At 41.8% G+C, this 72,089-nt stretch overlaps 2 long non-coding RNA genes across 3 annotated transcripts; both read right to left on the reverse strand.

Moving 5' to 3' along the window:
• Positions 1 to 26,551: 26,551 nt before the first annotated feature.
• On the reverse strand, positions 26,552 to 30,153 carry LOC119562267. Of its 2 annotated transcripts, none has more exons than XR_005221792.1 (6): positions 29,430 to 30,153; positions 29,015 to 29,365; positions 28,844 to 28,954; positions 28,019 to 28,693; positions 26,709 to 26,807; positions 26,552 to 26,654 (listed from the first exon to the last, which is right to left on the reverse strand). It is a non-coding gene; the product is annotated as an uncharacterized LOC119562267 (long non-coding RNA). The 2 variants fall into 2 exon arrangements; XR_005221791.1 differs by having other exon boundaries at positions 28,754 to 28,954.
• Positions 30,154 to 31,886: 1,733 nt separating this feature from the next.
• Positions 31,887 to 33,361, reverse strand: LOC119562265. Its single transcript, XR_005221790.1, has 4 exons — positions 33,220 to 33,361; positions 33,016 to 33,163; positions 32,730 to 32,956; positions 31,887 to 32,674 (listed from the first exon to the last, which is right to left on the reverse strand). It is a non-coding gene; the product is annotated as an uncharacterized LOC119562265 (long non-coding RNA).
• Positions 33,362 to 72,089: the final 38,728 nt, after the last annotated feature.

A 72,089-nucleotide genomic window follows, 5' to 3' on the forward strand; every position in this document is an offset into this window, starting at 1 on the left:
GAGTCCTGGCCCTGCGGAAATTCATCAGCGACAGGAAACGGATAATTGCTACCGAAGGCCGCCGGAATTGCCGCCCAGGCAACGACCTTGACCCCCGGTGAATGACTCTCCTGGGATCGATAGTAGCCTGAGCCAGGAACCTACCATCCGGCAGGCAGGAGTGATCGCCACGCCAGGCCGTGGCGCATCGAGGATCGAAGGACGGCGGATTTCCGGGACGAGCCACGGTTGTACGCCAACGCGGGAGCCGGCAACGGGTACCGCTACATCCGAGTGGACCGCTGGAACCGCTCCTTCGGCGGCGAGGACGATGGCCATTCCGTAGACGATTTCGTGTTCCGTCTAGAGGTCCTGCAGCGGCACATCAGTGCCCGTTGAATGAAGTTCTGCGGAACTTCCACGTCCTCCTATCGGGCAGAGCGAAGGAGTGGTATTGGGTACACGTAAGTCAATCCAGAGTGGACACTTGGGCCCAGCTGCGCAGGGATCTGATGGTTCGGTTTCGAGGTCATCAGACGGAACACGAAAGGATGCAAGAGCTGCAACAGCGTGAGCAACAGCTCGGAGAGAGCGCGGATGACTACATCCATTCCATGCAGCAAATCGCCTCACGCCTAAAAAACCAATGCCAGAGCGGCAGTTGGTGAAGACGGTTAAAAAGGGCTTGAGGGACGGCATCGCTAGGTACGTTTACCCAATGGATGTACTCACGGTGGACAAACTTCGGGAGGACTGCGTCGAAGTAGAGAGAAATTTCGGTCGTCGAGGCCGCGCTGCTTATTTGCAGCAGAGCAAGCTACGGGCCAGCGTAGAAGTCCAAGCGGCGCTGTGATTGCGTTCGATGTAGTGGAGAGAATGACTGTAACTTCCAGTGGGAGATGGTCAGAGAACATTTGACTGCTAACTTGGAAGTCTTTGATAGTTTATATCCATGTACCGCATGGCATACATAGGTCGATGGTGGACCGAGCTACACCTCTCATGTGGTCGCCCGAAGGATCGCTTGACGACCTTCCATTGACCACCGTGAAGACAAACAGCTCGATCAAGTCCATTAGGTGCCGGCCATTGGCGTTTGTCACTTTGTCCTTGGCATTACGGGTTTCGTTGAGGGAGCTTGTGATTAACTGTTGGTCGAATCCATAAAGCTGAGCTTCTTCCAGCCTTGCGTTACAATTTTTCTAAAGTCCTCAGTTGGTTAATACTGGTCTCATCTACATTTATGAAACTGATTATATTCCGGTCGTAAAAATATTTTTTTAATTCAAAATATCATTTCACCACTTGTTCGTCCTCTGGCGCTGGTTCGGATGGCGGTCACCCATCTAAGCACAAAGTCTTTAAATTTGACTTCGACAGCATCCAATTGGACTTCAAGGAATGTTTCAGATAAACTGAAAATTTGAAACGACGCAATGTACTGAAAGAAATCATTATATATAATCTTATTTTTTATTCCTGCCACGTTACAGGATGGTTTTGATCTCCAGTCTCTTTATGGTATCGGCCTCTTCATTCACATTTGCACTTGCAACATTACTACATTCTAATATAGGACTACATCTACTACATTTATTCTTGTTTCTTTTTAGTTTTTATACCAGTTACTCGTAGAGTAAAAGGGTATACTAGATTCGTCGGAAAGTAAGTAACAGGCAGAAGGAAGCGTTTCCGACCCCATAAAGTATATATATTCTTAATCAGGATCACTAGCCGAGTCGATCTAGCCATGTCCGCCTGTCCGTCTGTCTGTCCGTCCGGATGAACGCTGAGATCTCGGAAACTATAAGAGCTAGGCTATTGAGATTTGGCGTGTAGATTCCTGAGCTTCTTACGCAGCGCAAGTTTGTTTCAGCAGAGCCACGCCCACTCTAACGCCCACAAACCGCCCAAAACTGTGGCTCCTACAGTTTTTATGCTAGAATAAAAACTGAAATGTATTGTTCTTATCAATACCTATCGATTGACCCAAAAAAAAAGATTGCCACGCCCACTCTAACGCCCATAAGGCTTAAATCTGTCTACCGCCGGTAGGTGGCGCATTTCAATCTCGCTTTGCTGCGTGCATATTTCCATTTCCCTTTAATTTTGTTTCAGCTGGTTTTCCTTGCCACATATGCACCTTATTGTTATTAAAGGAGATCACTTTATTCGGTTGTTTTTCCACTGTCAAATCCTTGTCAAGGAACACCTGACTTCCACGCAATTTATGTCAATCTTCAAAATATTCTCCGCTTCTCCTTGGGATTCACATTCCACTAGATCCATCATTTGGCCATCCCGCTCATTAAGCTTTTGGACATCGGAAACCCTTGAACCTTTTAATTGTAGTTTCTCTGCAATCAGAGATTTGACAGCCAATTTGCAGCTTCCATCCACATTCGGATCTTTTACAACTACATTATTTTTCTTTTGTTGTTATAGCAACATATTTATGGTTCGCCTATAAGCTCTATCAGCTCTCTATCTGAGCGAAGGCTTATAACCTCTTCTTGAGCCGCTCGTTGTCGTCGGTAAGCTTTTTGATCTGCAGAGAAAGATCCCCAATATCGCTTTTCAGATCTTGTTTAAACCCTTCGACGTCCGATTTAGTTGGCTGATTTTTTAACTTTATATCGAGCAGCTTCGACATAGCTGATGTCAGATCCCTTAAGGATGCTCCTCCTTAATGTTTTGGGACTTATTCTCCAACTTCCGCTTTTGTGATGCCTGTACTGGTGATAAGTAGTAATCCTTTACATCCGAGCTCGACATGACTACTAAAACCTTTTATTTACCCGCCTAGTAGTATGCTCTTTTTTAATAAAAAGGTATCTAGCGCCCTTCAGCGGTGGCCGCTACCCTATAGGTTCAACGTTTTCGTTTAGTGTTAGGCAACTCACTGCGGCTGCGACCATCTGATGGTTACCACCTCTAGTCTTGTTTATTTCTTTCCACGCCGGTACATCTCATTTGCTTTCCTGCCTTTTCCTGGTTTTTCACAACTTTCGCCGAAAAAATGAGTGAAAACCGAGTTCAGCTTTCTGCAAACAAAATGCTGATTCTCGTGAGGTACACTGGTCCACTGCGGATCCTCCGTGTTTTCTGCGGTTAGTGAGCACAGCGTTGTCGTTTGACCGAAAGTTTTTTTTTATGGTGCGGGTGTCTTAGGAAACGAAACTTTTCTCGGAGCCTGAAAAAAAACTCGACTACACACTTCACTTTCATCTTCTTTTCCTAAATCAAACTTATGGCATAAAAGGCATAGTTTGGTTAAACAACATAAAAGGAATAAAAATGAAACTACAAAGATGAAAAATAAAATTAAACGAAAATGATTATCAGATTAAATATTTGAAAAAGAAAGGAAGAAAATCGTTATTTCAAAAGACCTGCCGAATATATATGATCTAAAATATGGTAGCGTAATTTATTTCATGTTCGTTAAGAGTTCTGCTGGCATAACAGATTGTTTTATGATTTTGTGACAATACTGCTCCTATCGCCATGTTGCTTGCGTCTGTTGTTAAAGAGAATGGTTTACTAATGTCGGAATAATTTAAAATGGGGTCTACAGTTTAATTAATTTTTTAAATGCTTCTCTGTTGTACACGGACGTGTTTTATATTCGCTTTCACATTTATTCGCCTAGTGTCTAAATTACAGATTTTATATATTCCTAAAGTTTACATTTCAAACTTGGTTGAGGCCGCCGTTTGAATGCAAATTATTTATTTGTGTTAAAACCATTATCTTTATTATTGTGCATTGTGCATTGTTGTTGTTTCTTATTTACATTGTAGTTTTGGCGCTCTCTCGCACCTTTCGCTCTGCTACATTCTCTCAACTTCAGTCACCAGCTCTCATTTTCTAATTAACGGGTCTTTGCTGAATTGGTTATATAGCGCTCTTTTCTTTTACTTCCTCAGCTTTTTGCAAAGCTTTACAGCTGTATGTTGGCAGTCATCTAAAGCATCCTATGAACTTTTTCTACATTCTACATTAAACTTACTTCAACTTGTAAACAATGTCTGCCTGCTGTGTTGTTCGTTGGCAATTTGTTGGCAAAATCACTTCTCGGCAACCAATTGTTAGTTGCTGGTTATGTGAGAACATTGCGCACGCTAGTCTGCACGTGCACACTTTTGGCATAGTGCGGTCCAAATTTCCGATCGCACTAGATCTAATGCTAACCTGGACTGGACAAATAACGAATTGGTGCAATCGCTACCAGATTGGGTGATTGTAGTTTCGCCTGGTGGCTGTTGCCACTTCGGCGGCTCTGCCGCAGCTTGTTCTGCCTCTAGCTAATACCCTTGCACATCCCAATTACTAGCATGATCCCTAGGAAGAACACCAATAGCCCTGCTCTCTCTTCTCCGGTACCAAACCCTGTCATGATACCTAGGAAATCTATTTTTGTGTCTAGGTTGAATTCAGCTCTACCCGTAAATGACGTGATGCATCATTTTGTCACAAACCTCTCCCTTCCCAATCAAAATGGTATTGACATCACCAAATTTAATTTTAAACAGATGTTACGATCCAGTTCTGATGAAGAAGCATTGAACAGCAACTGTGTGGCAACTCCGAAGCCAGTTGGCGAGTAATCGTGGAACGAGATCGACACAAGCAACGTCAGCTCCGCGAGAACGACACATCGCAACGTACAAGTTTCATAAGCCAGATATATATTTTCCTTTTTTTGTGATCCATTTGTTTATCATTAAAATCTATAACTAATAATACGAGTTAATGTAATTATTCACCGTAAGTCGCGCTATCTATTCGCCTTATTCCTGACAAACCAACAGCAACTCATACATTCCCCTATACAACGCCTAAGTATTGGAACTGTGTGTGACACAGATAAGAGATTACTCTTCATTTAAAATACTTGTTCCGGATGGGCTGTTCTCCAAACTTCTTTGCCCCAATTTTTGGCCTGCTGATATAATTGTCCACGAGTATATAAAAAAAAATAGATCCCTTCCCATGACTTCTTTGTCGGCGCCCAGCTCTGATTTAAATTCAAAAAACTAAATTTCCTTATTCACTATCAGAATGTTCGCGGGCTTCTTAGTAAACTCACTACGCTTTAAAAGAACAGTTCAATTTTAGAAGCCAATGTTATCGTACTTACTGAGACCTGGCTCCCATCCGTACACGATAGTGAGATTTTGTCTAATAACTTTTTGTTTATCGGAAGGATCGTCAGACCCGTCGAGGTGGAGGCGTTCTTATTGAAGTCAAATTCAATTTAACTGCTGAAACTTTTTGTATATGATGCAGTTGGGTACTTTTATGAGGTCCTTTACCGTCTATTTGATGAACATGTCCCTCTTTCCTCCATGAAGAATTCTTACAGCTCTCCAAGGTTCACCCGTCAACTATCGATAAGATAGATAGATAAAAAAAAAAAGACTTTTTAAACGGTTCAAAATATCCGGCTTGCAGACAGACTTCACCAAATATAGTTCAGCTAAGGTGGAATTTGTCCAAAACAATTCTGACTGTTACAAAAACTACCTGTCATGTTGTAAGCGTGATTTCAAAAGTAACTCTAAGCTTTTTTTTCTTTCGTCAATTCTAAACGGAAATCTAACTGCTTCCCTCCTTCTCTTTTTCTCAATAATAATGTAATGATAATGATATTTCAAACTTATTCACAGACTTTTTTCAATCGACATATACGAAATGCAATAGTGTTATTAATAAAGATTATCCATACCCAGTGATTAATGTATCTGATGTTCTTCAGAGTCTTGATACTCTCAAGCTCTCATTTTCACCGGGTCCTGACAGAATACCAAGTTGTACACTCAGGAATTGTTCATCCTATCTTGCTCTTCCCTTAGCATTGATATTTAATCTGTCCGTAAGTCAATGTAGATTTCCATCCATATGGAAGGAATCCTTTATTGTCCCATTGTTTAAAAAAGGGAACAACTCCGATATCGTAAGTTATCGTGGTATTGCTAAACTCAGTTCTATTCCTAAACTTTTCGAAAAAATTATTACCTGTCAGTTGCAGCATCATTGCCGGTCTATTATTTTACCTTGTCAGCATGGCTTTACTAGATTTCGCTCTACTTCTACAAACCTACTTGAATTTACGTCCTTAATTACTAGAGGTTTTCTGACACATCATCAAACTGATGAGATTTAGACCGATTTCTCTAAAGCTTATGACTCAGTGAACCATAGGCTTCTTATTTTTAAATTGTCCCTTTAAGGTTTTCATCCCAACCTTCTAGAGGGGATGTTTTCCTACCTTTCTAATAGAATTCAAATGGTCTGTTTTAATAATAAAATTTCCAAAATAATTAATGTCACTTCTGGAGTGCCACAGGGTAGCCACCTGGGACCTTTTCTTTTTGGCTTAATGATTAATGATCTGCCTTATGTCATAAAATCATGAACTGGTTTAATGTATGCAGATGATGTCAAGCTATGTTTGTCCATGTGTTTACCTAATACATATAATGACCTTCAATAAGATCTTGATTGTTTGTATACGTGGTGCATGATTAACATGTTAAATTTGAACTATTCTAAATGTAAATTTATGACCTTTTATCGTTGTAATCCATCTCTGTATTCTTATTCTATCGGAAATAATGCCCTTGAACGTATTTTTTCATTTCAGGATCTCGGCGTTTTACTTGATCATAAACTTAGTTTTAAAGACCATATATCTATTATAGCTAATAAAGCCAGACGCTTCTCCTGGCGTTTATGATAAGTTGGTCAAGGGAGTTTGATGATCCATACACAACAAAGCTTTTGTGTGTTTCTCTTGTTCGTCCGTCTATGGAATATTGCTCGTGTATATGATCACCCCAAATTAGTTGTTACCAAAATATGCTAAAGTCCGTTCAAGAAAAATTCCTTTTATTTGCTTTGAGAGGTTTAAACTTGGACACAGGAAGTCGATTGCCCTCTTATCATGCGAGGTTGCGCCTGCTGGACTTACCAACCCTGAACCATCGTAGAAACTGTCATGGAGTTATGTTCTTGCATAAATTAATTGATGGTGATGTCGACTCTCCCTTCCTTCTTAGTTCCGTCAACTGGAATGTACCCTGTAGAACAGTTCGTCGTTTTCGTCCGTTGTCCCTGCTAATTTGTAGATCCAATTATGCCCTTCGTGATCCTTTTCGTGTTCTTTGTGACGATTATAATGCACGTCTTACTGTTTGATGGCAATAAAGCAACTACTTACGATAAACTTATGTATTTTCTATCTTCCAATAACTTGTAAGTTTCTATTTTGCTAGCCATTCTATGTGAGCACGTATTTTAAACTGTCTATTGTTATATCGTCTTTTTCCATGTCCGCGATTTCGATTACGTGCCCAAATCGGTAAAGGGCTCCGCGCGTAACAAGCATTGATTTGTGTCGTAAGGGCCACTAGTGCACCAACGTCCAACGTCCAAGATTTATCTTTAATATTAATTGTGGCGCCCTTCTTTAATTTTATTGTCATTGGTTCTACTATATTTGCAAAGTCTGGTATGAATTTTCAATTTAATCCACACAATCCTAGAAATGATTTAATTTCTTTTTTAGTTTTTGGTATATGGAAATTTATAATGGCATTTATCTTTTTTGGGCTTGGTATCTGTAGTAATATCTGTAGTAGGCCAATATCTGTAGTAGTTATTTTGTGTCCTAAGAACTCTGTTTCCTTTTTCATGAATTTACATTTGTCCAGTTGTAATTTTAGGTTTGCAGCTCGTAACTTTTGCAATACTTTTTTTTTCAATAATAAAAAGTGTTCTTCCAATGGAGTGGAAAAAACTATAATATCATCTAGATATACCAAACAATCTTTATAGATTAAATCTTCTAATAAATTGTTCATACATCTTTGAAAAGTAGCGGGGCCATTTTTAAGACCAAATTGGGTTCGTGTATATTAGTAATGATCGTGTTTTGTTGAGAATGCCGTCTTAGCTATTGACTCTTGTTTAATTTAAATTTTTGATGGAATCCCTTACCTAAATCAATAGTAGTGAAATATTGGCACTTTCCCAATTTGTCTAATATTTCATCCATTCTGGGTATCGGGAATTAATCATTGACAGTGATCTCAATTAAATTGCCTAATGCATCCCTCTTTTTTTTTGACTTTTCGAATTTGTGAACAATAGGGAGATTTTGATTTACGAATTATTCCCTGTTCAATCATTTCATTTATTTGTTTGTTGACCTCTTCATAAAAAGTTTGAGGGTATTTGTATGGTTTCCTGTATACTGGGTGGTCATGTTTTGTATGTAATAAATGTTTAATAAAGTAAAAGTCAAATTTTCACCTTCCTTGTAAGGAATGTCATTATATTCAAATAAAACCTGTCAAATTTTTTTTTTTCTTCGTTGAAGTGTCCTAATACATTCTTTTAGTTCATTATTGATGGAAAAATTAAATGATTGATCTTATGATAAGGGCGTATTAAAGCATTCTATTGCAGCCTTATCCTCTTCAATCTTTTTTCAAATGGTGGTGAACTAAGGTGATTCTAACTCTAACTTATTAGGTACTTTTGATGATCTGGTTTTTAGTTCGTTGCCGATCTTACTTATGCTTCCTTTGTATGGGGTGTCACGAACGTGTTGAATGATGTCTTCGTATGGCCTGTGACCATCACTCCGTGGTCCGAACGGCTTCGGGAGTCGGTCGCTCGATCATAGGGCGGGTCGAGTTGCCTGTGGAATGCCGAGGACAGACGAAATGGATCCTGTTTTACGTGTGTCCTTACATGGAACTGGAAGCCTACTTTGAAGTTGACTTCTGGCAGGCGTTTAGCTTGGCTCCGGCGGTAATAGGCCACGGCGACCCCGAAAAAGGGACATGAAGCATTACGCCGAGCAGGAGGACGACAATGAGGACAAGCCGTGTCCCGAATCCTGGGGACTATCTCATGCCGACACTCGACAGCTCATAGAGAGGAGGTGGTTCGAAAAGGACGGTCTGGGGACGACAAGCCTGGAAAAACCCACGATCGAGCTGATTGAAGGAGCCAAGGTCTTCAAGGATCGACCTATCCCATGTCGCCCGCGAAGCAGAAGGTGGTCGAGGATGAGGTGGACAAGATGTTGGCTCTCGGAGTCATCGAGGAGACCAAGAGCCCGTGGAGCAAAGGCACGACGGTAGTGTCTAGACCTGGAAAGATCGGTTCTGCTTAGATGCCCGAAAATTGAACGATCTGACCATTAAAGATGCTTACCCACAGCCTAGTATCGATGGCATTCTTTCTAGAATCGACCAAAAGTACTACATTTCCAGGTTGGATTTAAAGTTCGCATTTTGGCAGATCGAATTGGATCCGAGAAGCAAGGAATTGACGGCCTTTACGGTTTCTGATCGGCTTCTCTACCAATTCCTTGTGATGCCTTTCGGACTCTGCAACGCAGCGCAGCGGTTGGTAAGGTTTACGGATCGAGTAATCCCAGCCGAGATCCGCTCCAACGTCTTCGTCTAATTAGATGATCTGAGCCTGGAGATACAGGCTCCAGATATCCAGACGCATCTTAAGTACCTTCGCCGAGTCGCAGAATGCCTGAAGACAGCGGGATTAACCAAAGGTGTGGGTAAGTCGAAGTTTTGCTTAAAATCCCAGACCTTGGTTTTGTCGATGGTGGAGGGCGTCTACGGATGGATCCAGGTCGAGTAGCAGCGATCAGAAGGATGCAAGAGCTAAGGACCATGAAGGAGGTGAGAGTGTTCCTCGACACTGCTGGATGGTACCGTAGGTTTATAAAGAACTTCGCAACGTTGACTGCTCCACACACTGAGTCACTGAAGAAAACTTGTAACTCAAAGTTTTCTTTCTTACAGAGGCCCAGCTAGCCGTATAATCCTTGAAGATAGCGTTAAGAACAGCACCAGTCCTTGTGCATGCGGACTTCAAGAGCAATTTCTTAATTCAGTGCGTTGCGTCACACTTTGGAGTCCGGACGGTGCTTTTCCAGCGAGACGACGACGGACAGGAACAGCCAATTGCTTTTTTTTCGGCGGGGGTGAATAAACATCAGATAAACTACACCGTAACCGAGAAAATGTATCTTGCCGCTCTCCTGGCTATTCGCAAGTATTGGCCGCATTTCGGAAAGATGCCATTCACCTGCATCACGGATCACTCGGGCATGAAGTGGCTCATGTCCATGAAAGATCTTTCAAGACGGTTGGCCCGGTGGTCACTGCAGCCTCAAGTATTCCACTTCAAAATCGAGCAGACACCCTATCACGGTGCGTGGAATCCGACGGAGCTGTTGGGTTGTTAAAACCACAGAATTCACTGGGGAAAAATACCGGGAGTTGGTGAAGGATGTGGAGCAGAATTTTGCAAACTTACCGGACTTGAAGATCGATGATGGTCTCATCTTTAAAAGAGTCTCTCAAACGAATCTTGATGAGGAGGTAAAAGTGGCCGAGTGGAAACTGTGGGTTCCGCAAAGTCTGACCCACAGCATAATTGACCGTGGACGGACCCAACAGCAGCTCATGGCGAAATGGGTTAGGTTAGGTTTGGTAGGAGTGGTTGGAGATTAGATACTAATCCCCACACTTAGGCCACATTGGACCCCTTGTGATACCACAATTAGATCCTTTTCCATAGCTCATGGGTTATTTGCTTTGGCGAAGTATTTTGTTCTTTTTAGGAAACATAAGAGTTTTTGGATGCTTACGCCCTGAATGGCCGCAAGGTTCGGAAGTGTGTAGCTACCTAGGGTTTGAAAGCGCTTAAGGTTATGCGCTAGGCAGAAGCATAGGAGGTGTTCGATGCTCTCCTCTTCGTCTATCTGTTTGCAGCTGCGGCAGAAGTCGTGGTTACTGAGTCCCAGCCTGAGACAGTGGTCCGTGAGGGTATTTAGGAGAGTAGAGATGTCCTCCCTGCTACATTGTAGGAGAGTTTTTGTTCTTTTCGTGTTGTAGTATGGCCATGTGAGTCTAGAATTTAGGCATGTTGAGATTGAGTTCCATCGGTTGTTGGAAAGTGTGTACAGTCTCTGCCTGAGATAGAGCTTGCAGGTAGCCATGGGCATACCCACCGTGTCCTTATCGCGTTGGATGTCGGCGGTTGTCCCCTGTCTTGCTAGCTCATTTGCTATGCAGTTGCCCTCAATATTGCGGTGTCCAGGCACCCAGATGAGGTTGATTCTCAGATGAGTGGCCATCTCGTTAAGAGATTTGCGGCGTTCAGAGATTGTTTTTGAGTTCGATGTGTAGGAGTCGAGGGCCCTGAGGGCTGCTTTACTATCCGAGAAGATGAAAATAACAATGTCATGACGTGTCCAGGTAGGTCATGGCTTCCTGAATTGCCATGACTTCCGCTTGGAAAACACTACAGTGGTCTGGTAGGCGGAATGAGACTTTTATGTCTAGTTCGGGGGAGAAGACTCCCCCACCTGTTTGGGAGTTAAGCTTGAAGCCGTCTGTGTATATGTTGACGGCGTTTTCGAATTGGTGTGGGAGGTTGTCCCAGTCTGTACGGGTGGGTATGAAGATCTTGTATCTTCTTTCGAAGTTGACTATGGGTGGAACGTAGTCTGTACTACGTGGTAAGGATGTATGTTTTGAAAGGATATTGGAGTGACCCGTAGAGCCTGTTGTCCTTGCCGCTGCTTCGCGGAGCCTCAGCACTGTTGCAGGTGCCCAGCTTTTGGCAAGTAGGTCCAGGGCTTGGAGGTCGAGAATTGTGTTTAGTGCCTCAGTGGCGGTGGTGCGAAGCGCCCCACTGACGCAGAGTTCTGCGCTTCTTTGGATCTTGTGAAGGATCCGGAGGTTGCAATTCTTTTCTAGGGAAGGCCACCAAACGATGTTTCCGTAGAGGAGAATGGGCCTGACTATTGCAGTGTATAGCCAGTGAACTATCATGGGAGAGAATCCCCACTTCCTCCCAATGGCTTTTTTACAAGCGAAGAGGGCTATGGCCGCTTTGCGTGTCCGATCTAGGATGTTATCTGTCCAGAGGAGCTTTTTGTCAAGGATGACACCTAGGTACTTTGCTTGGTTGCTAAAGGTTAGGCGTGTTTGGTGTAGTTTTGGGGGAATTAGATTTGGTACCTTATACTTCCGTGTAAAGAGAATTAGTTCGGTCTTTTCTGGGTTAACTCCCAGTCCACAGCCAGCCGTCCACCGGGAGAGGGTGGATAAGGCTGTCTTCATTACATTGCAAAGGGTTTGCGGGAATTCGCCCTGCAGTAGGATAACCACGTCGTCCGCGTAGGCTACCACCTTAGTGCCCGCCTCTTCTAGAAGTGATAGCAGCTTGTTGACCACTAAAACCCATAGATGAGGTGAGAGTACGCCCCCTTGTGGGGTTCCTCTACTGACATTCCTGGTCGAGTGGGCCTATCCCATAGTGGAGTACACTACCTTGCTGGTAAGCACGGTGTGTATGAGTCCCACTATGGGCCGCTAAATGCCCAGTTCAGTCAGAGCACCAATAATCGCCGTTGGGGTGACGTTGTTAAAGGCGCCTTCTATGTCTAGAAACGCTGCCAGAGAGTATTCCTTATTGTGGAAACCTCTCTCTATACTGGACACTAGAGAGTGAAGGGCGGTATCTGTTGATCTACCCTTACGGTACGCGTGCTGTGCGTCAGAGAGTAGGCTGTGGTGGATGGTTAGCCTGATATGGGTGTCAATTAGCCTTTCCAGGGTCTTCAACAAGAAGGAAGAGAGACTAATCGGACGGAAGTCCTTTGGGTTGGAGTGGGAGGGTTTCCCGGCTTTCGGTAAAAAAATGACCTTAACGTCCAGCCACCTTGTTGGAATATGGTTTAGAGAAAAGCAGCCGTGGAAGATGGCTGTCAACCAGGGTAGGGAGATATCTAGTGTCCGTTGTAGCTGGGCCGGGAAGAACCCATCTGGGCCGGGGGACTTGAAGGGCTTAAAAGAGTTAACAGACCACTGAATGCGGCTAGGGTTTGAGATGTTGTCTATACTCTGGTCGTCTAAGTTCTCCTCAATGCGTGGGTGTTTTTAGGGAAGTTGGTGTCTAACAGTAGTTCAAGGGTTTCCTGACTGTTTTCCGTCCAGCTGTCAGCATTGGTTTTTAGATAGCCAATGGTTGCTGGAAATTTTGCTAAAATTCATCTGAGTCTGGATGATTCCGCAGTAAATTCTATGCTACTGCAGAAATTAGCCCAAGCTCTACGTTTTGATATTCTAATTTCCTTTTTGTATAGGTTTAGTTTTGTATGGTATAAATTCCAGGAAGATTCGCTATTGTTGTATTTAGCTCTATTAAAGTAAGTTCTACACTCTCTTTTAAGGTTCGCCAGGGTTGCGTTCCACCATGGGGGTTTGTGCTTTGCTTTGACTGTTCTGCTTGGGCAAGCCCTTTTTAAGGCCTCACTGCAGATATCAGTAAAAAAGTTGACTAGGTTATCTAATTCTTGACCGTTGCGTACGTGCATCGGTGGAGCGTGTAAGTTCCTGTTGAGGAGATTTTTGTAGTATCCCCAGATGGTTGACCTTAGATTAGTAATGTTCTCGGCGGGAGGACAGTCTTGTAGTATGCATGTATCATTGTAGCGAGTACCCACTGTACCGACACCAACATTGTGTTACAGTGTACTTAAACAAATACAAAAGTGCCGGTCGCTAAACTTTTGCGGCCAGCCGAAATATGAATGCGCCTCAGAGCCCAACTTATGGGAAGTGCTAGTGTCAGCATATTCCCATGGCCTGAGTGCAGACACATACAAAGCATGCATGTACAACTCCTCTCGCGCTCTCAGTGCTACCAGCACAAATATAATTGAGAGCATATACTTCAATATATATGACGGCCGCTGCCAATGTTTGCAGGCAGCGCAGCCGCAAATAGCTAGCTGTAATTCATTCATATTTTGACCATTGCTAAATAAAGATCTGTTCATGGCAATCGTAACAAATGACAATTCTTTTAATGAAAATATAATGGTTAATACAACATGGCGACCGTGACAGCGATAATGGACCCAAAAAAAAAATAATAATAACACAAAACAAAACAAGCAAAAAATTAAAAAAAAAAACGATTGCCGCTACATCCACTTGTGTGAAAGAGAGTACGAGCGAAAATGTTTACGTGAAACAACGTGTGTCTATTGTGTCCTAGTATGACAGATATGAGATATTCTACCCAAGGAGACCGAATACAAAACTAAATCACCACCTGTGCGAGGACCAGCACCGGCACCGCCTAAAACCATAGGCCAATCAACGCAAAATAAAAACTAAATCACCACCTGTGCGAGGACCAGCACCGGCACCGCCTAAAACCATAGGCCAATCAACGCAAAATAAAAACTAAATCACCGCTTGTGCGAGGACCAGCACCGGCGCCACCTAAAACCATAGGTCAAGGACTACAAGAAGGATAAGAAGTGTGGGAGGAATGGCAAATCCTCCTACGCCTACGATGGAAAACACACAAGTATAAACGAAGACCTACACCAAGGACTACAAGAAGGATAAGAAGTGTGGGAGGAATGGCAAACCCTCCTACGCCTACGATGGAAAACACACAAGTATAAACGAAGACCTACACCACCGAGCTTACACTGGAGAAGGAGAAGCCTGTGCAGCCAGCACCGGCCCCGTTCGGCGCTCCAAGCCGGACCCTGGAGAAGTGAACCGACAGCGCTTCCAAGAGCGCACATCTTAAATTTTTTTTATTATTTTTATATGCATCTGCGATGCAAAACATTATATTTAACAACAATTGTACAGACCAGGCAGTTTCTAGCTGCGGGTCTTAATTTTTTTTACCTAGGTAAAATTTCATACATATATATCAAACAAAATTTTAATTAATTAAATAACACATATATAAATGCCTAAGACAAAAAAAAATAATAAGAGAAAAAGGAGAGGAGGTCAGAAGAACTTCCTGAATTTAAAAATTAAAGAGTTAAATAGGCAGCTATATGCTGTAAAATCTAACCCAGTATCCTGGGATGAAAATGTAGAAATTAAGAAAGAATTAGAGAACACGTATAGGGAATTAGATGCCTACAAAAATAAAAATGACATGAAAGAGGCTAGAAAACCAAAGTGCCCTGCAGATTGTAAAGGGCCTTTCGAAAATACAGCTTGTGAATATACGTGTCATAAGAAAAATTAAAAGATATAAAAATAGAATATATAAATATGAACGAACATTTTTCTTTATGAAAAGTAACGCAATATCCAAGACAGATTTTGAATGCGTTACAGAAATAATACCCAAAATGGGTTTAATTGGTACTAAAACAGTGGACTCCACTGCCAACGTAATTAATAAAATCGAATCAAAAACTATTGATAGCGATTTAACAAACATATTATTATCAATAATTGTTTTTATAATGAGTGCATACATTTTGTATAAAGCATATGTATACCACAATAAGTGTGTATCAAAAAGAGCTATAAATAGAAGCCAGGCCAACGATCTGGATAAGATTTAAATTAACAGAGCACAAACAATTATTATAAAAATATGTTTCAAAACAAAAATTAAAATCCAAATTTGTAAATGTATGCAACGAAATACCAAAATAAGAAAATTGAAATTTTGAAATAAAATAAAAATAAAATATATTAACAAACAATATGAATACCACAAATTGCATAAGAATTATTCAAGCCAATCAACCAACTTTTGAGAATAGGGTATTAGCCATACTTAGAAACAGAACAGAGCCTTTATCAATATCAGATTTTGAAGAAGAGTATATGAATAGGTACGACCTAGCTTTTTCCCCGCTTATTCATTGCAGCGGTACGCAAAAAGCAATAGTACTGTCTACAGTAAAAAACTGTAAAGTATTTTCGGAAGTGGACATACACCCAGTGCTAGGACATATAATTGTGCTAAAAATTATGCGCAACTAATACACAAAAAAAAAATATATAATAAGTCCTTAGTATGGAATGGGAGCAATTATCTACCCAAATACGAGAATTAAAGGACACATTTGACAAGTCTTACAAATGTATAAGCCAAAATAGGCCAATACATAAAGACACTATTAATAAACATGCAAAAATTCTTGTAGATTCTTTCAATACTGCAAGAATTTTAGTACATGAAAATAGGGCAGCGATAAATAAAACAAATTGGTCAATATTATCTAAATTATTGATCAAATTACGTACAAATCTAATAACTGTCAATGATAGGTATAATTTAAATATATCGATACCGACAATTTTAAATACACCTTTGACGATAGAACAAGACATAGACCTAACAGAAAGTGAAGATTCCGATTCGAGCTAAGGAATCGAAATAAAAGAAAAAGATCTACACGATCTAACAATTCCTGCAGTTATAACAGTAACAGAAGCAGAAGAAGAAGAAGATATAGAATCAGATGTAAGCGTGCCAGACACAAAAGAAAACATAATGGCAGATCCAGCAGCCCAAAGGGCATATATAAAAGATATCTCGAATGCCATCCCGGAATTTAACGGGCAAAAGATACATCTTCAAAGATTCATAACAGCCTTGAAGTTGGTTAACTTGACTAAAGGCACATTCGAAGATTTAGCTGTAGAAGTCATTAAATCAAAAATAATAGGATCTACACTATACAAAGTACAGAACGAAACATCAATAAATTCAATAATAACGAAATTGCAAGACACTATAGTCGGCGAAACATCCGACGTAGTCAAAGCGAAAATGGCGAAAACAAGCCAGAAAGGCAAAACAGCCGAGAAATTTACTTCGGAAATAGACAACTTACGAAAGCACCTTGAAGCATCGTACATTGACGAAGGCCTACCAGCCGAACACGCTGACAAATTCAGCACAAAAGAAGCCATTACCACAATGGTTAAAAATTGTGAGCATGGCCGCCTAAAAACAATTTTAGAGGCAGGCAACTTCACAACTATGAATGAAGCCGTCACTAAGTATATACAATGTAGTACTGAAATGACAGGCAATGCAAATTCAATACTGTACACACAAAGAGGAAACAACTATCGCGGTAACAACTTCAGAAATAATTACCGCGGTAGGGGCAATAACCGAGGTAATTATCAGCATAACGGATATTACCATAATAATGGCTATAACCAAAATAACAGTTATAACCGAAACTATAATAATCAGACCAACAACAATTATAGAGGTCGTGGTTATTATAGAGGACACAACCGTGGTGGAAACACCAACAATGCAAATACGAACACCAACAGACAAAATAATAATAATGTCCGACAAGTACAAACCACGTCGGAAAACCAATAAAGACCCTTAAGATAAAAAACCCAGTAAAGAATACGGTTCATACTATCAATCTTAATTTCAATCTTTTCGTTTCTCTCAAAAATGAATACACAAATAATTTATATACATTACTAGTTGATACAGGTGCAGACATATCCTTAATAAAAGAAACTTCGGACTCGTTTAACAATGTTGATTATACAAATATTACCCAAATATCAGGTGTTGGTGAAGGAACAACCAACTCAAAGGGTTTAGTATCAATAGAACTTCTTTCAAGCAACTATGCTATACCACATACTTTTCATTTAGTAACATCAAATTTTCCTATTCCATGTGATGGAATCATAGGCGTAGATTTTATGAAAAAATACAATTGTCAAATAGATTTAAAACCAGAAAACGATTGGCTCATACTGAGACCAGATAACCTCTATAATCCGATACATATTCCAATAAACCATACACTAGAAAATAATTTGACAATTCTACCAGCAAGATCCGAAGTAGTCCGAAAAATTGCTATAAATTCAGCAACCAGGTATATATTAATACCAAACCAAGAAATCCAAAATGGAGTATTCATTGGAAATTCCATTGGAGATTCTCAAAACACTTTTGTCCGAATTTTGAATACAACTAATAAAACTGCAATCATTCAATTAAATGCACTGAAAGTTGAACCATTAGATGATTACGACATAGTTAAATATAATAAAAATGTAAACAAAGAAGAAATTATAGAGAAATTGAACAAAAATTTTCCACCCCAGTTCAAGGAAATTCATAACGAATTATGCACAAAATACATAGATATATTCGGAAAAGAATCCGAATCAATATCAACTAATAATTTCTACAAACAAAAAATAAGAATGAAAGATGATGAACCTGTATACATAAAGAATTATAGAATTCCCCACAGTCAAAAAGACGAAGTAGAAAAACAAGTAGACAAATTAATTAAAGACAAAATAGTAGAACCTTCAGTTTCTGAAACAACAGTCCATTACTAATCGTCCCGAAAAAATCATTACCAAATTGTGACACTAAAAGATGGCGTTTAGTAATTGATTACCGCCAAATTAACAAAAAAATGTTATCAGATAAATTTCCACTACCAAGAATAGACGATATTCTTGACCAATTAGGTAGAGCTAAATACTTTTCATGTTTAGATCTAATGTCAGGATTTCATCAAATAGAACTCGAAGAAACGTCTAGAAATATAACATCTTTCTCCACGAGCAAGGGCTCCTATCGCTTCACGCGATTACCTTATGGTTTAAAAATAGCGCCAAATTCTTTCCAAAGAATGATGACAATTGCATTTTCAGGTATCGAACCTTCACAGGCATTCTTGTATATGGATGACCTAATTGTCATCGGTTGTTCAGAAAAACATATGGTTAAAAATCTTACAAACGTTTTTGACTTATGTAGGAAGCACAACCTTAAATTGCACCCAGAAAAGTGCACATTTTTCAGACACGAAGTGAACTTCCTTGGACACAAGTGTACTGACAAAGGTGTTTTGCCAAATAATAAAAAATACGATGTAATAAAAAAATACCCAGTCCCAACGGACGCAGACAGCGCTAGAAGATTCGTTGCATTTTGCAATTACTACAGACGTTTTATTAAAAATTTTTCCGATTACTCACGACACATAACTAGATTATGTAAAAAGAATGTTAAATTCGAATGGACAGATGAATGTCAAAACGCATTCGAATACCTTAAAATTCAATTGATGAAACCTACACTTCTACAATACCCAGATCTTAATAAAGAATTTTGTATAACAACAGATGCAAGCAAACAAGCGTGTGGAGCTGTTCTTACTCAAGATTACAATAACACACAGTTACCAGTAGCCTATGCATCAAGATCATTTACTAAAGGAGAAAGCAACAAAAATACAACTGAACAGGAATTAGCAGCTATCCACTGGGCGATAATTCATTTTAGACCATACATTTATGGAAGACATTTCACAGTCAAGACAGACCATAGGCCATTAACCTACTTATTTTCGATGACAAACCCGAGCTCAAAACTGACGCGAATGAGATTAGACTTAGAAGAATATGATTTTACTGTGGAATATCTTAAAGGAAAAGACAATCATATAGCCGACGCGCTTTCAAGAATAACCATAACGGATTTAAAGAATATTCAAACGAATAATAAAATTCTGACAGTCACTACCAGAAACCAAAGTAAACAGAAAAATTCCTGCGCAGGAAAAGAAAAAGAAAAAATAGATTTGCCTAGGCAAACTCTAAATAAAGCTTCTCAGCCCAACGTATACGAAGTCATTGTAAATGACGAGGTACGAAAAGTAGTGACCTTGCGAATAACAGATTCACTATGTTTACTTAAGCATGGAAAAAAAGTTATAGCAAGAATTGATGTTAGCGATATGTACACCAATGGAATTCTCGACTTAGGTCAGTTCTTTCAAAGGCTTGAAAAAGAAGCCGGTATACTTAATATCAGCAAACTCAAAGTGGCACCGAGCGAAAAGATCTTTGACACTGAATCAATAGAATCTTTTAAAATAATGGGCAATAAAACATTACAATCTTTAAGAGTAGCGCTACTCAAGCCGGTGACCCTATTATCAAATAATGATAAAGAGAAAGAAGCATTACTGTTTACATTCCATGACGATCCAATTCAAGGAGGTCATACAGGCATAGCTAGAACATTAGCAAAGATAAAAAGGCATTATTATTGGAAAAATATGACCCGATTTATAACAAATTATATAAGAAAATGCCCAAAATGCCAAAAATCCAAAACAACCAAACATACAAAACACCATTGACTATAACTAAAACGCCACAAATGGCTTTTGACAGGGTAATTGTGGATACGATCGGTCCACTACCTAAATCTGAACAAGGAAACGAATATGCAGTAACCCTAATCTGCGATTTAACTAAATACCTTGTGGCAATACCAATCCAAAACAAAAACAGTAGCAAAAGCTATATTCGAAGATTTTATTCTAACCTACGGTGCAATGAAGACGTTCATAACGGACATGGGAACAGAATATAAAAATTCGATAATTGAAGAGTTATGTAAAAATTTAAATATAAAAAACATAACTTCTACCGCACACCATCACCAAACTGTAGGAACCGTGGAGCGAAGCCACAGAACATTTAATGAGTTCATCCGCTCATACATCTCAGTTGATAAAACAGATTGGGATGTATGGCTCCAGTACTTCGTATATTGTTTCAACACAACACCATCTATGGCACATGACTACTGTCCATATGAGTTAATTTTTGGTAAAACTCCAAATTTACCTCAACATTTTAATAGCATAGATAAAATAAAACCTCTATATAATGTGGATGACTACGCAAAATAATCTAAGTTTAGACCAGAACAAGCATTTAAGAGAGCTAGATTAATGCTAGAATCTCATAAAAAGAAACAAAAAATTAGATATGACAAAAATACCTTAGATTATGATTTAAAAATAGGAGATCAGGTTTTATTGAAAAATGAAACAGGGCATAAGCTAGACTTCAAATATACTGGACCTTATAAGGTTGAAAATATAGAAGAAAATGATAACATAGTAATTTCAAATAACAAAAATAAAAAACAAACAGTACATAAGGATAGATTAAAAATGTTTATTTCATAATCACTTTAATTCTCTTATAAATATATCTCGTATAGCCATACATAAATTAAGAACCATAATTATAATGGAAATATAAAACAAAAAAAAAAAAAAAAAAAAAAAAAAAAATACTTAAATATATAATACTTATTGATTCGAAAAAAAAAAAATAATAAATTAAATAAATTACAAAAAAAAAAAAATATATATATATATATATGTTATTATAAAACAAGATGTTCATTTATATTTCATACACATATAGTTAGAAAATAACTTCATAGAATTACGTTATTTTTCAAAAGGAGGGAGATGTAGTATGCATGTATCATTGTAGCGAGTACCCACTGTACCGACACCAACATTGTGTTACAGTGTACTTAAACAAATACAAAAGTGCCGGTCGCTAAACTTTTGCGGCCAGCCGAAATATGAATGCGCCTCAGAGCCCAACTTATGGGAAGTGCTAGTGTCAGCATATTCCCATGGCCTGAGTGCAGACACATACAAAGCATGCATGTACAACTCCTCTCGCGCTCTCAGTGCTACCAGCACAAATACAATTGAGAGCATATACTTCAATATATATGACGGCCGCTGCCAATGTTTGCAGGCAGCGCAGCCGCAAATAGCTAGCTGTAATTCATTCATATTTTGACCATTGCTAAATAAAGATCTGTTCATGGCAATCGTAACAAATGACAATTCTTTTAATGAAAATATAATGGCTAATACAACAGTCTAGAGTTATTGAAAATTCTATGTATCGGTGGTCTGAGAGAGAGTGCTCGATCCCCACTTTCCACGCTTCTAGCTGGTTAAGTAGGGGATCAGATATTAGTGTAATGTCTAAAACTTCCCTCCTGTTTCTAGTGATGAAAGTTGGGTCATTACCTTTGTTGCAGATGAATAGATTTGATTGAAGGAGATAGTCGTAGAGTAACTCACCCCTTTCGTTTGTATTTGTACTTCCCTATTGCGTGTGGTGTGAGTTAGCGTCCCCACCCAGGAAGAGTTCCTTAGATGAGTGTGTAAGTATGAGTTGCTGTGTTGTGGTGCTAGGTAATGGCCCTTCATGGTCGTGAGCCAGATAGAATGATGCTATGGTGTAATGAGTGTTTTCGCTTAGCTCCAGTCTGACCGTGGTGTGGTCGCCTTCGCTAAACTGTGGAATAAGAAATGCGTTAAAGTGTGTCTTTGTAAGAATGCAGGTTCTGGTTTTACCCTTATCCTTGTTGTAAAATAGCTTGTATAGGGGGGTTGATAAGCCACAGATGTTGTTACCAACAATCCAAGGCTCTTGAATAAGGACTACGTCTATTTTGCCTGTTGCCAGGCGTAAGAGGAGGGCAGCGGAAGCTGCCTTGCTGTGGTGCAGGTTAATCTGCAGGAACTGCATTATCTTTAGGACCGTGGTCGGGCACCTCCGCTTCCTCCGCTATGTCCTGTAGAACAGTACGCCCTGTTCGGGTCGTGTCCTGCGTGCACAGGTGGTTCAGGGGTTCCAAGCAGGCCTGGTTTAAGGATCACCACGTTCATAGTGACGCGATCGGTTTTCTTCACCTTGTCCACCTTCCAACCGTCTGTCGGAGGAATCGGGTTGAACCTGGTCAGCAGGCTGAGTATAGCCCATGGTTCCGAGGGTTCCGACGGCAGCCACACCCTCGCTCTCGGTCGAGACGGGAGGTCTGCGGCCTCGGAAACTGCCAACTTGGCCCCGGGGTAGACCTCGCCGACCTGGTTAATGGCAGCCTTGTAAAGTGCTGCCGATCTCTCGTCTTCACAGGCGATCAATTTAACGTTGCCTTGGTACCACCCTGCATCTGTGCAATCGGGTGGCGGACCTGGGTTCTCGTCCAGCACTTTTAAGGCCACTGACGCAAGGGCCCGGCTAACCAGACCCCAGTGGTTCCTTGGGATCCTTCCGCCTTCATCGCTCTGGTCGATGACGCCGACAATCTTCCGATCCTTTACTACTTCAGCAAAGGATCTCGACCATGTGCCGCGGTTGGTTATTTTGGCCTTCTTGCTCGCTGGTTGAGCTGTCTCCATTGACCTCTCTCGCTTGTTGCTGTTGCTGGTGGTCATAGCGATGTCGAAGTCTGGGACTACCGCCTTTGCCCAGGCTATGTCCTCTTGGATTTTTAGGTAATCCAATTTTGACGTCTGATCCTCACGTATCGGGTTGGTGGCCAGCCGTTTGAGGATCCGGAAAGCTTTCTTATGTTCAAGAGGTCCTGCCTGTTTAGGTGGTATTCCTTTGAAATCCTTTGCCCTGGTACTCACGACGAGACCGGCTTTGGCGCTCCCCTCAGGTTGGAGTAACTGGTTAGCCACACCTACGCTGGTGGGAGGCTTGGGCTTGTCGCTATGGCGCGTTGGGCTTAGCTGGCTGTGTTGTTTGCTGGCCCTGGCAGGGGAAGACGTCACATGGACTAGGCTATTCGGAGCCGTGATCTTGCTCTTCTTGTCGTCGTTGGTGTCGGGCTCTTTTTTGGTGCTGTCTTTTTTGTTGTTAGTAATTGAGTTTTCCATGTTAAATCCCACCCGGGTAGAGATCCGCTGTACCCGGGTAAGGCTGACTTAGAACAGGCGGTCGCCACTTGCCTGAGCTCACCGCTTGAGACTGAGTTTTTTGATGAATCCGGCTCCCAGCCAGATTGGCTCTCGGCACGGTACGAGTGACACCTTAGTCCAGCCAGGGGTGAGATGAGTTGTGTGGGTAGGGAAGAGGTATGTGTGAGCTATTTGTCGGAGGCGGCAGCACAAACGCGACGTCGGTACTGCTACGGCGCAGATACCCGCTGACTGTCCGGGGCTACTTAATTACGCTAAGTGTTGAGGGCTTGGCGGTAGCCGGGCCGTGACCAACTTCCACGCTTATTCGTAGCTACCCTGGAGAACCAGGGCGCTCGCTATCCGCAACCTGTGACCAGTTCGGTAGCCTTCAGCTCGGTGCCCTCCGAGCTATCCCACTAGCTCTTTGGCCGAAATGGGAAAGTCTCTGGAAATCTTGCAATTGCTCTTCTACTGGCCAGAATCTTTTCTACAAATTCACTTTCTTAAAGATAATGAAGGAAGCTAGCGCCTCGAACGTGGTAGATTTCCTCATTCATGAGGTATTTTACAAGTTCGGCTTCCCGGAAGAAGTACACTATTCGCCAGTTCACGTCCAAGATCTTCGAGGAAGCGATAGAGAGTTTCGGTATCACTCACCTTAAGACTCCGATATACTCTCCGCAGAGCAACGCAGCGGAACAAGTCAATCGAAGCGTGTTGGCAGCATTTCAGGTTCTTTTGGATGGCGACCATCGGAACTGGGATGATATCTTCCAGAGATTGAGGTAGCTCTTCGCAACGCTATTCACTCGTCCACAGGAAAGGCGCCCTTCTTCACGGATTTCGGACATTACATGTCCCTGAACGGAGCCAATTACAAGTTGGCGAGGAAGTGAAAGTCCTTGTGCGACCATGAGATGTCTGGGATAAAGACGGCGGACAAACTCCGTGTGATCCAGCAGAAAGAATCTAGAGACAGCGTCTGAGAGAAGCCGCCAACGGTATGACCAACGGGCTCGAACTTCTTGGTCAAGCCAGGTCAGGAAGTATACCGCCGCAACTTCGTCCTCAGTGACTTTGGCAAGTCGTTCAACGCTAAGTTCGCCAGGAAGTTTCTAAGAGCTCGAGTGGTGAAAGCGGTCGGCAACAAGACCTACGAGCTGTAAGACTTACAGGGACGTCGTCTGGGAGTTTAAGACGCCATAGACATCCGTCTGTAATCTAAAATGGGGAACAAAGTAAAAAATTTGCCCTTTTCTTACTTTGTGCCTCATTTAAGATTACAGGCGGATGTCTTTGGCGTGTTAAACACCCATACGACGTCCCTGTAAACAATGTTGTCATACTTTCCGGTAAGCGTGGGTCCCGCGTTGAGAACCGTTTGGAACTGCTATATGGATGACAGACCAGGTCCCATCAGAAAAGGATTTCAATGCTCCGTGGCTTCAGATCGGGTGGCGTCTCTCTAAATCCTTGGGTGGTGTTGCATTTTAAGTTAGAACCGGCTGAAAGTAAGCCGATATTAGGACAGTCAGATTATCGATAGCGTAGGCATGGTTACCCCAACGCCGGTGGCGCCCGTATTGTTGGCCATTGGGCAATCCAGCTATTTAAGTGAATCCCGGTTCGCTCGTGGGAATTCTCTTAAATAGGTCTCAATTGTCCACTGACCCACTTTTGAGAGCACCGGGCTTAGAAAATAGAGAAGATTTTCAAGTCAGTCACAGCCATATTGCCAAGCAGTGTTGTCAAGTGTTTGTGAATAAAAGTGAGTGGTAAAAAAATACTCTATTTTATGGTCCTCACCCCCATAATTTTCGAAAAAATTATCATCGACTGACCGCGTATTCTTAAGAACTCTGTGTATCGAACTGATTTTATTGGTCTGGTCGCTACGAGATTCGTGCGGCTAGCTCAGAAGATTGTGTGTTCGTTCCACCAAATTTATATGACGTGACTGCCCCGTAGATCAGTCAGAAAACACAGGGTTCGAATGGTAAAAGTGGGTTTTATTCTCGTGTTATTAATACGTGTGGGTGGCTGGTCTGGTCTCGGTATCTCCTCGCTCTGGTTCCACAGACTGCTGATGCTCCTCGTCCTGGCTTGTCGACGCGTTGACTTGACAACCGCTGGCTCCTGTGTCTCGGGATGCTCGAGGTGGCCGCCTCTGCTGTCTTGCCGACGCGCTGCCTCGGGGTCGCTTGTAGCGCCTTGGACTCGCAGAGAGTTCGGCCTTGTGGGCTTAGGGAAGCGTCACCGTTCTCAGACTAGGGTGAACAAGCCTTGCTCTCCAGGGCAACGCCTTTCGAGACAATACCTGTCCCTTGCTCTGTCCCGGACTGTCCCCAGGAAGCTGGGTAGCAGTCCACTTTGCTTTACGCCTAGCGCAGACGAATGTTCCGTCCGGCTTCACCCTAATGCTTGACGTCCGCGACGCTCCTGCGCTCCCCAATGAGCGCGGTATCTTGAGTGGGGAGTTATTCAACTCCTCACAAATGGTTAGGGTGGTAGCTTATTCTTATTCTTATTCAACCGGGGTCCCAACACAAAAGGTCCCGGGATATTCGTTCGGAAGCCTTACGACGTATGCGACGTAGTTCCGCCTTACCTTCGAGCTACGATTTGGCTGTCTGCGACCGGTGTCCGTTCGGCCCGCTTAGAAGTCCTTGGACCAGCTATAATCGCCTTCCTTAAATGCCGCCACCGCTATTCAACATTCCCCGGTGAGTTCGATTCGGGCCCCCAAATCGCGCGGCGGTGAGAGGCCCGCTACTTTGAGTGGGGCGTCCGAACTTTGGACTGACCGTTCAACAGCTCACCTTAGTGCGCCAGTACTTTCGAGGACCTTATTTACCGCTGGCCTCCGGCGAGAAGTCCTCGGCCTGGGCTATAATTGCCCTCCATGTCTGTCCCAGAAGTGGCTGAAATTCAGGATTGTAAGTTTCATGTTTACATTCATTACCATTTATACTTGCTTTTTGAATTGTAAATTTATCTGAAATCAGGGCCGAGAGCCTTAGTTGTCCTCGTCGTTTGCCTTTAAGAAAGGTCGCGAGTATAAGTTCTTAGTGGTATAGATTACAGCGCATATTACGTACCATTTGGTCCGTCCCTTCTTTCCCCAGGAACTCCTCAAGATTAGGTGACCCGACACGAGCGCATTGCGTATGTCCCTTGTGGGGAACGTATTCTCCGCTTTGACCGCGTAAAATTGAAGACGGCTGCCAAGTTTTGGTCTTGAAGGCTAAAGATAGATAAATTGGTTAGTAGGAGTACAAGTGTTAATGATTATACTTACCGTGTTTATTAAATGTCTGTTAAACCCGAAATGTGTGAGTGAGTTGTCCCTGTGGGGGAGATTGACGTCCCTCGGGGCACCAATGCAAGGGTGGCTGCGCTGTGGTAACAATATCTAATAAATTCGTTTTGTTTACCTTTTTGCTGTTAGACATGTGTGTTATTGTTATTATCGTGAGACGGTGATAGTAATCGATATTATCCGCCCTGAGAAATATCAGAGCTGGTCGGTGCTGTCCTTGGTAAAAATATAGCAGTTCCGTAAGATTTTGGCGCCCCTTTAAAAAAAAAAAAAAAATATCGAGACGATGGCGTCTCGCGCAAAACTTTTTTTTCCTTTTTGCAGCCACCTCAACCAATGGCTTGCAGGGCAACGGAAAGTTGCGTGCAACTACATTGGATGTGGTTGGTATGGTGGGAAATAAGTAAGAAAGCAAGAACCTGAGCAGGACAGGAGGCTTGCCCATGAGAGGAGGAGAAAAACTGTTATAGATTCGGTAGGGTTGTTATTTATATAAATTAAAGTAATAGTTTTGTATTCGGTTTTGTTAATATAGTTTCTTTTTGGTGTTTCAGTAGGTGTTGATCCTCGTTTTTTCGTGGGTGAAGTTGGTTTTTCATATCACTGCTAAGCCTAATTGTGTGATCGTGTCCCGGGAAGGTTTCGCGCTGCACGATCACTGCTACCTGGGAATGAAAATACTGGCGGGAAACAAATCCTATAAGTTTGCACCATAGGTTTAATATAAAAAAAATGTATTTAATTTAATTTGAAACTGGTAACAATCTTATTTTTATGTTGGAGGAACACCGACTTGCTATTACCAAATCTCAAACTGAACTATCTTCTTATCATAAACTTCTTCGACGATCATACCTTGGTTTTGAGCTTTAGAGCTTTTTGTAAAAGGACTTAACTTTACTTGAGTAAGTTTTTTAATTGCCCTTTGGATAATTAATTGATAATGCACCGGCGGCTCAATCAAAATGTTTAGTCTAGATCTTTGGGTCTTTTCCATTGAGGGTCAAAAGTGTCGGAACGAGTTGATAATGTAACTTGTTTCGTTCTGGATGTTTAGTCTAGACTTTGGGCGCATTGCAATTAGATACGGGCTGGTCGGAGTACTAAGGTTGTCTGGAGGGTAGATTCTGGGGTGGTGTATGTTTGTGTGGGTGAGTGGACATTTACATAGAGTTATGTGGTGCTTTATTTATTTAATTATTGTTTATTGTTTGTGGTAGGCAATTTTTGGCGTGTTTAGTTTTGTTTTCATAGGCGTTAGGTGTGAGGTTCATTTTTGTAAGACATACCAAAAGATATCGAAGTAGGAAACAAGCACGGGCATGGGCTTCGTTCGGTGGTTCCTTCAGCCGGGGAAGACAAGGCTTTGTGGTCCTTGGAAGACAAGGGCGGTGCGGGGTCTGCTTCACGGAATTCATGCCAGGATCCGCGAGGTGCGGTCCCCGAGGACTCTCGGTCGGCAGTTACCGGCGACCACCAAGGGTGCCATCGAAGTCGCCTAGAAGGGCATGGGATTCTCCGAAGTTCGAGAGTAGCAGTCCAAGATACGTCTTAGGGAACGGGCCCCGGCTTAATCATGAAGGCGCGCAGAAATGGCGCATCGAGGACCGCAGAGCTCCCGATTTCCGCGAGGAACAGAGTCAGTATGCCAATGTGGGACAGGACTGTATCAGCCAATAGGTCTGGATGGATCGGTAGGGAGTTTACTTCGTCGGCGAGAACGACAGCAACTCGGTGGAGGACTTCGTGTTCCGGGTGGAGTTTCTGCAGCGGCAGTACCACGTGCTGCTCAAGGGACGAGCTCGAAAGAGGTATTGAGTCCACGTGGTCCCAGTTGCGTACTTCGCTGATGGACAGGTCGCCAAACGGAGCACGAAAGGATGCACGAACTCCTACAGCGGGAGCAACAGCCTGTAGAGAGTGCAGAGGATTAAGTCCACACGATGCAGCAGCTGGCCTCTCGCCTAAAAAAAAAAACTGTTAGAGCGACAGTTGGTAAAAAACATTAAAAAGGGTTTGTCTACACAATGGTGGACGAGCTGCGGGACGAGTGCATCGCGGTCGAACGCAACTTCGACCGCCGAGAACGCGCCTCATATGGGGAGCAACCGCACCTTAGCCCCGGGGGACAAGCCCATGGTGAGCGAGGCCGCGCTTTCTGAGACTGAAGAGGATTCGGATGTGCACGAGGTGGACGAATAGAATCCCGCGAAGCAGTAAACGTCCTAAGTTTAGATAAATGCTTAGCCCATAAGGATGGCAGCAAGTTAATGTTAAAGTATTACCGTATGAAGAACGGATGCACCGATTTTTTGAGGTCAGAAACCAGATCTTCGCCGAGCACCAGTTGAGCGGCTTGAGATTGGTGTCCAGAAAAGTCCAGAAGGTCAGGGATCGATTCCGGAAACGGCCGAGATCCAGGAGATGTTTCTCACGTTCGAAAAGGACGGTCTGCGGACGACAAGAAAACACACATCGAGCTGATTGAAGGAGCCAAGGTCTTCAAGGATCGACCTATCCCATGTCGCCCGCGAAGCAGAAGGTGGTCTAGGATGAGGGGGACAAGATGTTGGCTCTCGGAGTCATCGAGGAGATCAAGAGCCCGTGGAGCAAAGGCACGACGGTAGTGTCTAGACCTGGAAAGATCGGTTCTGCTTAGATACCCGAAAATTGAACGATCTGACCATTAAAGATGCTTACCCACTGCCTAGTATCGGTGGCATTCTTTCTAGAATCGACCAAAAGTACTATATTTCCAGGTTGGATTTAAAGTTCGCGTTCTGGCAGATCGAATTGGATCCGAGAAGCAAGGAATTGACGGCCTTTACGGTTTCTGGTCGGCTTCTCTATTAATTCCTTGTAATGCCTTTCGGACTCTGGAACGCGGCGCAGCGGCTGGTAAGGTTTATGGATCGAGTAATTCCAGCCGAGATCCGCTCCAACGTCTTCGTCTAATTAGATGATCTGCCGATACAGGCTCCAGATATCCAGACGCATCTTAAGTACCTTCGCCGAGTCGCAGAATGCCTGAAGACAGCGGGATTAACCAAAGCTGTGGGTAAGTCGAAGTTTTGCTTAGGGATTAGACCTTGGTCTTATCGATGGTGGAGGGCGTCTATGGATGGATCCCGGACGAGTAGCAGCGATCAGAAGGATGCAAGAGCTAAGGACCATGAAGGAGGTGAGAGTGTTCCTCGACACTGCTGGATGGTACCGCAGGTTTATAAAGAACTTCGCAACGTTGGTTGCTCCGCTCACTGAATCGCTGAAGAAAACTGGTAACTCAAAGTTTTCTTTCTTACAGTGCTAGCCGTAGAGTCCTTGAAAATAGCGTTAAGAACAGCCCCAGTCCTTGTGCATGCGGACTTCAAGAGAAATTTCTTAATTCAGTGCGATGCGTCAGACTTTGGAGTCCGGACGGTGCTTTTCCAGCGAGACGACGACGGACAGGAACAGCCAATTGCTTTTTTTTCGGCGATGGTGAATAAGCATCAGGTAAACTACACCGTAACCGAGAAAGGGTATCTCGCCGCTCTCCTGGCTATTCGCAAGTTTCGGCCGCATGTCGGTAAGATGCCGTTCACCTGCATCACGGATCACTCGGGCTTGAAGTGGCTCATGTCCATGAAAGATCTTTCAGGACTGTTGGCCCGGTGGTCACTGCAGCCTCAAGGATTCCACTTCAACATCGAGCAGACACCCTATCACGGTGCGTGGAATCCGACGAAGTTGTTGGGTTTCGAAACTACAGAATTCACTGGGGAAGAATACTGGGAGTTGGTGAAGGATGTGGAGCAGAATTTGGCAAGCTTACCGATCGATGATGGTCTCATCTTCAAGAGAGTCTCTCAAACGAATCTTGATGGGGAGGTAAAAGTGGCCGAGTGGAAACTGTAGGTTCCGCAAAGTCTGACCCACGGCATAATTGACCGTGTACGGACCCAACAGCAGTCCAGCAGTCTCTGGAAATCTTGCAATTGCTCTTCTACTGGTCAGACATGGTAATCCAAATCCGCGAGTTCTTTTGGGGATGCGAAGTCTTCAAGGAGTTGAAGGCACCTTATTTCCGGATGCATGTCGGGATCGGAGAAAGAGTACAGATGGAACAGCCGTTCCAGAAGCTGTACATCGATTTCCTTTGGAACATCCGAGGTCGAGGAAGGGTCATGCCCGGATTTTTATCGTAGTGAATCTTTTCTACAATTTCACTTTCTTAAAGATATTGAAGAAAGCTAGCGCCTCGAACGTGGTAGATTTCCTCATTCATGAGGTATTTTACAAGTTCGGCTTCCCGAAAGTAATTCACTTTTCGCCAGTTCACGTCCAAGATCTTCGAGGAAGCGATAGAGAGTTTCGGAATCACTCACCTTAAGACTCCGATATACACTCCGCAGAGCAACGCAGCGGAACAAGTCAATCGAAGCGTGTTGGCAGCATTTCAGGGTCTTTTGAATGGCGACCATCGGAACTGGGATCATATTTTCCAGAGATTGAAGTAGCTCTTCGCAACGCGAATCACTCGGCCACAGGAGAAGCGCCCTTCTTCACGGACTTCGGACATCACATGTCCCTAAACGGAGCCAATTACAAGTTGGCGAGGAAGTTAAAGTCCATGAGATGTCTAGGATGAGTAGGATGAGTAAGATGAGTAGGATGAGTAGGCAGACAAACTCCGCGTGATCCAGCAGAAAGTCCGAAAGAATCTAGAGACAGCGTATGAGAGAAGTCGCCAACGGTATGACTAACGGGCTCATTCTTTTTGGTCAAGCCAGGTCAGGAAGTATACCCCCGCAACTTCGTCCTCAGTGACGAACGCTGAGTTCGCCAGGAAGTTCCTTGTTGTCTTGGAGTTTACCACGCCAAAGGCACAAAGTAAGCAAGGGGCAAATTACAACAATGTTGTCATATTTCTCGGTGAGCGTGGGTCCCGCGTTGAGAACCGTTTGGAACTGCTAGTTGGATGACAAACCAGGTTCCATCAGAAAAGGATTTCAATGCTCAGAATGATTTCGTTGAGAGGCTTCAGACCGGGTGGCGTCTCTTTTAAGCCTTGGGTGATAATGCATTTTAAGTTGGAACCTGCTGGAAGTAAACCGATATTGGGACAGACAGATTAGTGATAGCGTAAGAAGGGTTACCCTAATACCGGTGGCGCCCGTACTGTTGGCCATCGTGCAATCCAGCTATTTAAGTGAATCCCGGGTCGCTCTTGGGAATTCTCTTAAATAGGACTCTATCGTCCAATGATCCACTTTTGATACGCCAGGCTAAGAAAATAGCGAAGATATTTAAGTCAGCCACAGCCTTATTGCCAAGCAGACAGATGCAGTGCCTAAAACTAAATTAAAATGAGTGGTAGAACATTTAATGGTTAATGGTGGTAGCTTAGTGTGATGAATAATTATCTGTAGGGCAACCGAGGTCCCAACACAAAGGGCCCCGGGTTATTCGTTCGGCAGCTTTACGACGTATGCGACGTAGTTTCGGCTTTCCTTCCAGCCACGATTTGGCTGTCTGCAACCGGTGTCCGTTCGGCCCGCTTAGAAGTCCTTGGACAAGCTAAAATTGCCTTTCCTAGTCGCCGCCACCGACATTCAACATTCCCCGGTAAGTTCGTTCCGGGCTATTACGCCCAACTCACTTTGGGGAACAACAGCCCCCCAAATCGCCCGGCGGTGAGAGGCCCGCTGCTTTGAGTCGGGCGTCCGAACTTTGGACTGGCCGTCCAGCAGCTCACCTTAGTGCGCTGCTTTTCGTGGACCTTATTTGCCGCTGGCCTCTGGCGAGAAGTCCTCGGCCCGGGCTATAATCGCCCTGTCCCAGAAGTGACTGAAACTACGGATTGTAAATTACATGTTTACATTCATTTCTATATATACTTCCTTTTTTAATTGTAAATTTATCTGGAATCAAACCCGAGAGCCTTAGTTGTCCTCGTCGTTTGCCTATAAGAAAGGTCGCGAGTTCTTAGTGGTATAGATTACAGCGCATATTACGTACCATTTGGCCCGTCCCGTCTTTTCCCCAGGAGCTTCTCAGGATTAGGTGACCCGACACGAGAGCATGGCGTGTGTCCCTTGTTGTGCGCCGTGTTTTTATGCGAGCTCTACCAATAAATTAATGGTGAAGCATATTTTTCCGCGGCAGCTGTAGCCTTTTCCAGTGGGAAACGTATTCTCAGCTTTGACTGCGTAAAATTGAAGACAGCCAAGTTTTGGTCTTGAAGGCTAAAGATAGATAAATCGGTTAGTATAAGTACAAATATAAATGATTATACATGTTAAACCCGAAATGTGTAAGTGAGTTTTTCCTGTGAGGAAGATGGAGCGGCCGTAGACCTCCGGGAGTTGATTTCGGCAGTTGATCATGGTATGTGCCTCCCAGGCGTCCCTCGGGGCACCAATGAAACAGTGGACGCGCTGTGGTAAGAATATCTAATACCACTTTTTCGTCATTTTGTCCAAACTTTATTAAATTTGATTTGTTTTACCTTTTTGCTGTTAGAGATGTGTGTTTTTCGTCAGACGGTGATAGTTATCGATATCAATGTTGGGGAACTGTTTGGGACATTGCTGGTACTCCGCCCTGAGGAATTCCGGAGCTGGTCGGTGCTGCCCCGATTGAAAATATAGTACTTCCGTAACATTATTGAAAATGACACATTTTTCTTTGCGGAGCAGGTAAAAACTAAATCGAATAGCTTTTCTTCTTGTATTTCAAGTTTGAACTGGCTGGAATAAAACCAATATCGAGTTAAATAGGTATAGATATCGAGCCCCAATGCGGATGACGCCTCCTGTTGTTGGCCATTGGGCGATCTAGCTATTTAAATGAATTCCGGTTCGCTTTTGAGAAGTTTCTTAAGTGGTTTTGGATCGTCCAATGACCCACTTTCGAGAGCACCGGGCACCGTCGCGTGTCGGGCAATGAAGTATTGAGGTTTGGAACAAATTTAAAGCTCGCATATAAAAAAAGTGCACTAACTAAACAATGCATAAAGGTGAGAGTGTTTAGCATTTTGGGGGAGATGGGTGGTGCCTCCTAGTAGTCCCTCGGGGCAACACTCTTTAAGCAAATATTTTGGTAGGCGCACCCCTTCACTTGGTTTGTTCTTTGGATAATAAAAAAGCATAGCAATATTTCATTTCATGATGAGATCAATTGCTAAGTTCCGAGCCGTGGGAAGGCTCCTTGGTCTTGCTTTAACAATAATTTCCTTGAAACAGCGCCACTGCAGTGCTAAGGCATTTTCTTCTCAAAAAAATCACGAAACGTTAACTATAGAAATACCTTAGCTCGTATAAAATAGAGAATAAAAACACTAAAATACTGAGTTGATTTGCGTGTTCCGTCTCATTTTCGCATGAAGAGAGCTATAGCGACTTTTCCCATCTCTGGCACGTGCATTTCTTATGAAAGATAAAGTGGCTGAAGCGGAATTCGTTCGCTAAAGGGAAAACCCCTTCTGTGTGAAAAAGCTGTTTTGGGGCTTTGGTTTTTCACATGGGCATCAAATTGGCGTCGGACAGTTAACAGTGATTGCGGAACGGTAACATTGAAGATATTTTTATTTTTTTACCTTTTCGTTGGAATTTAATCAATATTTTAGGAAGAGCCTTGAATGTTTGTACAGATCAAAACAATAAAATCCTTTGTACAATTAAAAATTAGTTGTACAGTCACATATATACAATCTTTTAAAATATGTGTGTGTTTTATTTTTTATTTTTTAGTGGCCTTAAAAAGTGTCTGGACACGAATAACTAAAAAAGAAAACAAAGAAATCAGCCGCAGTGAAACTTTTTAAAAAAGTAGAGGCCGGAAATTTTGGACCTTACAAGCAATGATCATATTAATATTAAAGGTGTCTGTGCAGACATTAGCTCAGCTACAATACTAGTGTTTCTATCTAACCCCAGACTAGAGCTGTCAAATTATCGAGGGCACTATCGATAGTATCGATGGTAAGAGGCCAGCATCCTTTATCGATTTTGGAAATCATTACAATATATCGCTAGCAAATACACAGCAAATGCCAGCGACGTCATCTGAGTTCGAGAGGATGTTTTCGATCGCAAGCGGCGAATTAATTTTGGAGCGCAGAACAGCTTTGAAGTTAAAAGTTGTCAATTATCTTTTTATAATGAAGAATTGGTTGGTTAACAATAACAAGATTATTAATGATATGCTAGTTTACGAAGCATTTCAATCCAAAGGCAGGACCTCTTCATTTAAAGATAATGGACCGAATTATGTAGTTATATTTTCTTATTTTTAAGTTTGTCAAGTTCGAAGTCCAAAATAAATTGTTATTTTTAAAGATTTCAATAATTATGATATTTAATTTGCATTTAATTTGAGTCAAGTTTAAAAGAATACCTTTAATTCTAAGGCTTGTTGAGTAGAGGAATACCCCTGTTCTTGGAAAATTGGAATACAGCGATACTATCGCGATAGTATCGATATTTTGGAAAGGAAACCTCGAAAATATCGATGTTGTCACTATCGATGGATTGACAATTTTACCCCGGTCAAGGGGGTACTGAGCACATATGGCAGGCATGGGAATGCCGGGATGGCGGGATGATGATCGCGAACAATCCTGCACTGGGGGTGAGCTAACGAGGGTTAGCTAGCAATAGGGATTGTGTCTTATTACGAGCGCCACTCTTGGAGGTGGGAAGAAGACCCACGGAGTAATGTGTTGCGTCGATAACTGTTTTATATTCGATCGATTGAGAGAGTTTTTTGGCGGTACTATCGGTATTTATACCCGTTACTCGTAGAGTAAAAGGGTATACTAGATTCTTCGGAAAGTATGTAGCAGGCAGAAGGAAGCGTTTCCGACCCCATAAAGTGTGTATATTCTTGATCGGGATCACTAGCCGAGTCGATCTAGCCATGTCCGTCTGTCCGTCCGGATGTATGCTGAGATCTCGGAAACTATAAGAGCTAAGCTTTTGGAATTTGGCATGCAGATTCCTGAGCTTCTTACGCAGCGCAATTTTGTTTCAGCAGCGTGCCACGCCCACTCCAACGCCCACAAGCCGCCCAAGACTGTAGCTCCTACAGTTTTGATGCTAGAATAAAATATTTAACTGCAATGTATTGTTCTCCGTAGCCTTGTACGCAGCGCAAGTTTGTTACGCGAATATGCCACGCCCATCTGAAATTCTTACAAAATGTTGATAAACGTATTGCATTGCAACTATTTTTTGTTAATGTATTGATTTCAAAGGTAATGCAGCATCGGAAATAGTTCAGGACCAACAATGCAATACAAAAAAATCACAACAAAACCTCTTTAACCTATTTAATTGTATGATTTTTCCTTGAGGCTTTTACGGGCTAGCTACACCGGTAAGTGATCGAAAGTGTTAAGGAGAATTGTGTAATACAAGTTATACCGTGACTTTATTCCTCATTATGAGTAATAAATATTCAACAGGTGTTGTTGCACGTGAAAAAGTCGGCACACTTGCGCCCACAAACCATCATTTCCTCAGGTGTTGTTGTGTACGTGAGAAAGATCGCACTCCCAAAATATCCCAGGATTGTTGTCTATGAGTGTGAAAGTAATTAGAAATTCAAAAATCCAATAACATGAAACCGAGATCGGTTTTTCGCGGTTTTAGTATTGTGTCTTCTCACATTTTTCTTCTCGGTTTCATGACGAAAGCTATGTCGATTTTAGTATTCCGAACTAAAATCAATCTCGGTTCTGTGGTTGTTGACGAGGGTCGTGGGGCGAAGACGTAGAAAAAATGAGAGTGACAGGAGAGGAGAGGAGAGAGACTAAAATCCTCTCTTGGAGTTACCGTTATCGAAGTTATCGAAATAAGCGGCGCCTATATGGTGAAACTGTGCGGCTTAACAGTGTAATGAGTAACAACGAAGACCAGCAAAAATTGGAGGACCTGCTTCAGGAATTTAGGAATACTTTAGTTAACAATAACTCCTTAATTAAAATGTAAACAAAAAATGTAAGGATACCTGTTGTTTATTTCAGATATCTTAACATATAAGAAAGGGATCTGGAAGCGAGGTCGATGCGATGTTGAAACCGAGAACGGTTCTTCTCGAAACCGAGATCTTTTCGATGTTAAAACCGAGAACGGTTACTCTCGAAATCGAGATCTTTTCGATGTTGAACCGAGAACGGTTATTCTCGAAATTGAGATCGATTCGATGTTGAAACCGAGAACGATTCATACTGAAATCAAGATCGACCATTCTCAAAGGCCCGTTCTCAAACCGAGAAGACTTCGATGACGATCTTAGTATTTTTAGTATGAGTCGTTCTTGGCTCACTTTTGAGATCGAAAATACTGAAATCGAGAACGCTGAGAACGGTTTTTTCCCTGAGTGTAGTGAATCTCGATGAAAGCCGTTAGCCGCCGGACAAAGAATGAAAAATTTAAACTTTTGGTTTGTACTTGCAGAAGCCGAGTTGAAACGAAAACTGAAAAATGGAAGGCAGGTTAGGTTAGCTTAGGTCCCCCCACTTAGGCCACACTGGGCCCCTTGTGATACCATGTAATCTCTGTACAGATCCTTTTCCCAAGCTCATGTGTTATTGGGTTTCTCGAACCAGTTTGTTCTTTTTATGAAACATAGGAGTTTGGGAATGCTTACGCCATGTACGGCCGCAAGGTTCGGAAGAGTGTAGCTTCCTAGGGCTTGAAGACGTTTGAGGTTGTGTGCTGGGCAGAAGCATAGGAGGTCTTCAATGCTCTCCCCTTCTATACCTGCTTACAGCTGTGGCAGTAGTCGTGGTTACTTGTGGCATTAGAGTTTGTATTTCATCGGTTGTTGGAGAGGGTGTACAATCTCTGCTTGATGAAGAGCTTACAGGTAGCCATGGGCATACCCACCATGTCCTTATCGCGAAGGATATCGGCTGTTGTCCCGGTTGCCCTCAATGTTACGATGTCCAGGCACCTAGATGAGGTTTATTCTCAGATGAGTGGCCATATCGTTCAGAGATTTGCGGCATTCAGAGATAGTTACTGAGTTAGTTGTATAGTAGTCGAGGGCCCTGAGGGCTGCTTGACTATCCGTAAAGACGAAGATGTCTGTGTTGTGATGTTCCGCGGTGTCCAAGTGGGACATGACATGGAAAACACTACAGTGATCTGGTAGGCGAAATGAGACATTATTGTCCAGTTCAGGAGAGAATACTCTTCCACCTGTTTGCGAGTTAAGCTTGGAGCCGTCTCTGTATATATTGACGGCGTTTTCGATTTGGTGTGGGAGGTTGTCCCAGTCTGTACGAGTAGGTATAAAGACCTTGTACTTTTTTTTGAAGTTGACTTTGTGTGGGACGCAGTCTGTTATGTGTGGTATGGATTTCTGATTTGTTAGTATAAGGGAGTGACCAGTTGAGCCTGTTGTCCAGGCCGCTTCTTCGCGGAGCCTTAGCGCTGTGGCTGATGCCCAGCTTTTGGCAAGCAGGTCCAGGGGCTCAAGGTCGAGGATTGTATTCAATGCTTCACTGATGCAGAGCTCTGCTTTTCGTTGGATCTGGTGAAGGATCTTAGGTTACAATTATTTTCTAGGGAAGGCCACTAGACGATGGTTACGTAGAAAAGAATGGGCCTGACTATTGTAGTGTATAGCCAGTGAACTATTACGGGCGAAAAACTTCACTTTCTCGCTTTAGCTTTTTTACAAGCAATGAGTGCTATTCCCGCTTTACCTGTGCGGACTATGATATTGTCTCTCCAGTTCAGTTTTGGTGTGGCATTAGAGATTGTGTTTCATTGGTTGTTGGAGAGGGTGTACAATCTCTGCTTGATGAAGAGCTTACAGGTAGCCATGGGCATACCCACCGTGTCCTTATCGCGAAGGATATCGGCTGTTGTCCCGGTTGCCCTCAATGTTACGATGTCCAGGCACCTAGATGAGGTTTATTCTCAGATGAGTGGCCATATCGTTCAGAGATTTGCGGCATTTAGAGATAGTTACTGAGTTAGTTGTACAGGAGTCGAGGGCCCTGAGGGCTGCTTGACTATCCGAAAAGACGAAGATGTCTGTTTGCGAGTTAAGCTTGGAGCTGTCTCTGTATATATTGACGGCGTTTTCGATTTGGTGTGGGAGGTCGTCCCAGTCTGTACGGGTAGGTATAAAGACCTAGTACTTTTTTTCGAAGTTGACTTTGTGTGGGACGCAGTCTGTTATGTGTGGTATGGATTTCTGATTTGTTAGTATAAGGGAGTGACCAGTTGAGCCTGTTGTCCAGGCCGCTGCTTCGCGGAGCCTTAGCGCTGTGGCTGATGCCCAGCTTTTGTCAAGCAGGTCCAGGGGCTCAAGGTCGAGGATTGTATTCAATGCTTCAGTTGCGGTGGTGCGGAGCGCCTCACTGATGCAGAGCTCTGCTTTTCTTTGGATCTGGTGAAGGATCTTAGGTTACAATTATTTTCTAGTGAAGGCCATTAGACGATGTTTCCGTAGAAAAGAATGGGCCTGACTATTGCAGTGTATAGCCAGTGAACTATTACGGGCGAAAAACTTCACTTTCTCCCTTTAGCTTTTTTACAAGCGATGAGTGCTATTCCCGCTTTACCTGTGCGGACTATGATGTTGTCTCTCCAGTTGAGTTTTGGTGTAGTTTTAGGAGAGTTCGACTTGGTAACTTATACTTCCTTGTGAATAGAACTAGTTCGGTCTTTTCTGAGCTAACTCCATCAGATTGCACAGAGTTTGAGAAGATTTTCCTTGCCGTAGAATAACCACGTTGTCCGCGTAGGCTACCACTTCAGTGCCCGCTTTCTCTGGAAGTGATAGTAGTTTGTTGACCACTATAACCTATAGAAGAGGTGAGAGTACACCCTGCTAAAAAGCGTGATGTGTAAGAGTCCCACTATAGGCCGCTCAATGCCCAGTTCAGTCAGAGCACCAGTGATAGCCGTTGCGGTGACGTTGTTGTTGATATGCCTTTACGGTACGCATGTTGTGCAATGGGGAGTAGGCTTGGGCTGGTAGTTAGCCTGATGTAGGTGTCAGTTAGCCTTTCCAGTTTCTTTGACTCGAAGGAGGAGAGTCTTATCGGAGGGAAGTCTTTTGGGGTGATGTGGGAGGGTTTGCCGGCCCTCGGTATAAATATTACTTTAACGTCCAACTACCTGGATGGAATGTGGTTAAGTGCTAGACAGCCGTCGAAAATGACTGTCAGCCCAGGGAGGAATGTGTTTAGTGTCCGTTGTAGTTGGGCTGGGAAGAACCCGTCAGGGCCGTGGGACTTAAAGGGCTTAAAAGAGTTAATAGGCCACTTGATGCGGTCAGGGCTTGAGATATTGTCTATGCTCTGATCGTCGAGGTTCTCTTCTATGTAAAGGTTCTCCACTGTTTGGGGATTGGGTGTCTAGCAGGAGTTCAAGGGTTTCCTGGCTGTTTCCCGTCCAGGTGACAGCATTGGTTTTAGGGTATCCAATGGTTGCTGGAGATTTTGCTAAGATTCTTCTGAGTCTGGAATCCTCCGCGATAGATTCTATACTACTGCAGAAGCAAGCGTTCTCTTCGTTTCGATATTCTTATTACTCTTTATAGGCTTAGGTTCGTATATTATATGTTCCAGCAAGCTTCGCTGTTGTTGTTCTATTGAAGTAAGTTTTGCACTCGCTTTAAAGATTCGCCAGGGTTGTGCCACCAGATCGTCTTGTGCTTTGTTTTGACTGTTCTGCTTGGGTAAGCCATTTTTATGGCTTCACTGCAGATGTCAGTGAAAGTATTGACTAGGCTATCTAATTCTTGACTGTTAAGTACGTGTGTCGGTGGAGTGTGTAAAATCCTTGTGAGGAGTTTTTTGTGGTAACCTCAGTTGGTTAGTCTTAGATTTGTAAAGTTCTCGGTGGGGGGACCGTCTAGAGTTATTGCAAATTCTATGGATCGATGATCTATGAATGAGTGTTCGACCCTCACTTTCCACGCTTTAAGCTGGATAAGCAGGGAATCAGATATTAGGGTAATGTCTGAGACTTCCCTCCTATTTCTAGTGATGAAAGTTGTCATTACCTTTGTTGCAAATAAGTAGACTTGATTGAAGGAGATAGTCATAGAGTAACTCACCCCTTTCGTTTGTGTTTGTACTTCCCCATTGTGGTTGGTGAGAGTTAGCGTCCCCTCCCAGGATGAGTTCCTTAGATTTATATATATAGTTGGCCTCCTCGTGTTCCATCCCGTTATCACTCGGGGTCTCGTAGGACGCGCAGGCAGCCAGGTTGTCTGCCGCTAGTTTGTCCATATCGTAGATGTGGAGTTGCACCTTGTCGAACCCATAGTTCAGCCGGTTCTGCTGCGCTGAGAGGGGTTCTAGATCTTCCAATCCTTTACCACTTCCGCAAAGGACCTAGACCATGTGCAGCGGTTGGTTGTCCTGGCCTTCTTGCTCGCTGGTTGCGCTACTTCCATCGACCTCTTTTGCTTGTAGTAAGAGCGATGTCGAAGTCTGGGATTACCGCCTTTGCCCAGGCTATGCCCTCTAAGATTTTTTGGTAACCCTCCGTAGACGCTTGGTCCTCTCGTATGGGGTTGGTGGCCAGGCGTTTGAGGACGCGAAAAGCTCTTTTCCATTCCAGAGGTCCTGCCTGTTTAGGTGGTGTCCTCTTGAACTCCTTGGTCCTGGTGCTTACCACAAGATCAGCCTTGGCACGCCCCTCAGGTTGGATTGTCTGGTTAGCCGATCCTACGCTAGTTGGAGGTTTTGGTCGGCTACGTTGCTCGCTGGTTGCGACTTCCGACTTTTTATGAGTGTCGGACTCAAAATTTAATTGTTTTTTTTTTTACTTCGAATTCTCCATAGTGATTGCCACGAGCTGCGGAGAAAGGTAAGGCCTGGTAAGGCTGACTTAAAAAGGAGGTGGTCACTTGGCTGAGCCCACCGTTCGAGACTCAGTTATTTGTTGACTCGGGCTCCCAGCCAGATTGACTCTCGGCACGGTACGAATTACACCTTAGTACAGCCCGGGGTGAGATGAGTGTTGGGGGGACAGGGAAGAGCGTGAGCTATTTATCGGTACTGCTACGGCGCAGATACCCGCTGACTGTCCGGGTCTACTTATTTACGCCTAATGTTGGGGCTTAGCGGTTGCCGGGCCGTACCAACTTCCATATTCTTATTCATAGCTACCCTGAAGAACCAGGGCGCTCGCTATCCGCAACCTGCGACCCGTTCGGTAGCCTTCAGCTCGGCGTCATCCAAGCCATCTCACTAGCTTTTTGGCTGAATAAGACCCGAAGGCAAGACCCAAAATACTTGCAGGAGGTCAGTGCAGATGAAAAATGACTTCTAATCTGAGCCTTATCCAAGTTGGCCATTATTGTGAGACTTGATCCACAGGAAGCAAGGGCCGCCCGCTAAGGGACAGCTGAAGAAGCCATTACCAGAATGCCTGTCGACTTCCTGTAGCATCAGCGGATCAACGCGGCTCCCACTCCAAGGACCATGTTGTCATATTGGGAATCGGAGCTGGACTGCAGATGGCGAAGAGTCCGCGAAACTAGAAGAAAGCTTATAACTATTTATTTATATAAATAAAACATCTCTTTAACATTAAATTAAGTTCAAGGAATCCTTCCGCGGTGACAGGAAATCATTTGAGCTGTTGGTGGGGCTGCTGACAAGCCTAGAAAAAAAGATACAGTGTTTCGCCCAGCCATTCCATTGTATAAAGGAATTGCTGTTTCCCTGTATTTGCCTCGGAATACAGAACTATTATTATTAGTCGATTAGATTATACGGCATATCAAAAACCATGGTACGCAAAATTCTAAACGATTTCTGTACCGAAGTCGTCCCTTTTATGACTCCCGAGTATTTGTCACCAAGCTTTTTGACCGAAGAGAATATTCAAGAGTGTGTGAAAGGATTTGAGAAACTACGATTCTCACAATGTTTTGCAGCAATGGGTAATGTCTAAATAAAATTTGCATGCAATTTGGTAAACTCCCTGAAGGAATCACATGAAGCTTTAGCAGTTAATCTGATCAAGGTTAAGCTAAAAGGCCATGCACGAAACTTAATAGACAATGAGAATTCAATCTCAGAAATAATAGAGAAACTGAAAAATGAAGTTAAAGGAGAATCAGTATATGTCATTTTGGTAAAACTATTGAATCTCCAACAGAGACAGAAAACAGCCAATCAATACGTTCAAGAAGTAGAGAAATTGGCAAAGGCACTAGAAGGAGCCTACATAAATGACGGACTGTCCTCAGAATTAGCCATTCAGTACAGCAAAACACATTGGATGATGCCATGTCCAAATTCGTAAACAGTTGTACAGATGCAACAGACCAATCAAACACGGTCCTGTTTTAAAATAGAAGTAACCGTGGAAATTACCGCGGAAGAGGTAACAACAATAATAGTAACCGTGGTTACTATAACAATAATAGAGGACGAGGCCAAAATAGAGGAACTTAAAGAGGAAATAACCACCAAAAAAGGGGTTATTACTATAACAATAATAATAACCATAATGTTAGGGTAGCCCAAAACGTTTCGGGAAACTCCCAACAACCTTTAGATACCCAGCAATAGGAACCACAAAAATTCACACAATCAATCTCGGCCAAAATATATTTGTAACTTCCTAAAATGTCGCAACCGGAAAAGAACTTGTATTTTTAGTAGACACTGGTGCAGTCATATCTATACTCAAAGAAAATTCTGATGGTTTTCCTAACATTCAATCCGACTATGTAATAAACATACAAGGAATTAGTCAAGATATTACAAAATCTATAGGACAAATATCCGTTGAGATACAGACTTCTAAATATATAATCCCAGATAATTATACCCGATACTCGTAGAGTAAAAGGGTTTACCAGATTCGTCGGAAAGTATGTAACAGGCAGAAGGAAGCGTTTCCGACCCCATAAAGTATATATATTCTTGATCAGGATCACTAACCGAGTCGATCTAGCCATGTCCGTCTGTCCGTATGAACGCTGAGATCTCGGAAACTATAAGAGCTACAATATTCAGATTAGGCATGCAGATTCCTGAGATTCCTGCGCAGCGCAAGTTTGTTTCAGAAGAGTGCCACGCCCACTCTAACGCCCACAAACCGCCCAAAACTGTGGCTCCTACAGTTTTGATGATAGAACAAAAAATTTAACTGAAATGTATTGTTCTCATCAATACCTACCGATTGACCTAAAAAAAAGTTTTTCCACGCCCACTTTAACGCCCACAAACCGCCCACAAACTTCAAAAAATCGTAAATATGAACGCGGATATCTCGGAAAATATCAAAGATAGAGAAACGGGATTTCAGATTTAGATTTCGTAGGCTTGAGCGCAGCAAAAGTTTGTTACGCGAATATGCCACGCCCACTCTAACGCCCACAAACCGCCAAAATCTGTGGCGCCCACAATTCTCATGCTAGATAAAAAATTTAACTGAAATGTATTGTTCTCATCAATACCTACCGATTGACCTAAAAAAAAGTTTTGCCACGCCCACTCTAACGCCCACAAACTGCCCAAGCCTGTGGCGCCCACAATTTTCGTGCTAGATAAAAAATTTTAACTGAAATGTATTGGTCTCCTCAATACCTATCGATTGATTTAAAAAAACTTTGCCACGCCCACTCTAACGCCCACAACGCTTAAATCTGTCTACCGCCGGTAGGTGGCGCATTTGCTGCTTGCATATCTCCACTTTCCTTTGGTCCCTTTAGCTGAGTAACGGGTATCTGACAGTCGAGGAACTCGACTATAGCGTTCTTCCTTGTTTTCATATTGTTAATTTACAATTCGCCACTCCCTGTGATGGTATATTAGGAACCGACTTTATCAAAAAATACAACTGTCAGTTAGACTTCAAGCCATCCGAAGATTGGCTTATAATTAGACCAAATAACTTAAAGTTCCGAATTTATGTTCCGATAACATACAGTACTGGCAATAACTCCATAATTCTGCCAGCAGGATCTCAAGTTGACCGAAAAATTAAAATAGATTCAATAGAAGACAGTGTGTTGATTCCAAACCAAGAAATTGAGCATGGTATATACATAGCATATACCACAGCATCCCCTGAAAATGCATTCATTAGACTACTTAACACAACAAATACAGATAAAGTAGTCAGCATTAATAAATTAAATTATGAATCACTTTCGAACTACGACGTAGTTCAATCAAGCAAAGAAAATAGAGAAAAGTCTGTATTATCTCAACTTTCCAAAAATTTTTCCTCCACAATTCCGGACACAACTGTCAACACTATGCACACAATATATTTGATGTATTCGGATTGGAAACCGAATCGTTGAGTACAAATAATTTTTATAAACAAAAGCTGAGATTGAAGGATGAAGAAACGGTTTATATCAAAAACTACAGAAGTCCTCACAGTCAAAAAGACGAAATTCAAGCCCAGGTACATAAATTAATAAAAGATAAAATTGTGGAACCATCTGTATTTGCATATAACAGCCCACTCTTATTAGATCCGAAAAAGTCGATCACGGGCTCAGATAAAAAGAAATGGCGATTAGTAATTGACTATCGTCAGATAAATAAAAAACTAATGTCTGATAAGTTCCCTCTACCCAGAATTGATGACATTTTAGACCAACTAGGTAGAGCAAAATATTTTTCATGTCTCGACTTAATGTCAGGTTTTCATCAAATCGTGCTTGAAAAAAGCTCTAGAGATATAACGTGCTTCTCGACAAGCAATGGTTCGTATCGCTTCACGCGATTACCATTCGGCTTAAAAATAGCGCCAAACTCTTTTCAGAGAATGATGACTATAGCATTCTCTGGACTAGATCCTTCTCAAGCATTCCTTTACATGGAAGATCTAAAAGTCATTGGTTGTTCCAAAAAACATGCCTAAAAACTTATCTGATGTTTTCGAGAAATGTAGGAAATACAACCTGAAGTTACATAATGAAAAATGCTAATTATTAATAAAGGAATCTTGACCGACGACAAAAAATACGACGTCATAAAAAATTATCCAGTCCCACACGATGCGGACAGCGCTAGAAGATTTGATGCATTCTGCAATTATTACAGACGTTTTATTAAAAACTTTGCCGACTATTCTCGTCACATAACTAAGTTATGCAAAAGAAATGTAAAATTTGAATGAACAGCTGACTGCCAGCATGCGTTCGAACATCTTAAATCGACTTTAATAGGACCAACATTGCTACAATACCCAGATTTCAGTAAAGAATTTTACATAATAACAGATGCTAGTAAGCAAGCTTGTTGAGCAGTTTTACTTTTACAAAAGGAGAAAGGAACAAGAGCACAACAGAACAAGAACTATCAACTATTCATTGGGCAATAACACACTTCAGACCATATATTTATGGTAGACACTTCACTGTCAAAACAGATCACAGACCACTTACGTACCTGTTTTCCATGATAAATCCGAGTTCCAAACTCACGCGAATAAGGCGTGAATTAGAAGAGTTCGACTTCACTGTAGAGTATCTAAAGGGAAAAGATAATTTCGTAGCAGAAGCGTTATCGAGAATAACCATCGAAGAGCTAAAAGACATTACCAGAAATATAAATAAAACCACTACAAGATATCAAAGTAGACAGAAATCCTGCGCAGGAGAAAAAGAAATAGAGTTGCCTAGGCAATCTATAGAAAAAGCTTCAAAGCCCAACGTATACGGAGTCATCAATAATGACGAAGTACGTAAAGTAGTGACCTTGCACGTAAATAAAATGACCTGTTTCTTCAAACATGGAAAGATATGTTAGCATTTTATTTACAAATGGAATTCTTGACTTAGGTCTGTTCTTCCAAAGGTTTGAAATGCAAGCCGGTATATATAAAATCAGCCAACTAAAAGTGACTCCGTGGGAAAATATCTTTGAACAAGTTTCAATAGATGATTTCAAAAAAAAAGGGCAATATGACACTGAAATCATTGAGAGTAGCGCTACTTAACCCTGTGACCGTAATATATAATGATAAAGAAAAAGAAGCTATACTGTCTACATATCACAACGATCTAGTACAAGGAGGTCACACTGGCATAACTAAAACCTTGGCGAAGGTCAAAAGACATTATTATTGGAAAGGTATGACCCGATATATTACTAAGTACAAAAGAAAATGTCAAAAATGCCAAAAATCAAAAGTGACAACACATACAAAGACTCCTATGACAATCACAGACATTACAATAAATGCTTTCGACAGAGTGATAGTAGACACAATTGGTCCACTACCAAAATCAGATAACGGTAACGAATATGCTGTCACACTTATATGTGATCTAACAAAATATTTAGTTGCCATTCCAATTGCCAATTAAAGTGCAAAACTGTCACAAAAGCTATTTTCGAATCTTTTATATTAAGGTACGGTCCAATGAAGACGTTCATTTAGGACATGGGAACCGAATATAAAAATTCAATCATAAACGACTTGTGCAAATATTTAAAAATTAAAAATATAACATCTACAGCTCACCACCATCAGACAGTTGGAACAGTAGGAAAAGGTCACAGAACATTTAACGAATACATACGCTCATACATATCGATTGATAAAAATGATTGGGACGTATGGTTAAAATATTTCGTATTCTGTTTCAACACTACACCCTCAGTGGCACATGATTATGGTCCATATGAGTTAGTTTTTGGCAAAACATCGAATTTGCCAAAACAATTTAATACCATAAAAAACATAGAGCCTATATATAACATAGATGATTATGCTAGAGAGAGTAAATATAGATTAGAAATAGCACATAAAAGAGCTAGAATTATGATAGAGGAAACTAAGAGGAAAAACAAAGAATTTTATGACCTTACGGCAAATGACATAGATACATATATCTATAGGAGATAAAGTTTTAATGAAAAATGAAACAGGACATAAGCTAGATTCAAAAAAATATTCTGGACTATATACGGTAGAAAGTTTAGAAGATAACGAAAATATAATAATTTCAAACAATAAGAATAAGAAACAAACAGTACATAAAGATAGATTAAAAACTTTTATTTCATAATCAGTTCATTACTCTTACAAATATTTCAAGTATGGCCATACATAGAAGTAAAAACATAATTACACAAAAAAAAACATTAACAAGAAAGGAAGTTAACTTCGGCAAGCCGAAGTTTGTATACCCTTACAGCTATAATTATTAAATTTTAAAATACAAAAAATGATATTCCCAATAGTATAAGATAATATGTCAAAAAACACAGAAGCTAAAATTTGTTTCATATTATTTTCCCACCAATTTTCCGATCGTTCCTATGGCTATATGATATAGTCGTCCGATTTTGATGAAATTTAATTCGAAACTCAGAATTAATTAAAAAATGTTACTTCCAAGCGTAGGAGGTTATAGTTAAAAACAAGAAAGAACGCTATAGTCGAGTACGTCGACTATCAGATACCCGTTACTTAGCTAAAGGGACAAAAGGGAAATGGAGATATGAAAGCAGCAAAGCGAGATTGAAATGGTTATGTGGACGGTAGACAGATTTAAGCGTTATGGGCGTTAGAGTGGGCGTGGCAAACTTTTTTTTGGATCAATCAAAAGGTATTGACGAGACTAATACATTTCAGTTAAAATTTTTTTGTATCATGGAAATTGTGGGCGCCACAGGCTTAGGCGGGTTGTGGGCGTTAGAGTGGGCGTGGCATATTCGAGTAACAAACTTGCGCTGCGTACAAGGCTACGAAGTCTACTTCTGAAATCCCCATTCTCTGTCCTTGATAGTTTCCGAGATAGTTTCCGCGTTCATATTTACGATTTTTTGAAGTTTGGGGGCGGTTTGTGGGCGATAAAGTGGGCGTGGCAAACTTTTTTTTGGGTCAATCGATAGGTATTGATGAGAACAATACATTTCAATTAAAATTTTTATTCTAGCATCAAAACTGTAGGAGCCACAGTTTTGGGCGGTTTGTGGCCGTAAATGTGGACAGACAGACGGACAGACGGACATGGCTAGATCGACTCGGCTAGTGATCCTGATCAAGAATATATATACTTTATGGGGTCGGAAACGCTTCCTTCTGCCTGTTACATACTTTCCGACGAATCTAGTATACCCTTTTACTCTACGAGTAACGGGTATAAAAACACCAAAGATATAATTTAAAAAAGTTTTTTTTCCGATTATTCCTATGGGAGCTATTAGATATAGTTGTCCGATCCTTCTGGTTCCGACTTATTTACTACCTGCAAAAGATATAAGACTTTTGGGAAAGTTTCAGCCCGATAGCTTTAAAACTGAGAGACTAGTTTGCGTAGAAACGGACGGACAGACGGACAGACGGACATGGCTAGATCGACTCGTCTAGTCTAGTCTATGTATATATACAAGTATATATTCTTATATACAAATTAATATACTAAGAAAATAACTCCATATATGTAATTACGTTATTTTTCTAAAGGAGGGAGATGTAGTATGTTCACATTTCGAATGCACACTGTACTCAGTGATTCGCATTAATATTATTATAAACACATTGTAGCACTTGGCCACAGTATGTGAGCCACAAATTCAAGTCCCAAACAGTTCTTCAAGTGCCCGGTAATATGATCACCGTTGAGTGCACTGGGACTGGGCTGGGATTGGACAGTGCTGAGTCTGCATATTTGACATGCGCGACTGCTCTGTCACCGAGTGAACATAAGACCTCTCCTCCGCCGCGGCGACTCTTCGCCAGCGGCTACTAATACATATATCTATACATAAGCATTGAACGCTGCTCTGCCGGCGTTTCTGGCGGCGCAGGTACACTCTCAGTAGCTGTACAAAGAATTGTAATAGAGTTAAGAATTCATTGAACAAAGAGAACTCCAATGCAAAGGTAGGCGTAATATCTTATTGGTACAGCAAATCTTATTGGGACAATTTATATATATTTACATGAGTCGTTCTTCGCCCGAATAAAAAATCAGGAGATTTTTTATATTGGTTGGTTATTCTTTATTAGAACGTTGGAAAAAGACTAATTGTATGTTACAGAATTGGTTAGAATGAAACCTCGGTTTGCGTCTTAGAATTTACTGTTAGTGCATTAGGTGATGCAATCGCAAGTGGATGATGCGATCGCCACTTCTTTGTTTATGTTTACATAATTCGGTCTTATTAGATTTTGCGATCTTATTGGATTTTTACGTTTATGGAATTACGTCATTGTTGACATTCGGACTTAATCAATTTTCTTTGTTTGTTTGCATTGCGGGATCTCGAGCTTCTGTATCGTTTTTAATCAAAGCCGAAAGTGGCGATTCTGTTTATTTGTGAACGGTTTCGTTCTTTAAACTGGTGGCCGTTGAGAAATCGCAGTGCAGACACGTCACTCCCCCATCACTTAGACAAAATCGTATGGTTATTTATGTGATTTTGGGGTATAGTTGTGGTATTTCTTGTAACTCTTGTGTTTCTATTGTTGGGTCGTCACCTTTTGTGTTATTGTATTTTATAAGTATTCTTTTAGGTATTTCCTTAAATTTATAAAGTAGGTACAGTGATACACTTAATATTAAGAGACCCAGTGTTACAATTACAATTATTTTGTAAATCTGGTTTTCTTTATTTTGTTCAAAAATTATTTCTTTTGCTTGGATGTATGATATTGGTTCTAATTTGGTGACATTATTTCTTGTGTATATGTTTTATGTGTAGTCAGAATTATAATTGCTTATGAATAAATCGTTAAATGCAATTGAGCAATTGTGTATTTTGATCATATTGTTTCCTTCAATTACAATTTCATTTTTAATACAATTTTGATTTAGTATAGTTTTTGACAAATTCCATGTAACTATGATATTTGGTTCGACATAATTAAATTGGGTAGTTAATAGCGTTTTTGTGAACCTGCAACTAGTATTTGTTTGATTAACAAGACCTAAAAGACATGCGTTGGTAACAGGTTTTTTTGTTTCTTTGTTATACAAACAATTTCTGTATACGTAATATTTGTTTTGGGTGTTATCTTGTAATGTTTTATTATTTTCATCTGGATAAGGTAATATTTCGTATACGGGAAGTTTCTTTATTTCTCTGGGTATGTGGGATATAATTAAAATTTCGTTTGAATCTGACCTAAGCCAAGTTGAGGTTTTTATATTCAGAAGTATCTCAGAATTAATGTTTGTCAAGTAGTCGTGTTTTAATAACTTTGGATTGAATATTCCTAATCTTGCTAACTGCATTCCCATTTCCAGGTCTTCAATGTATTCTGCGAAATGTTCTAAATTAAAAATCAATAATTCAAGTATTTTTTCGTTTTCGTTGTATTCGAGATGCTTGTTTATTATATCGATGCCTTTGTTAACTGTATCGATTATATTATTTAGTTCGTTTACCTGTACACTGTTTTGAGCTATTACATTGATTTTTTCTTCTAATTCTTCTTTATCATTGTTATCTAATGTTCCAAAAAGATATTTGTAAGATGTTCCTACAAAATTAGCTAATCCTCTTTTGTTTCTTTTAACAATTTTTAACCCATTCATTTCTCTTTGTAGTTTTTCCGTTAAATATTTAATCTGTATTATTTCCTTAAAGCCAAACGCTTGTGATAGCAAATTTTTGTAAGTTTCTTCCGTTTTTGTAATATTAATTGTGAAGCAATGGTATTCAAAACTATCTGGGATGTTGATTGTGTCGGTCATAAATAATAAATAGCCATTGTATGATTTTATATGGTTAATTTCTATAAATTGGTTGTTACCCATTGGCATCATTATTATTAACATTGATGTCAGAAAGATGAAAGTCAAAGCGCTGGGTCTTGATCTGGGTCCTCCTGCAAATATTTACTTTTATTAACTTTCTTTTGTCTCTGGAAGTTTGTTTTGTAATGTTTTATTTTTCGACCTCTGTTAGTTTCCTCAAAATGATCATTATCTATTTGTTCTATATTTCCTGTCTTTTTATAAGGATTGTGTAATTTCCCGTGAATTATGGGAGCCTTTCTAAATTTGGTATTTACCTCAAAATGTTGTCGTTTTTTATTAAGTTGTTCTATTTTAGCTTCTTTTATAATTTGGCTATTATATTCAGGGGTACCTGCAAAAATAAAAATATCAGCTGGGGTTCTACCTGTTGCATTGTGTTTTATTTTGTGATTGTAAGTATACAGTATTTCCATTTCCATTTCCATTTTCATAAGTTTATTTTCCGGATTGTCGCTGGTCTCGATCACACGTATTTTTTCGTTAATTGTTTTGTGTAATCTTTCTACATCTGATACTCCATTTTTACTTGTTGTTATCTGAATATTTACTCTTTCTGTGTCCAGCCAATTTTTAAGCGCTATACTCATAAAAGCACTATCCCTATCTGTTTTCAAGGTTCTGGGTTTTGCCATTGAATTGAATATTCGAAAAAGTCCTCTTTTAACTTCCATCCAGTCCTTTCCGTTTAATTCAATCGCGCTTCCAAATTTTGAGTATAAATCAATACAAGTTAGGTAATTTTGATTTTTGATCGTGTAAATATCTGCGACGTAAATTTCCCTACAAAATTCTGTTTCTGGAGTTGTTTTTAATAAAAGCGATGTTTTTCTATGTTCGGTTTTTGCTTGGTTACAAACATTACACTCATTAATTAAATTCTGAATTTAATTCTGGTAGTCGGGATAATAATAGGTTTCTTTGAAAAGCCTTACCATTTTTTCAATTCCTGGTGCAATAGTTTTTCTTTAAATTCAGCGTAAGTTTTTATGTCCTGTAATTTAATTACTGCTCTTACAATTTTTGTAGTAGTGTTCATAACCTGTTTAAAAGCTTCTTGAATGATTTCAAAATCAGAGTCGTGTTCGATGTAAAGTGCACTTGACTTGGTACAAAAGTGTTTTATTAATATTTGCTTAGCTTTTTCGATGTTTAATTCATTAAACATTATTTTAATCTTGACTTTCTTAAAATAATTTTCACTTTCTTCACCTTCTGTATTGCTTCGAATCATTTCTACCTGTCTTGCGAAATGATTGATTGGTTTTTCAGTAATTGTTATTAAATTTTCATTATCTTCTTCAGCGCTATGTGCTGTTGCTTTGTTACTGCCATAGTATACTTCGTTAATTTTGATTCTTGACAATGCATCGGTTACGTGATTTTGCTTTCCTTCTAAATATTTTATTTCGAAGTCATATTCTCCTAACCTTATCTTCCATCTTTGCAGTTTCATATTAGGTTCTTTGATATTGTTTAGCCAGACTAACGGCTTATGGTCACTTAATATCTCAAATCTTCTTCCGAATAAATAGGGTCCTAAGGTTTTTGTTGCCCATACTATAGCTAATAATTCTTTTTCAATTGTACTATAGTTTTCTTCATGTGCATTTAGAGTCCTACTAATGTAACTGATTGGTTTGTTATCCTGAGAAAGAACTGCTCCTAATGCAAAGTTGCTAGCATCAGTAGTTAACTGAAACCTTTTTCCAAAATCTGGACAAATCAGTATGTGATCGTTTATGATAAGTTGTTTTAATTTATTGAATGCTGCAATAAATGTATCATCTTTGAATGTCACTTTAGAACCAGCTTTTAAACATTTAGTTAAAGGTTTTGAAATGTCTGCGAAGTTTGGAATGAATTTTCTGTAATAACCGCAAAGACCAAGAAATGATTTTATTTCTTTTTGAGTTTTGGGAATTGGAAATTTATTGATTGCCTTAACCTTTTCTGGATTTGGCATTACACCGTTTGGTCCAAATATGTGTCCCAAAAATTCTGCTTCTTTTTTCAAAAATTCACATTTGTCTAGTTGTAATTTTAGATTAGCGTTTTTAAGTTTTTCGAAAACAATTTTTAATGAAGTAAGGTGTTCGTCAAGAGACGTAGAGAAAACAATTATGTCGTCCAAGTATACAAGGCAATGCTTGTTTATTAATTCATGCATCGCTGAAAAGTTGCAGGTGCATTTTTTAATCCAAATGGCATTCGTGTGTACTCGTAGTGTCCGTACTTTGTGGAAAACGCTGTTTTGTTTATGGAATTTTGGTCCATTTCGATCTGGTGGAAACCTTTAGCCAAATCAATGGTGGTAAAATATTGACACCGTCCTACCTTGCCTAGTATTTCGACCATATTGGGAATGGGAAATTTATCACTAATAGTGATCTCATTTAAGCCCCTATAGTCTACTACAAGTCTAAATTTTTGTTTACCTGAAGCATCTTCATTTTTTGGTACTATCCACAATGGACTGCAATAAGGTGATTGGCTGTGCCTAATTATTCCTTGCTTTAACATATCCTGTATTTGAGACTCAACTTCTTTTTCAAATGAAAAAGGATACCCATACGGTTTTTTATAAATTGGATTTTCATGATGAGTTTTTATTTCATGCTTAACAACATTCGTAAAGGTCAAATTTTCACCATCACGATATTGAATGCATTTATATTGGTTAATTAATTTTAATAATTTAACTTTTTCTTCTTCAATTAAGTGTTCTAAGCGATAACTTTTTCCCTCTGCTAATTCATTTTGAACAGCATAATTTATGTCATCAGTATAATTTTTAGATTTTAGCAATGCCTCAAAATCATTTATTTGTGTTGGATTTTTCAAACTAATGTTTTTGTGTAAAAAAATGCGGCCACTAATAGTAGTGCGACTATTAAAATAATCAATATTTGCCTGGTTTGCCTCTAGTAACTTTCACCCTAGTAGTATGTCATAATTGGAAGAAAAGTCGTGAATATAAAATATTTGTTCTTGAGAAAATAAACTATTAGGTGCAACTTTTACAAATTCATTTAGTTCATAATGACCTGTCATAGTGCGTATAATTGTCGGATCTTTATGTATGCTCCCGTTGAGAAAATTCTTTTTCATTAAGTTAATTGATGAACCGGTATCGACGAGGCAACGATAACTATGATTATTTATAGTTATTTCTATGTATGTAATTGGTCCGAGGCTTGCATTGGAAAATTTTCATTTTCATTATAAACATCTTCTTTGTACTCCTTATTTTGTTGATAATTTTCGTCTACTTGCATTCTTGATTGTCCACTATTACTTTCTCTGACTCTCTTTTGTGATTGGTTGGGTACTGAGCCCGATCGTCCACTTGGCTGTTGGCTTTGATTCATTGTATTATTTTGCTGGATTAAATTTTTGGGTGTTGTACAAATTAGTGTAAGGGTAGGGGTTACGTGTATAATTTGTTTGTTGATGCTTTTTAATTTTATTAACATTGTTGTTATAATGTTTTAAATTTTCATTTTCTTCGTAGAACCCTTCTTGCTGAGCCGCTTGTTTCAGTTTAAGTACTGTTGATATATCGCTTCTTGCTAATGTCATACAAATTCTATCAGGTAATTTTCGTTGTATTAGGTTCTTTGTTGTCCTAAACATTGCTTCTGTGTACAATATTAATTCATTTGGATTTCCCTCAAGTTCTAATTTGTTGCTTATAACTAACTGCTTAAGCTCGATCTCGTTACAAAGGATAGGGTGGAATTTATTGTAAACTCCAAGCTCTGTCTACATAGTTTAATTGTTGACCATTTAAGCAAAGTTTTTCCAAATGATCTTTGCTAAAAGATCGCTTATGTATTACTATGCATTTTGATTTGAGGGGGCTTAAGAATGTCTAATTCACAGTTTAATTTGGCTAACAGGACAGCTTACATATAGTTGGCGACATCGTCGGCATACATGTGCAATGCACATTGTGCATGTCACATTTTGTTAGAATATTTGGCAAACCATTAACATAAAGACTGAACAAAAGAGGTCCAAGAATGGACCCCTGCCGTACACCACGTTTTGCGGACAGAATAGATGATAGATTTTTTATTAATTTTTATACGTGTTAATACTTTTTTAAATATTTTTAAAACTTTGTTGTTGATAAAATTATATATATATTCTCTCGAAATTCTTCAATGGGGTCTTTCTCCTGGTTGTGGGATGTTCTTCCGTCCTATCGTTGGGAAAATCTTTTTTCAGTGTTGTTGGCGAGGGAATGCAATTCCTCCTTTGGGTTTCCTACAAATTGTTATACCCGTTACTCGTAGAGTAAAAGGGTATACTAGATTCGTCGGAAAGTATGTAACAGGCAGAAGGAAGCGTTTCCGACCCCATAAAGTATATATATTCTTGATCAGGATCACTAGCCGAGTCGATCTAGCCATGTCCGTCTGTCCGTATGAACGCTGAGATCTCGGAAACTATTAGAGCTACAATACTCAGATTAGGCATGCAGATTCCTGAGATTCCTGCGCAGCGCAAGTTTGTTTCAGAAGAGTGCCACGCCCACTCTAACGCCCACAAACCGCCCAAAACTGTGGCTCCTACAGGTTTGATGGTAGAACAAAAATTTTAACTGAAATGTATTGTTCTCATCAATACCTATCGATTGATAAAAAAAAGTTTGCCACGCCCACTTTAACGCCCACAAACCGCCCACAAACTTCAAAAAATCGTAAATAAAATAATAATATAAATAATAATAAAATTTCAGATTTAGATTTCGTAGGCTTGAACGCAGCGCAAGTTTGTTACGCGAATATGCCACGCCCACTCTAACGCCCACAAACCGCCCAAATCTGTGACGCCCACAATTTTCATGCTAGATAAAAAATTTTAACTGAAATGTATTGGTCTCGTCAATACCTATCGATTGATTTAAAAAAAAGTTTGCCACGCGCACTCTAACGCCCACAAACCGCCCAAGCCTGTGGCGCCCACAATTTTCGTGCTAGATAAAAATTTTAACTGAAATGTATTGGTCTTGTCAACACCTATCGATTGATTTAAAAAAAACTTTGCCACGCCCACTCTAACGCCCACAACGCTTAAATCTGTCTACCGCCGGTAGGTGGCGCATTTGCTGCTTGCCTATCTCCACTTTCCTTTGGTCCCTTTAGCTGAGTAACGGGTATCTGATAGTCGAGGTACTGATCTATAGCGTTCTTCCTTGTTTTCTTTTGGATTGGTGTTTTTCTAGGCTTAACAAATTTCTTTATTTTGTGCGTTTTAAATTAATTTTGTTTTTATAGTGTTCTTGATGTTTTGCTTGTGAGTAAGATCTTCGCCGCACCTTTTAATCAACTAAGAATTTTTAAATAAATTATTTAATTAATTGTTTTCCATTTAAATTTAAAACGATGTCCGTCTGTCCGTCTTTCTGTCCGTCCGTATGACCGCTGAGATCTTGGAAACTATAAGATCTAGGCTATTGAGCTTTGGCATGCAGATTCCTGAGCTTCTTACGCAGCGCAAGTCGCCCCACAAGCCGCCCAAAACTGCAGCTCCTACACTTTTGATGCTAGAATACAAATTTTACCTGAAATTTATTGTTCTTATCAAAACCTATTGATTGACCCAAAAACGCGCACTTTAACGCCCACAAACTTCAAGAAATCGTAAATATGAACGCGGAAACTATCTCGGAAACTATCAAGGATAGAGAATTGGGATTTCAGATGTAGACTTCGTAGCCTTGTACGCAGCGCAAGTTTGTTACTCGAATATGCCACGCCCACTCTAACGCCCACAAGCCGCCTAAGCCTGTTAAGTGGAGTAAATCGTTGTACGACTCATAGCTAAGAACATACTTGTTGTCCTTAAACAGAAAAAATACATGGTTCGAGTAATCAATTATTTATGAACTGGTCAATATTATGATTGATAAAAGAGGTATAAGGGAATGCACTTTCTGTAAGTTACAAAAATAATTTATAATCCTTAGTACTATCTTTGTGTATAATTCTGTTTCTACTATTAATAATAACCTCCTTAACAATTTGCATTTTCTACCTTGGTTTAAGTTTATTTCTTTCCCTATATTTCTTTTCATAAACACTTGTCCTACACGATGTTCCGTTTCTTTTTTCCGGTTTTCATTGTGTGTTTCTAACATTTTTTTCTTGAGTTTTTTTTTTCAATATTTGAGGAATACTATCGTTTCCGATTTTATTATAAGTATGGTTTTGTTAATAAATAGATATAATACAATTAAGTATTATACAGGCAACCTTCCAATGAATAAACAATAATGCACTTTTAGATTAATATGAACCGCACGCTCTCAACGCCAGAAGAGAAGTAAACGAGAATATCGAGAGAGCAAAAGAGAAGATGAGAAGAAGAAGCACGATGGTCCCGTTACCTTTAGCGGTTTCCTAGGAAACTAAGACTTGCCCATCGGAATGTGCGTTTACTTCTCGTATACATGCATGTATGCGTGCACAATTATCCATGTGACTTTTGTACATTTGAACATGCAAATTCCAACAATAAGTTATGTTAAAAGGTGTTTGGTTCGTTGTGAATCGAATACCCTGAGCTGCTCTAATTACAATTTCAGAATAATCTGTTAGATTAAATTCTTCTTTTATGGAGTGTGCTAATTCTGTTAGTGTCGATTGTGCCCTTTGAACCAGTCCGTTTGAGGTACTGTGCCTTGGGTCTGCGTAGTGTAAAGTTAATTCGAAACTTTGTGCAAAAGAGCTCGGTTCGTTATCGGTCATAAGTACTTTGGCTTGGGGAAATCATTGAATAATATAAGTAATAATAATATAATCTACTGATTTGTTTATAATTTCGTCTAGTCCCTGATGAGCTTATTACGTGGGCATATTAGTGCCCGAGTCCTGACAAGGACTTGGGCCGAGGGAGAGGCGTCCGATATTCTGGCACCATTTGCCGGCATAAGCTACGTCGTATTCGGGTCGTGGGCTCTTGGTAAGCCTCTCTCCTCTCCAACATAACGAGAATAAATATTAAAAGTGCCTGGAAAATAATATTACTTCATAAAGTTCGTCGGTCGTCAGTCCACACTGCCCCACAAGCTTAGCTGTCGCTTGATCGCATTACGATCGGGCTGTGTTTTGGCCATATTCCCTCCCCTTCACACGTTCGTGTGCCAATGGATCGTCGCAGGCCGCGCAATACGATCCCCTATTGTCAAGGTTGTCCGTCAAAAGTTATGTCATTGTTCTTAACCTACTCCACTTCTCGCGTCAGCACACCCCTTTAATAAAGCTTTAGCACACCATGTTTTCGAATACTTTTTCACATTACAAATTTATTGGATAATATTTAGTTCGGCGTGTGCCGGTGTTGAGTAACATAATTTTGGCTAATTCATATGGGGGTTAAATTAATTGACAATATTTGGGTTAGCGGAGAGTATCGAATTTACCACCTGTGAAGGTGCACACATCAGCAAAATGCTGACTATTCACGACTACAAAACGTCGCTCAGAGAGCTCTTGCAATTGTACATACAACAACAAGGCTGATACTCGCCGCTGGAAAAGTTTATAGTAGTCTATAAAACTGTAGGATACTGCACGGATATTTATATATGTATGTTTATAAGAAAGGAACCGTGTTCCGACAAACTTACCCCCTCTTTAAATCCTGGGCGATGAGATCTCGACGCTCCGGATCCTGGGCTTTGGAAAATATTATATTGGGTATATATATATATATAAATATACGTGCACCAAAATACGGCTTTTCTTAAGTATACCAATTCACTTAAACACAAAATATATAGTTATATTACGCCCGAGGCATGCGACTTCTTCAACGGCTGTTCATCATGATTCGCACTTTGTCTATCGATTCGGTTGGTTTTAAATGTATTTCAGTGCATGTTTGAATGCTTCCAATGTTTTTTTGTTGATTTTCACTTGTTCTCCAACTGTATTATTAGAGGATATTGGTCTTTGGTTATGCATGAGTTCACTTTGGTTGGCTCGATTAACACATTTATGTTGCATCACAACTTTCCCCGACGTATGCTATTGGTCGCTACGCCTCTGAACGGATGGCTCCTACAGCTGAACAATTTTCAGGAGCATGGGGATCACGGGTACTGCGGCTACAAAACATCACAGTATGACAGATGTCGTCCTTATTGTTGATCCTCTCCACGTTCTTTGATGACAATGGCGGCGCTGGTCCAACACATAAGGATCTTTCGAGCAGCGATTTGTGTCCTCCTCAAGGACTGTTGGATATGGTGGCTGGTCCTGGTCGCAGAAGACTCCGTGGACGACTACCCCAGGGAAAGTCGTCTTCCCTCGGAGCTGCCGGCTTCCGTCAGCAAGACACACAAATGGATTCTCTCTCTAAGCTCTATTTGTCTAAGGTCTTTTATACCAGACTAGAGCTTTTACTTGGCTGCCGGTATGGATCGGATAAACTAGGTGTTCCCACCTAGGATTACTGTTTCTTGATATCTGCTATCTTGGGAGTCAATGGCTGGCTGTTGCCCTTTGCTAGCTACCGGAGTATGGTAACCAGTAGGTTGATCGTGGCCGTTGTTCTGGCCACGCGACACCCGAGAATTGCCGAATTGCATTTTCTTCTGCCTTTACCAGTATGAGTCTGGTTAGTCACCTGCACCCCTCCCCTTGTCTAAAGATTCGTCGTTGTTTCTCTATGTGAATCTTTCTATGTGGAGGGCGTACGTAATAGGCTCGAAGTGATCGATGCGGACCGCATGGAATGACTTCGCAAAAGGAATCTGTGTACGACCATCGTTGTCTGTACCGTGTTTCTTCTCCTTTTTAGGCGCCCGTTCACGTGTGGCTTCGACCCACTTCTCTGATCAAGAGTCTCATGTTTTATCGGCTGAGCTGTTCGGGCTGATATCTTCACTGCTGTTGCTTTATATTAAAGGTATATTATGTACTCTAGTATTATTCATATACTTGGGGCATGGAATCTGTGTTTGATCTAACTGACGATCTGTTAAAGCATATTTATTAGAAACGTTTGATTTATATGTTTGTACTTTTGTACTATTAGGAAAGCTTTGTAGTGTTGGGCATGTTTTTCGCAGTACTTTTTAACCAGCGGTCCACTCGGAGACCCTCCCTTTTGAATTCCGCTAACGAAGTTAATGGGGATGTTAGCAGCAAGCCGCCCATCTGGGAGTTCATGTTGTCTTTCAAAAGCTCAACAAATTCATCTTCAGCGATTTTATGCTTCAGTTTGAAATGCAAGTTGTGCATATCGGAGACATAATCGCTGAAGGTTTTGTGCTGTCCTTGCTTGCGTTCCATTAATTCCTTGACTTTCATAAGGTCACTTCCGGTAGTGGAAAATGCTCGATTCATTTCTTGGGTCAATGAGTAGTAGTCAAAATCGTAATCTTCTGCCTTGTCCTCCATTAACTGCCAATACCATTTCGTGGCTGCACCTGCCAACAGAAGATGGAATTCACGAAAGACTTGTTGGCGACTGAGGTCGTACAATTCTTGCAATCGGTCTACGCGGAACAGGAAACTTTCAACTGTCATGCCGCGACCGCTTCCATCGAACTTTAGGTTCCATCTGTCTAATCTGACTCCTTTTGGTCTTGGTCCCTGAAATGATGAGCTCCGATCGATCTCTGGATGCAGTTGGTGACTCGTCTCCCTCTCGTTTGTTCTGGATTGCCGGTGGGACGGGGTGTCCATCCGCCTGGGTGTTCTTAACCGGTGCATCTGGCTACTAAGCATGTCCTGCGTTACTGGTTCCAGAGGCGGGGTCTCTTGGTATATCAAGAAGCTGTCCGTTGGATTCGGAACAGTTCGGGGCGGCGAAGGCAGTCCCTTCTGTTCGGGTCTCCTGGGTGTCCGAGACTGCAATTCTGTTATCTGTGCCTTCAGCGCTTCTATCTGGGCACTCATTCCACGCTGCATTTCGTTGCTCTGTCTCAAGAGCTCCATCAACCTTTGCTCACGTCGCTCGGCAGCCTTGAAGTTGTCCTCCTCGTGCCTCTGAAATTGGGGAAGCATACTTGATCTTCCTTTCGGCGGTCCTAGGGGTAGATTCTCCCCTCCGGCGGCTCCTTCCATTTCAGTGTATTGGTCCAAATTGTTTTCTTCGGACAGGGTATCTACCTGTCCTGGCTGATTCTGTGCGAGCTCCCACGGCTCTCTTTCAGATGAGTCTCCTAGCCTTGGCGCGTTGTCTCCACGCGTTGTTGCTCGGGTCACTCTTCCGGTGCTGGGTTGGAATAGGACCTTCTTCTTGGCCCCCTTCATTTATATTATTTGACCTTCTTTAAAGGCCTCCGCTTTCTTTTTATAGATTGTCACTTTGTGCGAATTAATACACGCACTAAAATTTGTCTTCACTTTATTTCGTTTGGTATAAAAGCTTTACGTGATTATTTTCAAAACACCCGGTCAGCGATGTATACGCTGAATAAGTCGACAATAAAAATGTTTATAAACTGGGGGTGCTTCTCTCTGCTTCTCAAGTTTCTCTTCGGTCAAGAACCGTCCGATATTTAAGCCCCAAACAAAAAACAAAATAAATTTCCCTAACTAGGGGTGTTAGCCGCTTCTACACAACGCGGTTCCGCTAAGCTAACATGCCCATACTTTCCCTTTTTCTAGACATCCCAAATGTTCCAAACGGAATGGCTGTGTCTAGATAAGGAATCTGTCCAAAAACCCCCTCCCGCCAGTCGTCGGAAAACGAGTTGGTTGACCGATCATTCTCGGGCTCCACAACCGTCTCCTATTTCTCTGGACTCGAACCAAGCAAACGACCGGACAAATGCCCAGTACGTTGTAGGGCGTCGGCTTTGCGTTTCCTGTCAGTTCCCCCACCCCCATTCTGTCCTGGATCGACAAACGAACAGTAGACCCGCACCGCAACTGCTAAATGCGTTACCGTAATGCTTGCGCTCCTGCTCTTTCTGGACTCGAACCAATTCAAACGACCGGGCAAATGCGTAGTACGTCGTGTGGCGTCGGCCAGAAAGCACCTACAAATTGTATTTACGTTAATTTTAACAAGTAGTCGTCGACACTTAGTTATAGGTATAGTATTATAAAAAAGGATAACTCATAGTTCTTGGTTTAAGGAAGTTCTGGTAAATTTGTCCATGAATAAAACAGAGAAATTCTAAGGTTTAAAATCATTTCAAAGTCAGGCCTCTATTCTGCGACAAAGTTCTGATTGAGTGGCCACTCAACACTGACAGTCACAGAAGTTGGGGACTTTACAGTTATTAATTTAAAGACAAAAACAAATTAGTAGGTGCATATTTAAAATTATTTAAGTTCCCTGCTCTATAAAATAGTCAAATTACTCATGGCAAATAAAGATGGAAGCTTTGCCATACTTAGGTGCATCCACTCCGATACCGCAGGCATCGAGATCGTTGACCCTAATAAAATTCCTTAAGGAATATGAAAAATCCTAACGTTGGGCGCCAATTCTGTTACGTGGGCATATTAGTGCCCGAGTCCTGACAAGGACTTGGGCCGAGGGAGAGGCGTCCGATATTCTGGCACCATTTGCCGGCATAAGCTACGTCGTATTCGGGTCGTGGGCTCTTGGTAAGCCTCTCTCCTCTCCAACATAACGAGAATAAATATTAAAAGTGCCTGGAAAATAATATTACTTCATAAAGTTCGTCGGTCGTCAGTCCACACTGCCCCACAAGCTTAGCTGTCGCTTGATCGCATTACGATCGGGCTGTGTTTTGGCCATATTCCCTCCCCTTCACACGTTCGTGTGCCAATGGATCGTCGCAGGCCGCGCAATACGATCCCCTATTGTCAAGGTTGTCCGTCAAAAGTTATGTCATTGTTCTTGACCTACTCCACTTCTCGCGTCAGCACACCCCTTTAATAAAGCTTTAGCACACCATGTTTTAGAATACTTTTTCACATTACAAATTTATTGAATAATATTTAGTTCGGCGTGTGCCGGTGTTGAGTAACATAATTTTGGCTAATTCATATGGGGGTTAAATTAATTGACAATATTTGGGTTAGCGGAGAGTATCGAATTTACCACCTGTGAAGGTGCACACATCAGCAAAATGCTGACTATTCACGACTACAAAACGTCGCTCAGAGAGCTCTTGCAATTGTACATACAACAACAAGGCTGATACTCGCCGCTGGAAAAGTTTATAGTAGTCTATAAAACTGTAGGATACTGCACGGATATTTATATATGTATGTTTATAAGAAAGGAACCGTGTTCCGACAAACTTACCCCCTCTTTAAATCCTGGGCGATGAGATCTCGACGCTCCGGATCCTGGGCTTTGGAAAATATTATATTGGGTATATATATATATATAAATATACGTGCACCAAAATACGGCTTTTCTTAAGTATACCAATTCACTTAAACACAAAATATATAGTTAAATTACGCCCGAGGCATGCGACTTCTTCAACGGCTGTTCATCATGATTCGCACTTTGTCTATCGATTCGGTTGGTTTTAAATGTATTTCAGTGCATGTTCGAATGCTTCCAATGTTTTTTTGTTGATTTTCACTTGTTCTCCAACTGTATTATTAGAGGATATTGGTCTTTGGTTATGCATGAGTTCACTTTGGTTGGCTCGATTAACACATTTATGTTGCATCACAACTTTCCCCGACGTATGCTATTGGTCGCTACGCCTCTGAACGGATGGCTCCTACAGCTGAACAATTTTCAGGAGCATGGGGATCACGGGTACTGCGGCTACAAAACATCACAGTATGACAGATGTCGTCCTTATTGTTGATCCTCTCCACGTTCTTTGATGACAATGGCGGCGCTGGTCCAACACATAAGGATCTTTCGAGCAGCGATTTGTGTCCTCCTCAAGGACTGTTGGATATGGTGGCTGGTCCTGGTGGCAGAAGACTCCGTGGACGACTACCCCAGGGAAAGTCGTCTTCCCTCGGAGCTGCCGGCTTCCGTCAGCAAGACACACAAATGGATTCTCTCTCTAAGCTCTATTTGTCTAAGGTCTTTTATACCAGACTAGAGCTTTTACTTGGCTGCCGGTATGGATCGGATAAACTAGGTGTTCCCACCTAGGATTACTGTTTCTTGATATCTGCTATCTTGGGAGTCAATGGCTGGCTGTTGCCCTTTGCTAGCTACCGGAGTATGGTAACCAGTAGGTTGATCGTGGCCGTTGTTCTGGCCACGCGACACCCGAGAATTGCCGAATTGCATTTTCTTCTGCCTTTACCAGTATGAGTCTGGTTAGTCACATGCACCCCTCCCCTTGTCTAAAGATTCGTCGTTGTTTCTCTATGTGAATCTTTCTAAGTGGAGGGCGTACGTAATATGTAATTCCTCTATTATTATAGCTCTATCATCTGCGATTTCTACGTCCTAAAAATTTCATCGCGTAAATACCTAGTAAATAAACAGTCCCGGACAGCCAGCGGGTATATTGCAACGAAGCAATACCGACGATGCGAGTTGTTCAGCCGCATCTAAATAGTTGCTTTACACAAACCCACTCCCAACACAACACCTACCCATCTCCCCTCCCAAACAACATCTCACTCCGGGCCGAGATGTGGTGTAATACGGACCGTGCCAAGAGTCAGCCTGGCTGGGGGCCCGAATCAAAAACTAGCCCAGTCTCAAACGGTGTGCTCAGGGACATGGCGACCCCCTGTTTTAACTATCGCCTTACCCGGGCATCGCGGATCTCTGCCCGGGCGGACTTTTCCCCTTCTCCGCAACTCGTGGGACAAATTATGGAACAAACAAAGTCAATTAACAAAACAACACAAAACACAGAGACGGAAAATCTCAAAAAACCCTAGGATAAGCTGAACACTGGTTCCACCATCCGCACCAGCACGGTCCCGAAAGGGCCGCATCCCAAACTGGGGATGACGGGTGGCAGAAAGCCAGCCGCAAACGCCTCCGCCACGGGCGCATCTGCGCCTAAAGCAGCGGTAGGCACTGCCAAGGCGCTCGGGCCACCCGCTGGAGCAAACAAATATACATACGCAGAAAGGCGGACTGCGGACTGCAGGATAAGCCCACTCAAGAAGGGACTCAGGCAAAAAGGCAGCGATCCCTCGAACTACCCGGACCATCGGCGAAGAGATCTAAGATCCAGCCATCAGTCTCGTTCGCCGAAATCACGAAGAACCGTGTCCTACTCGGCCTAGTTGACAGGGGAAATCCGCAGGCCAGGATCCCCAGGAACAAGAGGAAGGCAGTGGAGTCCCACCTTTCCCTCATCTGCTGGCGCAAGGTACGGGAGAAGCCAGCCACCTCGCCCTGCTGCATGGACGCGGGCTAGTACCAGGGCAGCGTCAAGGTGGTGGCCTGCGACGGTCAGCGGTCGGCCGACTTGTACAAACAGGCGACGAGCAAGCTCGGTGAGGTCTACGAAGGGGCGAACATCGTCGCGCTAGACTGGTGTGATGTCCCCAGTAGGCCCCGAGCCAGGATTTGGCTTCCAGCAGCGATCATGGCGCCGAAGGACATCCTCTTCATGTTGCAAGAACTTCGGGTTCAGTGCGGTCCACATCCAGGTGTATAAGGGCGACTCCAACGCCGCTAGCAGCTCTGCCGGCAACCCAGCCGAGCAGGTGCTTACTGAGGAGTTGGAGGCACCTGGTGGGCCGGAGGATGGCTACTCTACCGATTCGTCGCTAAGCAAAGAGATGCGAGCGCTTGGACCGGCCATCGAGGACGTAGACCTCAGCGACACAGAGGAGACCGACGTCACTGTGGTGGAGGTTGGAGCTGTAGATGTCACTAAGACTTCTACAAATAAACCTTCACCACAGTAAAGCAGCGTCTGCTGCACTTCTGATTCGCCTGATCGAAGGTGGAGCCGACCTAGGCAAGGTTGCTGGACTAGGAACCAAGGAATACAAGCTTATGCTTGACCACAAAGAAGGTAAAATACGAACCTGCATATTATCCAAAAGGCATCTTAGTATATTTCTACTTCGCAATTACAGCAACGGAGACAACACCGCAGTAAGCATGGAGCTGCAAAGTGGCTCTATAAGGGTCCTATCGGTCTACTTGGCCTTTGAAAAGGAAAACCCCCCAGATGCGCTGGTCAGAGGACCGGCAGAGAAATGCGAAAAGCTCAGGAAAGGTTTGGTAATAGGCTGTGACGCCAACGCCCATCACACCCAGTGGGGTTGCCCAAACGACAACGACAGAGGGTAGTCTCTTTTTGATTTTATTCTAAATTCGAGCCTATTCTTATGCAATAGGGGCAATGTCCCTACATTCATAACTAAAGCTTGCCAAACGATCATAGATCTAACTTTGGTATCCGACTCACTCGTAGGCGCAGTCAAAAACTGGGCAGTCTCTGACGAGCACTCCTTTTCGGACCATAGACTCATAGAAACCGTATTGTCCCTTGATTCGCCCTTGCCGGTCAGCTTCGCTAACCCCAGACGAGCCGACTGGCACAGGTACAAAGAAGTTCTGAAAAATATCCTCCCCATGGAACCGTCAGAAAGCATCACAAGTCCACAGGAGCTGGACGAAACAGTATATAAATTCACAGAGGCATGCAACACTGCCTTCAAAGTGGCATGCCCCACAGAGAAACCAAGGGGAACCAACTGCAGATGCCTGTTTAACAGAGCAAAGACGGGAAATGAGGTCACTAATTGGCTGAACTACAAGTATGAACAAGCCTCTTACAAAAAGGTCATTAGAAGAGCGCGTCTTTGGGATATCTTCAAAAAGCAAATGGATCATGGTCAGACTCCAGTAAAGAGTCCTGGGACCTGCTCCTAGACGCTCACTTCGCGGGGAGCCAACAAACAGGTCATCCTCCAGAAAGAAGAGTAGGAGAGGGAATCGAATTAGTTCCCCTCCTATCATAGTCTCAAACCATACAAATCGCCGGGACGGGATAGCACCGGCACACATCCAACAAGCAGGACAAATAGCCATAAACTGGTTGAAAAAAATCTTCCACTCCATCCTGGCGGTAGGAGAACTACCAACAGCGTGCCAAGAAACGAAGGTGGTTTTCATTCCCAGGGCAGGGAAGGCCACCCACACCACAGCAAAGGATTTTAGGCCAATAAGCCTAACATCGTTCCTGCTTAAGAGCTTTGAAAGAATGATAAGCCTACACATAAGGGCCACCATAGACCCGACACAGATATCAAGGGCACAGCACGCTTACACCAAAGGTAAGTCAACCGAATCGGCGCTACACTTGGTGGTAAGCAGCATCGAGAAATCACTCAGCATCAATGAATACACACTGATCGCCTTCCTGGATATAGAGGGAGCCTTCAATAACGTGCTCCCCACTGCTGTAACAGAATCTCTCACAGAACTAGGGGTTGAGCCGCCAATGGTGAGGCTAATCCATAAATTGCTGATAAGCAGAATGGTCACAGCCACTCTAGGGACCTCAACCCAGACTAGACTAGTGAACAGAGGCAGCCCGCAAGGAGGTGTACTATCACCCCTCCTGTGGAATACCGCAGTAAATAAACTACTGCGGATTCTGGAAGGAGGAGGTGGTAAGGTTGTGGCATACGCAGACGACGTCCTCATCATCTTTAATTGAAAATATCCACAAACACTTTGCGATCTTATGACCGCTTAACCTAAAATACTATCGGAATGGACGTTAACGAACGGACTCTAGGTAAATCTCTCGAACTTGTTCTATTTACAAATAGATGCAAAATTCCACACATCAACCCACCCATTCTAAACAATTGTAATCTCTCTTTTAGCGATCACGCCAGGTTCTTGGGGTTAGTATTAGACAAACGCCTCAAATGGGGCTTAAACAACCAAGAGAGAACCAAGAAAGCGACCATTGCACTTTACTCCTGTAAAAATGCAATTGGGCTAAGATTGGGCATGTTCCCTAGAATAGTCAACTGGATACATACAGCGGTAGTCAAGCCAATCCTACTGTACGGAGTGGCTCTGTGGTGGACCGCCCTGCACAAACAATGCATACTGACTCCTCTAAACAAAGTACAGCGAATGGCGGCTTTGTGTATTAGTGCAGCCCTTCGAACCACCCCGAATGAAGCGCTGAATGCGATCTTGAACCTCCCTAGCCTGGACTTAGCAGGCATGGAAAGGGCCAAATCGGCAGCTATTCGAATGAGGGACACAGGGCAGTGGAAAGCCCAATTATATGGCCATGCTAAAATTCTCCAGCATGATAAATCGATTCCGAAGATCACGGATCTATACAAATCCATTGAATATAGTCACACACCCTTTCCAGATAGAGAGGAATGGGAGCAGGACCGACCGGGCACGACGGACGCAATCTGTTTCTATACAGATGGCTCCAAATTAGAAGGACACGTTGGCGGAGGTGTATACTCCGAACAATTAAATATCAGGAAGTCATTCAGGCTATAAAGTGATAGCCAAGTGGCTATTAAATCGATCTACTCGACAAACACCAACTCCCGTACAATAGCAGACTGTCGCAGATCTCTCCACGAGATGGCAAATCAGTTTACTATCAGCCTAATATGGGTTCCGGGTCACCGAGACATCGTAGGCAACTGCATAGCGGACGAGTTAGCCAGGCAGGGCACCACCAAGCCTCTCCTCCCAGGAGAAGAGAATGTCGGTATGCCCATGGCAACTTCCAAGCTAAATATAAAAAACAAGGAAGAACGCTATAGTCGAATACCTCGACTCTCAGATACCCGTTACTCAGCTAAAGGGACCAAAGGAAAGTGGAGATAAGCAAGCAGCAAATGCGCCACCTACCGGCGGTAGACAGATTTAAGCGTTGTGGGCGTTAGAGTGGGCGTGGCAAAGTTTTTTCTAAATCAATTGATAGGTATTGACAAGACCAATACATTTCACTTAAAATTTTTTATCTAGCTCGATAATTGTGGGCGCCACAGGCTTGGGCGGTTTGTGGGCGTTAGAGTGGGCGTGGCAAACTTTTTTTGTAAATCAATCGATAGGTATTGACGAGACCAATACATTTCAGTTACAATTTTTTATCTAGCATAAAAATTGTGGGCGCCACAGTTTTGGGCGGTTTGTGGGCGTTAGAGTGGGCGTGGCATATTCGCGTAACAAACTTGCGCTGCGCTCAAGCCTACGGAATCTAAATCTGAAATCCCGTTTCTCTATCTTTGATATTTTCTGAGATATCCGCGTTCATATTTACGATTTTTTGAAGTTTGTGGGCGGTTTGTGGGCGTTAAAGTGGGCGTGGTCAATCGGTAGGTATTGATGAGAGCAATACATTTCAGTTAAAATTTTTGTTCTAGCATCAAAACTGTAGGAGCCACAGTTTTGGGCGGTTTGTGGGCGTTAGAGAGGGCGTGGCACTCTTCTGAAACAAACTTGCGCTGCGCAGGAATCTCAGGAATCTGCATGCCTAATCTCATTATTGTAGCTCTTATAGTTTCCGAGATCTCAGCGTTCATACGGACAGACGGACAGACGGACATGGCTAGATCGACTCGGCTAGTGATCCTGATCAAGAATATATATACTTTATGGGGTCGGAAACGCTTCCTTCTGCCTGTTACATACTTTCCGACGAATCTAGTATACCCTTTGACTCTACGAGTAACGGGTATAACTACTTTAACACACTAGCCAACACCCATTCGCAAAACGCACCACAGTGTCGTATCTCTCACCCGACATGGCCTGTGATAAACAAACAAAAAAAACCTCGGAATTACTCAAACTCAGCCGCACAGAGTGTGGCATGTTGCTTCGAGCTCTTACAGGCCACTGGCATGTTGGCGCACATGCCGGCAGGCTAAAAGCCCCGCAAAATGATTTCTGCAGAAGCTGCAGGGATGAGGAAGAAGAGGAACCGGTAGAACACCTTCTCTGCTTCTGCCCAGCCCTAGGCAGACTCAGACTGAAACACTTAAGAAGTCCCTTCATCGACGATCTTACCGAAATATCGGAGATTAATCCCAAAAACATAAGTGCCTTTATCTTCCGGGTGGAAGACATGCTGATCAGCTTAATACAGGTTGAAACTACTAGAAAATGGACCCTAGAGAAGGAAAAACGAGATCATGCGGTATCACAATGGACCCATAGAGGTTTAAGTGTGTCGGACCATAGTCCGACAGCCGCCCTAACCTAACCTAACCTAACCTACGCATAAAATGAAATTTGTTAGTAAAATTATTTTTCAAAGATTTTTGAATATGATATAAATTTTCTAGGTATATATATATATATATATTTTTATATATATTTTTAGGTATATATATATACAAGGTGAGTTCCAAAGTAAACAGGACTTTTAAAAAAAAGACAGAACAAATAGTTTTTCCGGGAAAATCAATTTATTTTATTCAAAATAGTCTTCTTTTGCTTTAATACAGCGTTTTGCACGGTCCAAAAGCATGTCGAACAAATGTTTTAGCTCGTTGCCCGATATGGCCGCCAGTATGCCGGTGCAAGCCTTTTGAATGACCTCTACGTGTGCATAACGCTTTCCTTTCATCGGCAAATGCATTTTTCCGAAAAGGTACAAGTCGCACATATCAGGTGAATACGGGGAGTGGGTGATGGTTAAAATGTGATTTTTGGTCAAATAGTCGGACACAAGCGTCGATCGATGAGACGGCGCATTATCGTGCAACAAACGCCAACTTCCATCTTCGCGATATTCAGGCCGAACACGTCGAATACGGCGCACCAAACGCTTCAAAACTCCAAGGTAGAATACCGCATTAACGTTTTGGCCGGGTGGAACAAATTCTTTGTGGACAATACCCTTGGAATCATAAAAACAAATCAGCATTGTCTTCACTTTTGACTTCTCCAGGAGCGATTATTTGGGTTTTGGCTCGTCCGGCGCCTTCCATTCAGCACTCTGGCGTTTCGTTTCGGGATCATATTGAAAACACCACGTTTCGTCACCAGTCACAATCTTGTAAAGGAAGTTCGGGTCTTTTTTTGCCTCTTTAATGATGTCCTTCGAATGTTGAGTTCTGAGCAATTTTCGGACGTCAGTCAATTTGTGCGGAACAAACCGTGCACACACCTTTTGTAAGCCCAAATGTTCGGTCAAAATGCGATAAATCGATGTTTTGGAGATGTTCAATTCTATTTCCATGAATTTCAATGATGATTTTGGCTGATTTTTTATGAATTCACGTACAGTTTCGATGGAATTTTCGGTGATCACGGATTTTGGTTGGCCCACATGTTCATCGTCATTTATGTCCTCACGACCACTTTGAAAACGTTGAAGCCACTCGTGCACTCTGCTACGGGATAGGCAATCATCGCCATAAACTTGTTTCATCAATTGAAACGTTTCGGTAAAAGTTTAAAAAATTTTAAAACAAAATTTAATGTTGTTCGAAGCTCATTTTCGCACCGATAACAAAAACATACTGACACTTAAAACGTAATAACCTCACTTCCAATAGATGAAATGTCATGAAATTTTTACTGGAAGTCGATAAACGATAGCAGATTCTAACGCACTAGTTGACATATAGATGGCGCCACTAGAGGGCGCTAGATTCAGCAACTCCTGTTTACTTTGGAACTCACCTTGTAGACACTAAATTCTCAACTGTATCATATTCGATTATGTGTCTTGTCTTGTCAAAAACGTCCAGTGACTCATGTATTATTTACTTCCCTGTTGGTAATAACAATCGTTGCTTA

This window comes from Drosophila subpulchrella, unplaced genomic scaffold, assembly GCF_014743375.2.
Source record: "Drosophila subpulchrella strain 33 F10 #4 breed RU33 unplaced genomic scaffold, RU_Dsub_v1.1 Primary Assembly Seq41, whole genome shotgun sequence".
In the NCBI taxonomy this organism is placed as follows: Eukaryota; Metazoa; Arthropoda; class Insecta; order Diptera; family Drosophilidae; genus Drosophila; species Drosophila subpulchrella.